This window comes from Cupressus sempervirens, chromosome 6 (assembly GCF_028749045.1).
Source record: "Cupressus sempervirens isolate cs-2001-9-10 chromosome 6, ASM2874904v1, whole genome shotgun sequence".
Classification (NCBI taxonomy): Eukaryota; Viridiplantae; Streptophyta; class Pinopsida; order Cupressales; family Cupressaceae; genus Cupressus; species Cupressus sempervirens.
The window spans coordinates 51,750,537-51,819,385 of NC_143123.1; the positions used below are offsets into that span (position 1 = coordinate 51,750,537).

General features: G+C 35.4%; 1 pseudogene; it reads right to left on the minus strand.

The window, feature by feature from the left end:
• Nucleotides 1-18,360: 18,360 nt before the first annotated feature.
• On the minus strand, nucleotides 18,361-60,314 carry LOC149551086 (GDSL esterase/lipase At1g06990-like; annotated as a pseudogene).
• Nucleotides 60,315-68,849: the final 8,535 nt, after the last annotated feature.

The window sequence follows — 68,849 nt, forward strand, 5'->3', positions numbered from 1 at the left end:
CTCCAACATAGTAAGAATGCGATGAATGATTCTCCTATCTTCTGTTTAGTTGAGCACAAATCAGAAAGTGTCACCTCATTTGTACTGTTAAAGGAAAAGTGGGAGATAAACTTGTTTGCTAGCTCTGACCAAGATTTAATATTGCCTGGAAGTTTGGAGTACCATTCAAGTGCAGGCCCACCTAGAGAACGAGGGAATAATCTCATAAGGTAAGTGGGCTCATCACTGAGTTCAGTACATGAAGCACAAAATTCTCGGATGTCATCAACAGGGTTTCCTTTTCCTTAGTATTTTTCAAACCTTGGAGCTTCAAAGTGTTTTGGGAATGGAGGCATATACAAACTTTTATCGAATGGGTTAGGACATAGGTCCCGTTCTATATATAGATCCTATTTCTTTTGGACTCTCAATGCCTTGACTTGTTTGGAAAGTTGTGTGAATTGTTGTAATAGTTCTTCATTGGGGTTTTGCATGATGGTCTTTCCTTCAAGTCTTTTGTGTCTATGAGTAGACCATTTGCTGTGGCAAAAACTATGTCTACTTGGTTCTGACATTTTTGTGTCCGATGAGTCTGGTGAAGTGTCGCTAGGTGGTGGAGGTATGTTGGCACCTCAAAGACAGAAGGGTCCTTGTTGTTGGGGAACTTGTTGTGGTATTTGATATGGCACTTGTTGTGGGATTGACTGCGATTGTTGTACCATGTGTTGTTTTTGTGCCATGTGTTGTGGTTGTTGTTGGGATACCTCTATTGGTTGTATGTGAATCCATGTGCGTGCTTGTTGTTGTAGAGGTATTTGTTGAGGTTGTTGTGGCACATGTTGTTGTTGTAACAAATGTTGCTGGTATGTGATTTTTTTGCTCAAGGCATCTTTGGTATTCCAACTATTGCTTGAGTTGCTCTTGTTGTTTAGCAAACATCATTTTTTGTTGTTGGAATTGTTGCTGAAATTGTTGTTGATAAATTGTATGTAAGTCAAGTGGGTCTACATGGGATAACGTGTTAGGGATGTTGGATGTTTTCCCCACTTGTGGTTGTTGTCGTTGCATTTGATGTTGTTGTTGATATGTGGGATGTGTGTCAAGCAGATGTAGACTTGGTTGTGCCTTGGAAGTGTTGAGTCCTTGTACCATTGTAGGTTGTTTTTGTCATGGGGGTTGACTAAGTCCTTGAGAATTTAACGTCATGTTTGTATTGTTGTTTTGGTACCTTTGTGTTTTAGATGTTCCTGCTTGCGACATCATATTGACTTGACTATGAGATACATTTCTATTGGGAATCGGTGTAATGTCAATAAGAATTTTCCTTTGTGTGTCCATAGGGATGGTTGTGCTTGATGTTTCACATGTTGTACTTATGAGAGGTTCTATAGTGTTTGATGTCGTAACATTGGATAAAGTTAGGAGCAAAGGTGTACTTTGTTGATTTTCCTCCAAAGAAGATATGTCTGGCATCCCCAGAGCATGGGTCCCTTTAGGTGCATCTTTTTGTTGCATCATGTGACTAAAATCAAGTCTTAATGTCCTTTTGGGGTGTTTAGGGATTGGTGGTATTTCATCAAACAAGGGGTTAACATTGATGTGTTCAAATGTACTTTGGAGGATTTCAATTGTTGGTTATTGATGGGATCTTATCGGTGCCATTATTGTGTTTGAAAACTCCAAAGTTTGTTTTCCCTTATCTAAGTCCAAATTTATCATGGGTTGGATGTTTTCAATTGTTGTGTTGGTTTGATTTTTGGACCTAGGACCTTCCAAGTTTGGGTTAAATTTGACAATTTCTTGGGCTGCCAAACGTTTGAAGTTCTTGCAAAAATTTTTGTCTTGACATGCCCTAGCCATTTCTTCATCAGTGATGCCATAATCAGTGTTAGAGTCATCACTTAGGTGTATAGTACCTTGTTGTATGTTTGATGTGTTAGGTTGGCTGAATTCAAAGGAATGTGATTGTTCATCTTCAGGTGAGGTTGGTACACTTCCTCCTCCTGGTGGCATTGGCACGAATATAGGTTCAAAGTCAGGACTCCATTGAACCATCCCATGTGTGGGGGAAGTGTTTGGATGAAATCTCATGGTAGGTGTATTGTTCAAGATTTGTTGTGCCATAGCTTGATTATGAGGATCTTGCAGATACATATTCAAGGGGTCTGCTAGTAATGGTTGTGATGCCTCGATTTGGTCTTCGTCAAAGGTTTGTTGGATTTTCTTGTTCTTTCTTTGTATTGGACGAGGTTTTGGTTGTTCTTGTGCCTCAGAAAACAAAGGTTGATAGAGTTCCTTGGGTCTTTGAGCTGATTGTCTCCTAGTAAGTGCTGGCATGATACCTAAGAGTGCAAATGCAATGGAATTTTTGGGTGTTTTGGGTGATTTAGAGTGGTGGGTGTGCAAGATATGAGTGTTTTTGGGATTTTTAATTGTTTAGGAATGTTATGCAATGTGAGGAAATGCTAGATGAATTATAGTTTTGATGTGTAAAGTGCAAATGTCCTAGGGATGTTATGCAAATGCAAATGCAAGGTGATGTTTTGAAGTTTGACTAGAGGAGATGAAAATGATTCTAAGGTATGCGAAATGATAATTAGGGTTATGTTTTGGACTTGGTAATGATACTAAAGGTAGGTGTATGCAAGGTAGACTATTCAAAGGATGGTGTTCTAGGGTTCGTAGTGACGTTTGGGACATGCAAAATGAGGGTAAATGCTCAAGAAGGTAATTTGATTGATGGACAATTTGATAGGGTTTGATAGTGAAAATGATGCTAAGGATTTTGATCAATGCAATATGAAGGGGATATACCACTAGGGTAAGTCAAAATGATGTTTGGGGATGCTAGGGATATGATTATGCTATGACAAGGGTATATGGAAAGTTTTGAACTTAGGTAAAACCTTTTAGAAAGTATTTTGTCTAGGAGTTTAACCTTGTGATAAAGGACGTTGGATCTTGACCAAAAATTGATAAAAGACAAAAAGATCAAATTGATAAAAGATGAAAAGGTCAAAGATATCAAGACATAGATAGATTTTGACCAAAGAAAATGATGAGAAAAGATAAAAAGACTAGTCAAGATCCATTATCCATCAACTCTAGGAGATACTCTAAGACTCATACTTTGTTTAGATTTTTGACTAAATTCAAAGGTTTTGGGGGTTCAAAATGACGTTTTGAGGACTCAAAATGATGGCGATGCTGAGTGGATATGTGATACAGACAATGCCTATGATGCAAAAGGGGATTTTGGGTGCAAGATATGGTTTTGGGTCAAGTGTAGAATAGGGAGGTCTAGAGGCTCCTAGATGCAATTTTGGGGTCCTAAAGTGTAGTTCGGAGGCCCAAAATGGTCATGCAGGTACCCAAGTGCACCCTAATAGTGCCAAGTGTGCCCTAATAGTACCAACTATTTCATTGATGCACTTGGATCCAGTTTGGGCGTAGTTGGTAGTTTCTGGGCGCAGTTGGTAAGCTAGGAAGAATGTTTGCTAATTCTGAAGGGTATGGTTACCAAACTGACATGCCAAGAAGCTAGGATGCTGGGGTTGATGTTAGGATGGGTTGGGAGATGCAAAATGAAGGTTATGATGTATTAAGTGAAGATGATGAAGATTAGGTGTTGTAGAATGCAGATCTGGGCAAGCTAGTCCAAAGGGAGCTAACCAGGTACCTAAGGACACTGTTGAAGCCCCAAAATGTTATGTGGAACCCAAAACTAGATCTCAGGACCACCAAGTGTGCCCAGATAGTGTTGACTATGTCAATGACATAGTTCGGGCCCAGTTGGGCACAGTTGGTAGTTTTTGGGCGCAGTTGGTAAACTAGGCTAAAATTGAGGCAATTCTGGGAGCTATGGTTTCAGGATTGATGTCACAGAGAGGTAAATAATATGGAATAGTGTTAGGGCTAGTATGGATGCTCAAAATGATGGTTAGGACACCCAAAATGATGCATAAAGTGGTTAATATGATGAATAGGTATGCAAGGATGCAAGGTGATAAGTATAAAGTGTTGATTTTGATATTGGAATGCAAAAACTAAGGAAGGTAAACTGAACCTAAATGGATGCAATATGAAAAGTAATAGAAACTAAATGAGGACTAAAAGGTGAAATATGAAGTCTATATGATGCAAGAATGAAGCCTAGACTAGGGTGAATGCAAGTGAAGTCTATGCAAGTGTGAGATCTACGTTTTGCCAAGCACATTTAAGAGCACAAGTCGCCATGTTTTCCAAGGTTTGAGTGTGTTGAACCAAATTTTTCAAAGTTTGATAAAGGTTGAAATGTTTTGGCAATGTGTGGTGTTTTGACAAGTTCAAATGATATCCAAGGTGTAAATTCAAAAGTTTGGCTTTTATCTTGATTATGTTTTACACACACGCAAGAGACATTAAGACAAGAATAGTTGTTGTAAAAAGTTAACAAACACACCACAACCTAGGCTTTTAGGACTGTATCCATTGAATTCCTACTTGAACCGAAGTTCAGTCATGCTTATCCAGAGCGGACAACCTAAGATCTTGGCACCACAGGCTCCCCCTTACAGCGCACTCACTTCTCGAGGCTACCAAGATTCGCTTCCCAAGGGGCATGGCTTCCCAAGGGACTGTTGCCTCTACTAAGGACCATGAGAATGTAGTATGTCTTCACAGGCATGGATGACCCCTTGAGCCAGTGGATAGAAAGGATTTTGGCCACTAAAACATGGTTTTTAGTAAGGGCATTATGTTCGGCAAGTTAATGATAAACTTTCGCAGAAGGTCTCCCAGCCCTGAGAACCGGGGTTTGATGCACCACAAGTGTACTGGAGGAGAGCTATCATGCAGCAATACCGCTGACATAGCTTTCACCGTAAATCAAATTTTATATAGCAGTTGGAAAGTTGACCTGGCTTTGGCCCATTACCACTCTGAGGTCATCCCTTGGCATACCCAATATTGAGTATCTTGGTCCAAGGCAGGCCTCCTATAGAAGTTACACAGATTTCTCTTACACCCAAGATCCACAAATGGCAAGGGGAGAGGATACGTCCAATGCAACGCCTAGGGATTTAACACTATAGACACGCTGGACAGAAAAGAAAAAGGTTCTTTTTAAGCACCAAACGAAATGTTATCTAATCTAGAAAATCCACACACATAGTTTTGAAAGACACAAAGTCTTCGACAACGTCCTACAAAACACACACATCAGTAGTTTTTTATGATCACATCTTCATCCAATGATCGCCTAATTTATGTCCTAGAGAGTGATAGGAACTTGAAATGCAGATTTTGATTGGTGCATGTGCTTACTATGAACCCAGGTGTGCTCTAATAGTGCAGATTGCTCCCCAGAAGGCCAAAATGGCTCTAAACATCCCCAAGTGTGCCAAGACAATGGAGACTATGTCAATGATGCAGTTGGGGCCCAGTTGGGCGCAGTTGGTAGTTTTAGAGCACAGTTGGGAAGTCAGGTGCAGAGTGTGGGGAAATGGTGCCTAAACAAGACCTAGAAACTGAAATTTTGAAGACTACACTCCCAAGTGTGCCCAAATAGTGTAGACTATGTCAATGACGTAGTTGGGGCCCAGATGGGTGCAATTGGTAAGTTAGAAATAGAAGAAAGAGGCTTTGGTGGCTTCTGGGCTCCTAAAACTACTCCTAGGGGTCCCAAGTGCGCCCTGACAGAGCAGAGTGTGCCCTAGGACAGCAAGCTAACAATATGAATGAAACAAGAGCATATAAGCATTTTACTAGACCCCTTAATTAATCTAGGTGTGAAAAGGAAGAGCAATTTTTCATTATACCCTTCCAAGTGAGCTCCTTCTTTGCACCTACAAGCACAAAACAAGAAAACCCAAGTTAGATATGCATGTTCACGTCGGGTTCACCAAATGTAGGACCAAAAAAATAGGTTAAAATGCATAACATACTATGAGAAAATCACAAACTCAATCAACATATATTAGCACCCACTAGCCTACCATGAAAGCCAAACTAATCAAAAGAAAGCAAACATAATCAAAGACTCCCTTTTCCGTTTGTAGCTCCCATGTCCTTCTTTCTTCTCTAAATGACTATAGCTCCAATTTGCCTATAGTGCACACAAGATTGAAGCAAAAGCCTATGATAGGGATAAAGCCATGAGAATACTTGAAGTGTGATTTTAGTGTGAGAGCGAGAATGCAAAATGCAAATTAGTAGAGACTCAAAATTCAAAGATTTAAGGACTCAAGACTTGAGCATTCTAATGAAAGGACTCCAGGACCAAAAATGAGAGAAAGAGTGTCCAATTTATAATCAACACTCAAGGTGAGAGCATTGGATTTTTCACCCATAGATATGTGATGTGTCAAGAGATTCCTTTGAGAATCCATGACGCATATGACAAAATATGCCAAATGTAAGATTCTATGACACATGAGAGTCAAACTTGGCTAAATGTGGAAGAGAATCTATGATGCGTCATAAGATACCTCAACCCACTTAAAGCCAAGAATCTATGACGAATAAGCCAAATAGGGACATGCGTAAGAGATAAGAATATTTAATTATGACAAATCTTATCCAAGTGTCAAAGGAGAATCCATGAGGTGTCAAATCCAAGTGTCATGATGATGCAATATTTTATGGAATATTTGAATTAAAAATCCTCTTATTCCACAAAATAAGAATTAGTAGAAAATGGAATTAATGATGAAAAATGGAACTTAGGAAATTAAGAATTTCCATGGTTTGAATATAATGAATCAATTAATTAATAAAATTAATTAATTGAGGATGATAATTAGGAAGAATAATTAGTGAGAATAATAGAATTAAATTATGGGTTATTTAATCCTATAGAGAAAATTAGTAGATAATTGGCCAAATTGATTGAATGAATGTGACTGTATCCTTTGATGAAAATGTGACGATGATGGATATCGAATTAAGATGATGAAAAGATAGACCAAAGCCATGGTCAAATTGATTGATTGAAGTTGATAACATGCCAAGGACACATGACATGAATTGGTTGATATGTAACATTTAACTGACATTGTAAATGCTACAGAATTGAAATTGATTGATAAGGTTTGATCATAATAACATTGACAGACATTGTCAATGTTATTAAAATGGTTGATGATGCCATGATTTGACATTGAAAGCCTCAACAATGTCAAAGATTGAATGACATGAATTATAGTTTGACCTAGCACTGAGAGCCACGACAGTACTAAGGTCAGATTGATAAGTTGATAGGTTTCCAAGACACTAAAAGCCACAACAATGCCTAGGAGTGGATAAATGATGATTGATTTGGGATGTTTTAAATGTTTCGGGTTGATTAGGACTGATTTCGAGTGATTTTGAGTTGATTTGGGGTGATTTTGAGTTGATTTGAAATGATTTCGAGTCGACATGACATTGATGTGAAAGAGGATACAAATGACAAAATATGGTCAATCTGGCCAAAAGATCAGAGTTAGTAGAATGAGAAAATGGGACAAATTAGTATGAAGAAGTGAGGAAACTGTAGATGCGAACCATTTTTTAGCGTCTACAACTACTTTTAAATTAGTCTTTTTCATCCTCTAGAAAAATATAAAACCAATCTCTTATTCCATAATTATTGAGCCTAATGATAAGGTTTCAATTCTAAATCTAATCATTATCAACAAATAAGTAATCCTTTCATATGATCTCATTACAATTGTCCTGCAAATACACACAAATGTGTATTGTAAGCTGGGCTTCACAATGTTTTCCAATAATGCTACTACGTGAAAGCCACTTTCCTTGAATATATCTACAAAGAATATTGTAAAATATGGAAAACAAAACAAGGATTAATAGAAATTGCAAGAATTACTATCATAAATAATTTAGTCACTACTAGTATCATCTGAGCCACTTTTTCAAAAGGCAAATTGATGAGATTCTATATTGTATACTGTATACATTATTAATAAGACTAAAATTTAGGGCAATGGATAACTGCCACACAACTTATTGAAAAGTACCTTATTCTTTTATCAGGTTGTTATCTTTCCCATCACACAAAATGCACTTCCTTTATCACAATAGAAAAATAGGATCAAGTTCAATCACTAACAATACTGTGGTTTAACCTTTACCAAATGCTTTTTTTTCCATCTTGTAAAACAACACCACCGAGCCTCCACACATTGTTATCCAGATGAGCATTAAAATTTAGGTTTTTTTTTTAGTCAATCAAGAATCTCCACATGATCAAGCTGAGAGAAATACTTTGTTGCTAAGTGCGAAGTGGTCATAGAGTGCTATTTCAAAATGTTCGCATGAAACCTTTTATGTTAAAATAGAACTTTTGTACAAATGGATCAATCAACAACCAAGAAAGATAAAAAATGATCAACTATTAGTACATGTGTGATCCACTATTAGTAAATGTGTTATGGGCTATTAGTACATATGCTATCATTTTTTTCTAACCTTTTAAAAGTGATAATTGCAAGGATCTATAGGAATATTAGTATTGGTCATTGAACTCCTATGGCTAATGGGCCTCTTCCCCTATAGTACAAATTTGGAGGGTGGAAAAATGGTGATGTTAGTATTCCCTTCTATTTGGGAGTGTCTCTCCACAGAGTGTATTCTTAGCATTGTAGACAGGTCATGTGCTCAGAAGAACATCTATGAGAACAACAATTTTGTCTAGGTGGTTGATGTCTAGTTTGGCTTTGGCATGACCACCCTTAAACAACACACACTAAGGAAGAAATTAAGTTCAAAAAAAAAAGTCAACTTTGACTATTTAATACTTTTTGCTTAGGAATCAAGCCTTACAGTGTGATGTTTATGTTGTCCCCTTTGACACTACTAGAACTTTTGACGATGCCAAGAGAGACCTCGTTGACTTCTCTGCCCATGTCACACACTACAATGGATGTGTGTACATCTTTATTAATTTCAAACACTACAAATACAGTTGTATTGATTACCCATAACAATGAAATGACTATGAGAATATTGTGCTTTTGCAGCAATGTGTTACACTAAAGAGATCGATGGTGCAACGAAGGATTACTGTGATTGAACCAACATTGAGGATCCATGTTGTAGGCAAAAATTACTTCGCACGAGGACCACGATGGCTCCACTAGTCAAATAGCTGCAAAAAAAACCCACATTGTTGTTGAGTTTCAAGAAACTTTAAAACAAAACAATCTAAATCTATTGTGATATTGTGTATAATGTGATTTTACTCTGTAATAACTTGGCCAAAGATATAGGAAGATCCATTGATTGCCAATCAAGAGCATAAAGAAGATCCAAAATTTGAAGCAGATCATATAATTCTAAAACTTGCTTCAAATTAATTACTTACAATTCTCTATCTATTGTTATGCTTCATTATAGCCAATGTAGTTGTTCTCAATCAATTAATGATGTCAAATCAGATACACGGAAGTCTACAAGTTGCAAACATTTATGATTTGATAACCTCCTCCATTTTTAGGGCATTTTCGATTTACCCTTAAAGCTAAATGAGGTAGCCAGGTGGGAACGACTTAAACATCACACACTAAGCTTAATTTCTAGACCAAAAATGTTAAATAATTAAAGTTGACTTTTCTTTCACAAGCTTAATTCTTCCCTTAGTGTGTGATGTTTAAGGGTTCCCAGCTAGGTGTAGGTGTACGATTTACTAGATGGTCTGAGTGTTCACTACTCTCCAAGTTTTACTCATCCATTTCAAGTAAGTCAATGTTCGACATTGGCTCAAAGGCACCCCCTAATTCCATGCATAGTGTAGGAAGCATTTTAGAATGGAAGATCTACTATACATAATAATATAATGAATAATTTATAGAAAAAACTAAGTAGGTGAAATATTTATAGACAAATACTTTGTTGGTGTGCAATAGGTATGCCAAAGATGTTTTTCTGATAAAAAAAAACTAATATATTATTATTTTAATATAGGTCAACATATTATAACTATTATTTCACCATTTTAAGGTTCCAATATGTGTTTCATATAAAGATAAACTATTTGTATTATATCGTGTTAAAGTTTTCTAGATAACAAGATAACTATATTAAAATATTTCTTTTCTAACTATCTTCCTATATTACATTTTAAGTGTGATGTTGCATTATGATTACTATGAAGTTAACGAGGGCAATGAATGCTATTGTATCAGTCAGTGAGGAGTTTTGTGCAAGCGCTAATTACAAAGATCACATAAATGAGTAATCTCCTAAATAACCATATCATTTACCTAAACTATTATTCTTACAGATGTTTTAGTTACCATCCTCTCTTTCATCATCTTCTTCATCTTAACTATGCCATCCATCCTACTAGCGACACTATACACATCTCACAATAGTTCATACCATTTAGGATTTCTAGGTTCTAGTTTTAAATGCTTTTCTACCACACACTTTTCTAGTTCAGTGCTACAATGAATTGTGCAAGCCCCAAGTAAAATTCCCCACACAAAAGCAAGATCTTCTATTGTATCTTTCTGATTAAGTCACATGCTTTGTCCAACTAGCAATCACACCTTGGTGTGCAATAGGTATGTCAAAGATATTTTGACGATAAAAACTAAATTTGATCTATTTATGTATATATTTTTTTAGTGTATGATAGCTTGAAGTAAACTATACATCCACTTAAAAGGATCCAAATGTTTCTTAAACCAAACCTCTACACATAGAAGATAATTAAGATCCTAACTCCATTAGAAATAGGTTCATTTCTCTCTCTCTCTCTCTCCCCCTCCCACTTTTTGTATTTCAACTTCCTTCTCTTTTTATTTCTATCTCTCCCTCTCCCTTCCTTTATGCACATACATACATCACTTACATATATGGCCCATTCCTCTCTCCCTCTCTCAACCTACCCCCTCTTCCCTCTTACCTCTATGTATCTCCCCGTCCCTCTTGTGTGTGTGCGTGTGCACACTCTCTCCCTCTCTCCCTCTCTCTCTCTCTCCCCCTACCCACTCTATGTATCTATCCCTCACTCTTTCTATCAATAAATAATGAATTTATCAAGTTAATTAGCAATTCAACAAAAATTGCAATTCAATTTTTACATGAAATATTATACAAGGGAAAACATACTAATTTATATTCGCACTCATTAAGACATTTAAAGATAACTTTAACAAGAAGAATGAAAAATGATGATTGATTAAAAAACAAATCTTTGAAAATGAGGAACTTTGGCCACATAGATTTGACACTTAATTTGTGAAAAATAAGATTGTGTGTATAAGTGCCTACCAAATTTTCAACATTATCCATTCATTCAAATCACAATTTAGCACATCTAATCTTCAAACCACTTTGGATGTTTTAAAATGTCGGCATCATCATTCATGCATGCACAAATAGACCATACATCATTTCTTATTGAAACAAGTTCCAACCCAGATCCTCTCTCCCTCTTTCTCTTTACTTTTATTGAGTCAGAGTGAAGAAATTTTAATTTCAATATCTATTAATTTTTTTTAATTTCATAAATAATTATACTTGAGTTTTACTAAATAGTAACTTTCAACATTTCTATTTTTATTTCTTGGATTAGTTTATTTTCGTTATCTCTTGTATTTCTTGATCTAGATTGAACCTTAATTGATCTTTATTATACTTATTGTATATTATTAATAAATTCTTAATTGAAGTTAAACTTATATTGTGTAGCATTTAGTAAAAGTAGTTTTAGTATAGTAAAATTTATACCCTTTTTTTTATGGAGGGTCTAGACCTGTGAGGCAACCTAAGGAGGTATGAAGCCTGCAAGCTACCAATTAGCGAAGGGCACCACATAGATGATTTAGGGACTTGATACATGCCTACTTATGCCTAAAACCTCTTCATCTCAAAGCCAAGGACTCAGGGGCATCCACGCTATCAAAATCACTCGAGGTATAATCTTGACCTCATCCCTTATGATGTCAGAGCCTTCCACTCAACAAGACTTGATCCCTAGTGGGCTCTTTGTGAGCCATTCAACTTCACCAGTAGACCAAGGGCTCATTGACACACAATTTATAGTTATGAATTAATATTTTATTTTTGAGTCATTTAAACATTTATAGCGAATGCAAATCAATTCACTTTTCTTTATTAAATTAAGTTTAAAATTTTATATTATTTAATGAATCATCAACAATCTTAAAACAAGTTTAAAACTAAAATCTAGATTTGAGTAGAATCTTTCTATATTTTGTTTCCATTCAATCTTAATAGAAAAATGAAACTAAAACTCTATATTACATTAAATGTATAATTGTTCGTCAATTTGAGTAAATTTGTATCACTTGAATGAAAATAGGCAAGAGCCTACAACACAATGATAAATTGTGAGTTGCTAATGTGGGAGGTCTTAGATTGGAATCAACTCTATAACTTTAACACATAATAATAATAAATCTCAATACATAATAATAACAAGTGGCACTTGTGCCATAGTTCTTACCCTTGGTGGTAGTTTGGGCATGAGGAGATTGTATCAAGTTTTTGTATTTGTTGGCAATATTGTATAGTGCCAATTTTTTTTAAAACTCAAAGTGTAATTGAAAAGTAAAGAAATTTATTTTAAAATGTAACTGAAAAGTAAAGAAATTCATTTTCAAGCATTTTTATGGAATCAAGAGTATCAATCCTAACAATTTTCAAGTTCCTTTCAATGATGGATAATTATTTGTGGATCTTGATGCAATTGAAAAAAAATGATCAATGAAGTTACACAATGTCTTAGGGAAAATGCACCAAGTTGTGGTGCCAAAAAGATGACACAACTAAAATTTCAAAATTTCTAAAAGCGTGTGTGGGCTTTTTAAAAACTCTATAAATGGGCTGCAAACCTATGACCCATTCTATTTTCCCTTATTTGTTTGTGCTAGTTTCTTCTTTCCCCTCAATAGCGCGCACACGATTTGTTGAAGTTGAAGAATTTTCTCTCTCCTCCTCAAAATGGCTCCTCTTCATTGAAAATCAAGATCAAGATCATCAGTCTTGTATTTTTTTAGTTTTGCTTCAAATTTGTTTATTTATTTAAAATGCAATTGGTCTCTTATCAGGAAATGTGAATAATCAACCACCAAATACCCAACCTAATCAAAAAAATCAAAATGAAAACCCTCCAAAAGAAGAGCAAGAAATTGTGCAAGAAAAATGGTTGTTAGGTGTGATAAGCTGTAGAGTGTAGAAGGATTTGAAGAGGGCAAGTGGCAAGGATTGAAAAGTTTGATAATTGAAGTTTGTGACAATGGATATTCATGAGTAATATGAAAACATACCATTTTTGTCAATACTATTTTTTTATTAATGTTAGGTATATTTTATCATTTCTCATTCCAAGTAGTTGGCTGATAGTTGTACCTAACCTCACATCTAATATATGCTCTCAATTTTCTCTCATGTATATAAGTATAGATTTTGTAGATTATTTATCATCACATGATAAGTATAGATTTTGTAGATTATTTATCATCACGCTATAATGAAATATTTATATCTCTTGTAGAAGTGTTTGCAATGGTGAATCTGACTTAGAAGATTGTGAAACCCAGTACTACACCTAATGTAAATTTGTTTTTGAGGATTTATTGTGAAACAAATTTTACAAATAATGACAAATGATAAAAATAAAATATAATGATTAAAATTTTGGGTGATTACAGATCTGAACCTACACCCATCACCTCACCCAGTAAGCCTAATACTTTTACTAATCACTCACTAATCATTATTAAAAGGTGATTCCTAACCCTCTTAGCACTAAGTGGTTGCTCACACCACCATACCAAAAAGGGGGCACATTCTCATTACCTCAAATGGAAGTCATTTCTCTTACACTTGTGTCCCCTTTCATGTTTCAAATCTTGAGCCTCCACTTTCTTATACCCTTATCCTCAATTGTCATAGACAAGTTACCATCCCAAGTTACTCACACATATGTGAACATTTTTCCTTTTACATGTTATTATCCTCACCCATGTGTCTCCTATATGGATGACATAAAGGTGCCACCTCATCCAAGCCCCTCAACTTGCTCCAAAAACCTATAAATAGAGCCCTTGCCAAGAGGAAATGATCTCTCTTAGAATCACATTATTATTATCTTAGTTTTCTAGAGCAATTTTAGTACTATCATAGAAATTCTTGTCTTCAATTTGGTATATATGAATCATATCTAGTTCTTAATTGCATATCATTCATAGCTTTAATATTGATTCTATATCAATTTTCAATGTTTGAAGTTTGAGACTAGTTCTTGATACTAGCTCTTGAATGCTTCCTCCATCCATTGGTTTACATTTGTAGCTTGTACCCATTATCAAGCAAAAGCCATTTGGAGATTTGTTTTCTTGTGTTTAGAGAGAGCATGTCCATATCTATAAAATAGAGCAAATCAAACACACCTTTATAAATACACTTATTTTAGTTTAATCTGATGTTATTAAGAAAATCTTGTGTTTAGAGAGAACTGTCCATATCTATAAAATAGAGCAAATCAAACACACCTTTACAAATGCACTTATTTTAGTTTTAATCTGATGTTATAAAGAAAATCTGGTGTTTTCAATTTCTTGTTTATCCTTTGATATTATTATGTGCTAACCTGTTAATGTTTGCATATTTAAGCCTGACTGCACAAATTGAAACCCAGTACTACACCTAATGTAAATTTATTTTTGAGGATTTATTGTCAAACAAATTTTACAAATAATGACAAATGATAAAAATAAAATATAATGATTAAAATTTTGGGTGATTATAGATCTGAACCTACACCCATCACCTCACCCATTGAGCCTAATACTTTTACTAATCACTCACTAATCATTATTAAAAGGTGATTCCTAACCCTTTTAGCACTAAGTGGTTGCTCACACAACCATACCAAAAAGGGGGCACATTCTAATTACCTCAAACACACCTTTACAAATACACTTACTTTAGTTTAATGTAATGTTACGAAGAAAATCTTGTGTTTAGAGAGAGTGTGCCTATATCTATAAAATAGAGAAAATCAAACATACCTTTACAAATGCACTTATTTTAGTTAATGTTATGAAGAAAATCTTTTGTTTTCAATTTCTTGTTATCCTTTGATATTTATTATGCGCAAACTTCCTAATGTTTACATATTTAAGCCTAACTACACAAATTGAAACTTTCCCTCACCGACTTGGGTGAAATATTTTTCATATGAACATCATTAAAAAAAAGTAAACAAGACCTTTTAAACATAGTTCCTTCAATATATTTAGAATAATTCTTCGATGACCTTATACAAAGCAAATTCAATCCATGGCTTTTACACAATACCGATGTATGAAATTCACCAAAGAAAGACGATCATAGTACTAACAAAATATTTCACAACATATATGAGAAGAGAAATCATACTTTATATCTTCATACTCCTTTCTCGAACAGTTTAAACATCACACATTAAGACTTGATTCCTATGCTAATAATGTGAAAAAGTTGGAACTGACTTAGTTTTTCAAGCTTAATTTCTTCCCAATTTATCTAGGCCCAAGTCAGCCAACAGATCAAAATAGCTACAAATGCAGTAGGAACAGCCCATTTCTTCTTCACAATGATTCGATAGAGGAAATCAAGATCTGGCATCATATCCAAGGCGACCAAAGTTAGAGCTACCAATGCAAGAGCTGCATAGACCATTTGGCTTGCACTTTGTGATGGAGCTGCAGATATCATTTGCGTTGCATTTTGTGGTTCTCCTTTGTTAAAGAAAACCATGTCTGGTACCGGCGTGCCATTGTGGTGGTGAACTGGCTCCGTGTTCGCCATGGCTGCTAAAAATTTAAGTGTTCAATTCAAATCCTGTAAAAAAATTCATCACAGTTTATGACCTATTAGAAAGTCAGAAAGGCGTAATGTATGATATTTATCTTCATAAAACATGATTTTTGACCGATCCCCACCAAAGGGCCTACTACAGAATCTCTAGGAGAGTACAGCAGGACAGAAATCAACACAGAGTATCACAAAATTTCAAAAATCAGGTAATCAAACGAAAATAATCGAGCTGCAACATTTAAGGACTAAAGCCAAGAAAATCTAGAAAACTTAAAAAATCTTAAATCTACAGGATGCTCTATGCTGCCGTCTTATAAGAATCAATACTTAATATAAAACGAACTAGAAAACATCCAATAAAAAACAGATTGCTCTGCCCCAAAACAGGGGAGTTCATTAAATTAAATAAATTTATTGTGTGTCAATTGAATTGTGTGTCTGCATTTTCTGTGTTTCTTGCCTTTGCTTGAGATTCTACAGCCTGACAAATCATTGAAAGAAAGATCCAATTTTCTTGGAGATTTTTTTTAATTCAGAGAGTGAATCTGATTTCCTAAGTGTTGGGAATGTGGCCAAATCCAATCTAACTAACGCAAATTAGCACGTACCACCCCGTTCTCTTTCAAAAATGTTGATTAAATACTTTTGAAAGAGTGAGGGAAAGAGGGAGGAACGGTAATATTGTGACTGTTCATGCCCAAGGCGAGGTAGGTATGGGAAATCTGATCACGGCAATAGCCAAGAAAAACATATTAAACTAAAACTGAATTTGAAGCTAATTGCAGCAACATAGAGAATCACTGAATTTATCGCTGTGAATTTCCAGAATACAAAACCCAATCTTCTCTTTGAGAAATTTACAAATCACAAACTCCGAGCTGAAGAAAGAAAAAATAAACAAATTAAATTTGTGATTCCTAGAATACATGTCCCAGAGTCCTCTGTAAGTAACTCCGAGCTCAAGAAAGGAAAAATGTCTATCAAACCAAAATCTAAACTCATAGCAAAATTTCGTAAAAATGGAAGGGAGAGGAGAAATGTAGGAAAACTCACCCAACCTAGAAATGAAAGGTAGGAAAACTCTTCCAACCTAGAAATGAAATGCAGGAAATGCAGAAGACAGAGTTGAGGTGCATATATATAAGGTCGTCGTTTGGCATTTTTCTACTTTACTCTGATCTTCAAATTCTCCACGGCATACGTCCGGATATTTTACCCGGCATTCTTCAAATTATTACAAGTCGTTTTCCCCTCGAATTCAAACATGTTTTTGACTAAGACCACCTTTTATTATAATTATTATTAAACTGGTTTCGGTGGACAAGGCAAAGCTTGATTGAATTAATGCTTGGTGTCATTTTCTTAAATTATTCATTTAGTCCATCTCCTGGGCTCCAATTGGATGCACATATCTTTCAAGGACATTGGCATATGTACAATCACATCCATTTCTATCTTCCGTCCCATGTCTTTGTCAAGGGATCAGATCCAAATAAGAATGCCCCAATAAAGTAGGTGGGAGGTGGGAACCTCAAGTTGTCTCTGTTCGAGCAAGATATAGTCGGTTGCAAAGCAGTCAACTCGTGAGCTTGTAAGCGCTAGATTCATCTCATCGCCCACCTAACTGTCAAATGTTCAACATCTAAATGTATGAGTATACAGTCAAATAATAATTTGCGACCCCATTCTTACTAAATGTGATAAATACATTTATATTTATTCCACAATCTTAGACATTCATTCTTCAAGCCAGGCAAAAAAATGTTAGGAAAGGTAAAAACTGGATTAGTAAGTCTTATCTCTGGACATTAATCTCTTCACGTGCAATATTTACGTGGAGCCTAATATTTACGTGCAATCCCGTTCGGTGATTACTATCTTATGTAGTCTAGACCTTCAATGATGTTCATGCCTTGGCTATTTTCTTTGACCATTGGGTATCCTCAAAACTATTCAGTGTCTCCTATGTGTGCTGAAGAGGCATGTATTGATTTGTTTAAACTATATACTATACGTCTCATGTTTCATGAGTAGTGATTCAACATGAATCCATTTCTCATGAGAATAAATGGAACACTTAGCACTCATTGGATCTAGGTGATGCTCATAGGGGTGAAGCATCGGGACTTCTCGAGAGGTCACCCATTCCAGTACTACTCCAGTCTGACTGCGCTTAACTACGGAGTTTCCTCTATGGTTAAACCCAAAGCTTGCAATCCCATTTGCAAAACCTTCACCAAGTGATGTGCCTTATGAACTAGTGCGCTCAGGCTAGAGTAGTACTGGGATGGGTGACCTCTCGGGAAGTCTCGGTGCTTCACCCCTGTGAGCATCACCTAGATCCAATGAGTGCTAAGTGTTCCATTTATTCTCATGAGAGATGGATTCATGTTGAATCACTACTCATGAAAACATGGGTCAATGAGTTTGACTCAAAATCACATAGTTTAATCTTGATAGCAATATAACAATTTGACTTGCTGTGGAAATTATCTCCTACTTATCGCAATATAACAATTTGACTTGCTGTGAAAATTATCTCCTACTTATCTATATACTATAGGTTCAGTCTCCCTCAGGGCCGGGCTTAACCGGCACACTCAAAGCTGACAACTTGGGTGCCCGGGGCCACATCTTCGAATAAAACTCCGTAACACATCCAGCTTTCACACATCCGCTTTCCATTACCGTGAACTGTACCTCCGTCTGTGCTGTGAAATTTCACACTTCAAGAGTCTTTCTAAGAAGACAAACGAACGTGTTTCTATTCTGTCCTCTCGAATTGACTTGAGAAGGTAGAATTGTATCACTGCACGCCTCCGATGGCCGATGAAAGTGCTTTTTGAGTTTTGTTTTTAGCAGGGAGATGAAAAGATGTCGCAATGTTTCATTATTCAACGACAGCCCATCTTCAATGGCATCCACTCATTCGCTTCCTTCGAGTTTACATTCTTATGTGCTATATATACTAATTCATATATTTATCCTAAAATTATTGAGTCAAATATTTTTAAGTAAGATTGTCAACGTATATGGAGATTTAATATTTTAGTATGGTCATCTCAAAAGTTATAAAGCTAGTTAATTGTGTAGGGATTTAGTATAGTGGTAGTAAAATATTAAAGACTCGGTGTTAGGATACAACGTGAACTAGTCCATTAATGATAGACTTGTAAACATGAAGTTCAATTAGTAGAAGAAATGATTTAGGTAAATATTAAATTAAGTGTTAGTGTTAGAGTAAGAGAGTAGGGATGGTCTGAAATTTAGATGGTATAATTAGTCGATTAGTGAGCGGATTGCTATTATTTGGTTATGGTGTATTATCTTATACGTGTAAATGTTGTTGAAGAATCATATATATTTATTGTTTGTATTATCTTATGCTAACTATACTTGTTAATTCGAGAAATGTATATATATACATATCTTTCAATGGAAGTAAGTTATGTTCATTGGAGAAATATGTATAAACAACTTATACAACATTCCACTCAATGATGCTTAACTAATGCACTTAATATATGAAGCATATTGAAATTATTTTAGGGCATTTGATGTATCTTTGGTCCTTATTCTATGTTACTTTTATAGGCCCAAAGGAAAATTGTTGATGGGGACACGACCCAAGCACAGAATGGACACAACAGAAAAAAGGGAAATTGTATTAACTGTGAAAATAAGCTAGTACATTTAGTACAGAGAAAATAGACTTCAAAACATGCCCTAAGGGCTTACAATAGCATAAATCTGGAGATAATTTCTCCTTTTAGTATCTCCTCTCAAACTCCACTCCGAACTGCCTTTTACAATGCCATAAATGTCCTTAAATAGACCCTGGAGGGTTAAGGACTATGAATACATTCTAGAAAGTGCTAGTAGGCATCCACCGACCAAACAGAAGGCTCCAGAAGTTGCGTTAGAAGTCGACGCAAATTTAGAAGAATATAGAAACGGTAACCGAACTTTCGGGAGGCATAGCTTTTGAACCGTAGCTCCGATTGACGAACCGTTTACATTTTTGAAAAGCTCTCGAAGTGCTTTATAGCCCTATGGACAAGCTTTGCTCGTCCCTCATTTTTCAGCCCTTCTCAAGGTCATTTAATGCCCCTAACCTGACTTTGAAGCATTCTTAGGAGGTCTCCAAAATCTGAAAAACTACGATAACTTTCAAACCGTGGGGCCTTTTGACCTGATTTTTTTTTTTTGAATGCTCTAAATTACAATTACATTCATCTAGCCAATTTACACCTCCTAGTTCACCAAAATGATGGCTCAATTACATACTCCTATTTTTCGGCATTTACACGTATCCCAAGGTGTTCAAATACTCTATCCTAGAACACTGATAGTGGAACTGTGAGAGTTGGAACCTTTATTTGACTCAAATGGGTATCCAAAAATGAAAACACATGAAACAAAAACTAAGTCTAAGTACATTTTTTGGGTGACACAGGATTACCCTTATACCTCTGGATGCTCCTGCATTAGACACCCAGGGTAGATTGAAAAGTGACCCTGTCACTTTATGAATGGTAGGGGAAATCCCAAATGGGAAACCTCAGCTGCTGAAATCCAAGTTGAGTCCTCAATCGACCGTCCTTTCCACTTGACCAAATACTCTTCATACTGCCTGTTTCTAGTACTTCTACCCACACGATGATCTAGAATGTCTTCTATCTCCTCTTTCTTAGAAGTAGGAATTGAACATGGCTCTAACACCAGCTCCTCATCTGCACCATCATCATGATACTCTGTTAAGTCTGCAATGTTGAAAATAGGAGAAATGTGAATACCACCTAGTAGCTCCACCTCATATGCATTTCTTGAGTCATGTTTCTTCAGAATTCTGCAGGGGCCAAATTTCTTCATTTTCAGCTTGTTGTAAGTACCAGCTGAAAATCTTTCTTTTTGTAAGTGCACCATGACTAGATCCCCTACTTGGAATTCCTTATGTCTTCTCCTTTGATCAGCCCTAGCTTTATACTCTTGATTCATCTTGGTAATGTGTGCTTGAACCTCCTCATGTAGACGCTTGATATGTTCAGCAAATTTCTCAGCTTCAGCACTTGTCCTCTCCCCTTGTTCTAACTTCCTCAATTCCGGTGTAGTCCTTGGGCTACTTCCATATACAATTTGGAATGGTGATTTTCCAGTACTCCTATTTACAGAGTTATTGTAAGAAAACTCTGCTTGTGGTAGAATCAAATCCCATCCCTTGGGCTTATCCCCAACTAAACATCTCAGAAAATTACCCAGACTTCTGTTTACCACTTCTGTTTGGCCGTCAATCTGTGGGTGATGTGTGGAACTGAATTTCAAGTCTGTTTTCAACTTCTTCCACAATGTCCTTCAAAAATACCCCACAAATTTAGTATTTCTGTCAGAAACTATACTCCTTGGAAGACCATGTAGTCTTACCACCTCTCTGAAAAACAAGTCTGCAATATGGATAGCATCATGATTTTTGTGGCATGGAATGAAATGTGCCATTTTGGAGAACCTATCAACCACAATAAATACTAAGTCATTACCCCTTTGTGTCCTTGGCAATCCAAGAACAAAATCCATACTTATTTCCTCACATGGCTTTGATGGAATAGGCAAGGGCTGATACAGTCCAGTATTGTGGCTAAATCCCTTGGCAACTTGACAAACCTGACAACTCTGTACAAACTTCTTCACATCCTATGAAATCTAAGGCCAAAAATAATGTTCTCTAAGAATGGCAATGGTCTTATCTTGACCAAAATGTCCTGCCATCCCTCCGCTGTATTTCTCCTTAATCAAAATTTCCCTCATGGAACTCCTTGGAATGTACAATTGACTACCCTTGAATAAAATACCATCCTGAATCAGATAGTCTAACTGCTTAGTTCTGTTTATAGCAACAGGCTCTTTACAAGCTTTCCATTCTTTAGCAAAATTAGGATCTTCAGGGTACAGATTCTTGAGTTCATCAAACCCAACTACTTCAACCTGCATTACTGTAAGCAACAACTGTCTCCTACTTAGTGCATCTACAACCCTATTAGATTTTCCACTTCTATGCTTCAACATAAATGTATAACTTTGCAAGAACTCTACCCACTTCATATGCCTCTGATTCAATTTACCTTGGCTATTTAGGTACTGTAATGCCTGATGATCAGTATACAAAACAAATTCTTTTGGCAACAAATAATGCCTCCATTTCTTTAAAGCTTGAACTATTGCATAGAACTCTTGATCATAAACATAATACTTCTTCTTTGCATCATTCAATTTTTCACTAAAATATGCAATAGGCTTACCTTCTTGGCTTAATACAGTCCCAATAGCATTGCCACTAGCATCACAATCCACTTGGAACACTTTTCTAAAATCTAGAAGTGCCAACACAAGTTGTTCAGTTACCTTCTTCTTCAGCAATTCAAAACTTCTCGCAGCTGTTGCAGTCCATTTGAACTCTTTTCGATCCCCTCTTATTGTGTCAGTTAGGGGTGCACATATGCCACTGAAATTCTTTATGAACTTCCTATAAAAACTAACCAAACCACGAAATGATCTTACCTCAATAGCAGACCTTGGAGTAGGCCATTCCAAGATAGCTTTTACCTTCTCTGGATCCATTTTGAGACCTTCAGGTGATATAACAAACCCCAAGTAGACTAACTCCCTTTTAGCAAAGATACACTTCTTCAAATTAATAAACAGTTTCTCTTCCCTTAGCCTTTCAAGGACACTACGAATATGCAATAAATGTTCTTCCAAAGTCTTGCTGAAAATTAAAATATCATCCAAATAAGCAATAACAAATTTTCCCAAGAACTTCTTAAGTACCTCATTCATGAGCTGCATGAAGGTGCTTGGGGCGTTCGTTAATCCAAAGGGCATGACTAACCACTCATAAAGACCCTCCTTGGTCTTGAAGGCTGTTTTCCACTCATCTCCTTCTGGTATCCGTATCTGATGATAGCCACTATTGAGATCTATCTTTGTGAAGTATTGAGCTCCACTCAAGCAGTCCATAAGATCATCCATTCTTGGCAAAGAAAACTGGTACTTGATAGTTATCCTATTTATAGCTCGAGAGTCTGTACACATCCTCCACTCTCCATCCTTCTTTGGTGCGAGTACTGCAGGTACTGCGCATGGACTTAGGCTCTCCTGAATCAAGCCCTTCCTCAATAGCTCCTGCACCTGTCTGTTTAGCTCCTCAGTTTTAGTAGGAGTCATCCTATGAGCAGCCTTGTTAGGCAAACTAGCTCCTGGAATTAGATATATCTGATGACTGATTTGCCTTACTGGTGGCAATCCTTCTAGAACATTATCAGAGATAATATCTCCAAACTCCCCTAGTAAATCTGAAACTTCAAGTGGTATTTCACTACTACCCTCTTTATCTTTCCTAGGAATCAAAGCATAGCACATATGCTGATGTTTCATGCCATCTAAAAACTTCCTTCCATCAACAAGACAAATCCTAGCATAGCTACATACCTTTTCACCTTCCTTTTTCATGGGCTTCAATTTATGGTGAACTCCATCCTTTGTTAAAGAGTATGTGTTTGCATGACCATCATATACTGCATGCCTATCAAACTACCATGGTCTACCCAACAATAGATGGAAAACATCCACTGGAATAACATCACAGAGAACTTCATCATGGTAACTCCCAACTTTGAATTTCACTAAATGTTGTTCACTTACCAGGACTTTATGATCGTCTTTCACCCAAGCAATCCAATAGGGCTAGGGATGTCTCTCCCTCTTGAGCTTCAGCTTAGATACCATCTCCTCTGACACCAAGTTATCGTTGCTACCACCATCAATGATCACGTCACAACATTTATCCTCACACTTGCATCTGGTACGGAACAAACTCCTCCTTTGTCCTGGTTCTATCTCACCACTTAATAGGAACCTTTCATTTACCAAGGTCTCTCCTCTTTCTGCATCTTCTGAATGTGATGATTGTGCATCCTCATCCACATGAGCAACCCTAGCTTGACTCTCAACCCTCCTATATGTCGTTCCTTGTCATTAAGGGCATTCAAAGGCACGATGACCTTCTTCATTGCAATGAAAATAGGTACCGCAGAAGCCTCCTCTTCCTTGTCCACATCCTCTACCTCTTCCTCTCTGATTTCCAAAGTCTTGATTATGGGAGTGGTTGAAACCCTCATTCCTCTGGTTCCTGCTAGTACCGACATCTTCATTTTTCTTTTGGGTTTCATTTCGGCCTCCAGATGACCTACCACTTCCCCTTCCTCCTATAAAAAGCCCTATTTGTCTCCCTTAAAACCTTTTATTCAGCTTCTCTTTGACTTGTAGGGAAAACTAGTATGCCTCTTCAATGTTGGTCATTCTTACCAGACTTAATTCCTAATAGATGCTAGGTCGCAACCCACTGATATAATGAGCAACCTTCTCCTTATTTGCTTCTGCATGCCCTGCTCTAATCAAAAGTCGATAAAACTCCTTTGTATATTCTTGGACTGATCTTCCTGCTTGCTTTAACCCATGCATCTTCTTAAACAAATCAAGCTCGTAGTCCACAGGAATGAACTGCTTCTTCAATTTTTCCACCATGCGGTCCCACCTTGTGATCTTCTCCTTTCCTCTTTTGTTTCTTTCCAATTGGACATCTTGCCACTAGATTTTGGCATGGCCTTTCAGTTTGGCCTTTGCAAACTTAACCCTATCTGGGTCCCTGATATCTTCATACTCAAAGTATTCTTCCAGGTCATTGATCCAATCGATCAACTCATCTGGTTTTAGATTTCCTGAAAATACACCCACTTTAATTGTAGGTCTTTTCCCAAACTTAGTAATGGCCCTAAAAAGCCTTTCCTCTGCTTAGTTCAGAACTTCCCTGACAAATTCCCCTTCTGGTCCCATTTCTTCTTCTTCATTGTCATCCTCACTGTCGTCACCTACAAGAGCATTTGCTCCTCTATGGATCTCCTCTTGCAATGCCTGTAGCTGCCTTTGGAGGGCTCTATCCTCCTCAGGATTAATAGCTCTGGCCCTTCTGCCACGCTCTCTTCATGGATGCATCTTCTAACTTGAACTCACAACTACACAGTCCTGGTGCAAACTGCCTCACAGTCGGTGCTCTGTCTACACACTCAGGAAAACCAGCTCTGATACCACTTGATGGGGACACGACCCAAGCACAAAATGGACACAACAAGAAAAAGGGAAATTGTATTAACTATGAAAATAAGCTAGTACATTCAGTACAGAGAAAATAGACTTCAAAACATGCCCTAAGGGCTTACAATAGCATAAATCTGGAGATAATTTCTCCTTTTAGTACCTCCTCTCAAACTCCAATCTGAACTGCCTTTTACAATCCCAGAAAATGTCCTTAAATAGACCCTGGAGGGTTAACGACTAGGAATATATTTTAGAAAGTGCTTGTAGGCATCCACCAACCAAATAGAAAGCTCCAAAAGCTGCGTTAGAATTCGACGCAAATCTAGAAGAATTTAGAAATGGTAACTAAACTTTCGGGAGGCATAACTTTTGAACTGTAGCTCCGATTGACGAATCATTTACATTTTCGGAAAGCCCTCGAAGCACTCTATAGCCCTATGAACAAGCTTTTCTATTCCCCCATTTTTTGGCCCTTCTCGAGGTCATTTAATGCCCCTAACTTGACTTTGAAGCATTCTTAGGAGGTCTCCAAAATTTGAAAAACTACGATAACTTTCAAACCATGGGGCCTTTTGACCTGATTATTTTTCTGGAATGCTCTAAATTACAATTACATCCATCTAGCTAATTTACACCTCTTAGTTCACCAAAATGATGGCTCAATTACATACTCCTATTTTTTTGCATTTACACGTATCCCAAGGTGTTCAAATACTCTATCCTAGAACACTGATAGTGGAACTGTGAGAGTTAGAACCTTTATTTGACTCAAATTGGTATCTAGAAATGAAAACACATGAAATAGAAACTAAGTCTAAGTACATTTTTTTGGGTGACATAGGATTGCCCTTATACCTCTCGATGCTCCTGCATTAGACACCCAGGGTAGATTGAAAAGTGACCCTATCACTTTATAAATGGTAGTGAAAATCCCAAATGGGAAACCTCAGCTACTGAAATCCAAGTTGAGTCCTCGATCTACCTTCCTTTCCATTTGACCAAATACTCCTCTTCATACTGCCTATTTCTGGTACTTCTACCCACACGATGATCTAGAATGTCTTCTATCTCCTCCTTCTTAGAAGCAGGAATCAGACATGGCTCTAACACCAGCTCCTCATCTGAACCATCATCATGATACTCTATTAAGTTTGCAATGTTGAAAATAGGAGAAATGTGAATACCACCTGGTGGCTCCACCTCATATGCATTTCTTGAGTCATGTTTCTTCAGAATTTTGCAGGGGCCAAATTTCTTCATTTTCAGCTTGTTGTAAGTACCGGCTGGAAATCTTTCTTTTCATAAGTGCACCATGACTAGATCCCCTACTTGGAATTCCTTGTGTCTTCTCCTTTGGTCAGCCCTAGCTTTATACTCTTGATTCATCTTGGTAATGTGTGCTTGAACCTCCTGATGTAGACGCTTGATATGTTCAGCAAATTCCTCAGCTTCAACACTTGTCCTCTCCCCTTGTTCTAACTTCCTCAATTCCGATGCAGTCCTTGGGCTACTTCCATAGACAATTTGGAATGGTGATTTTCCAGTACTCCTATTTACAGAGTTATTGTAAGAAAACTCTACTTGTGGTAGAATCAAATCCCATCCCTTGGGCTTATCCCCAACTAAGCATCTCAGCAAATTGCCCAGACTTCTGTTTACCACTTCTATTTGGTCGTCAGTCTGTGGGTGATGTGTGGAACTGAATTTCAAGTCTATTTTCAACTTCTTCCACAATGTCCTCCAAAAATACCCCACATATTTAGTATTTCTTTCAGAAACTATACTCCTTGGAAGACCATTAGTCTTACCACCCCTCTGAAAAACAAGTCTGCAATATGGACAACATCATGAGTTTTGTGGCATGGAATGAAATGTGCCATTTTTGGAGAACCTATCAACCACCACAAATACTGAGTCATTACCCCTTTGTGTCCTTGGAAATCCAAGAACAAAATCCATACTTATCTACTCACATGGCTTTGATGGAACAGGCAAGGGCTGATACAGTCCAGTATTGTGGCTAAATCCCTTGGAAACTTGACAAACTTGGCAACTCTGTACAAAATTCTTCACATCTTGTGAAATCTAAGGCCAAAAATAATATTCTCTAAGAATGGCAATGGTCTTATCTCAACATGTCCTACCATCCCTTCCGCTATGTTTCTCCTTAATCAAATTTTCTCTCATGGAACTCCTTGGAATGTAAAATTGACTAACCTTGAATAACATACCATCCTGAATCAGATACTCTAACCACTTAGTTCTGTCTACAGCAATAGGCTCTTTACAAGCTTTCCATGCTTCAACAAAATTAGGATCTTCAGGGTACAGATTCTTGAGTTCATCAAAACCCAACTACTTCAACCTGCATTACTGTAAGCAACAACTATCTCCTACTTAGTGCATCTGCAACCCTGTTAGATTTTCCACTTATATGCTTGAACACAAATATATAACTCTGCAAGAACTCTACCCACTTCATATGCCTCTGATTCAATTTACCTTCGCTATTTAGGTACTGTAATGCCTGATGATCAGTATACAAAAAAAATTCTTTTGGCAACAAATAATGCCTCCACTTCTTTAAGGCCTGAACTATTTCATAGAACTCTTGATCATAAACATAATACTTCTTCTTTGCATCATTCAATTTTTCACTAAAATATGCAATAGGCTTACCTTCTTGGCTTAATACAGCCCCAATAGCACTGCCACTAGCATCACAATCCACCTGGAACACTTTTCTAAAATCTGGAAGTGCCAACATAGGTTGTTTTGTTACCTTCTTCTTCAGCAATTCAAAACTTCTCGCAGCTACTACAGTCCATTTGAACTCTTTTCTATCCCCTCTTATTGTGTCAATTAGGGGTGCACATATGCCACAAAAATTCTTTATAAACTTCTTACAAAAACTAACCAAACCATGAAATGATCTTACCTCAGTAGCAGACCTTGGAGTAGGCCATTCCAAGATGGCTTTTACCTTCTCTGGATCCATTTTGAGACCTTCAGGTGATATAACAAACCCCAAGTAGACTAACTCCCTTTTACCAAAGATACACTTCTTCAAATTAATTAACAGTTTCTCTTCCCTTAGCCTTTGGAGGACACTACAAATATGCAATAAATGTTCTTCCAAAGTCTTGCTGAAAATTAAAATATCATCCAAATAAACAATAACAAATTTTTGCAAGAACTTCTTAAGTACCTCATTCATGAGCCGCATGAAGGTGCTTGGGGCGTTCATTAATCCAAAGGGCATGGCTAACCACTCATAAAGACCCTCCTTGGTCTTGATGGTTTTTTTCCACTCATCTCCTTCTCGTATTCGTATCTGATGATAGTGACTCTTGAGATCTATCTTTGTGAAGTACCGAGCTCCACTCAAGCAGTCCATAAGATCATCCATTCTTGGCAAAGGAAATCGGTACTTGATAGTTATCCTATTTATAGCTCGAGAGTCTGTACACATCCTCCACTCTCCATCCTTCTTTGGCGTGAGTACCGCAGGTACTACACATGGACTTAGGCTCTCTCGAATCAAGCCCTTCCTCAATAGCTCCTGTACTTGTCTGTTTAGCTCCTCAATTTCAATAGGATTCATCCTATGAGCAGCCTTGTTAGGCAAACTAGCTCCTAGAATTAAATCTATCTGGTGACTAATTTGCCTTACTGGTGGCAATCCTTCTGGAACATTATCAAAGATAATATCTCCAAACTCCCCTAGTAAATCTGAAACTTCAAGTGGTATTTCACTACTACTCTCTTTATCTTTCCTAGGAATCAAAGCATAGCACATACACTGATGTTTCATGCCATCTAAAAACTTCCTTCCATCAACAAGACAAATTGTAGCACTGCTATGTATACCTTTTCACCTTCCTTTTTCATGGGCTTCAATTTATGGTGAACTCCATCCTTTGTTAAAGAGTATGTGTTTGCATGACCATCATGTACTGCATTCCTATCAAATTGTCATGGTCTACCCAACAATAGATGGCAAACATCCATTGGAATAACATCACAGAGAAATTCATCATGGTAACTCCCAATTTTGAATTTCACTAAACATTGTTCACTTACCAGGACTTTATGATCATCTTTCATCCAAACAATCCGAATAGGGTTGGGGATGTCTCTTCCTCTTGAGCTTAAGTTTAGAGACCATCTCCTCTGACACCAAGTTATCTGTGCTACCACCATGAATGATCACGTCACAACATTTATCCTCACACTTGCATTTGGTACGGAACAAACTCCTCCTTTGTCCTGGTTCTATCTCACCACTTAATAGGACCCTTTCATTTACCAAGGTCTCTCCTCTTCCTGCATCTTCTGAATGTGATGATTGTGCATCCTCATCCACATGAGCAACCCTAGCTTGACTCTCAACCCTCCTATCTGTCCTTCCTTATCATTGAGGGCATTCAAAGGCATGATGACCTTCTTCATTGCAATGGATACAAGTACCACAGTAACCTCCTCTTCCTTGTCCACATCCTCTACCTCTTCCTCTCTGATTTCCAAACTCTTGATCACGGGAGCGATTGAAACCATCATTCCTTTGGTTCCTTCTAGTAACCACATCTTCATTTTTCTTTTGGGTTTCATTTCGGCCTCTAGATGAACTATTGCTTCCCCTTCCTCCTTGTCCACACCCTCTTTGTCTCCCTTCAAACCTTTTATTCGGCTTCTCTTCGACTCATAGGGCAAACTGGTATGCCTCTTCAACGCTGGTCATTCTTAACAGACCTAATTCTTCCTAGATGCTAGGTCGCAACCCACTGATATAACGAGCAACCTTCTCCTTATTTGCTTCTGCATGCCCTGCTCTAATCAAAAGTTGATAAAATTCCTTTGTATATTCTTGGACTAATCTTCCTGCTTGCTTTAACCCATGCATCTTCTTAAACAAATCAAGCTCGTAGTCCACAGGAATGAACTGCTTCTTCAATTTGTCCACCATGCGATCCCACCTTGTGATCTTCTCCTTTCCTCTTCTATTTCTTTCCAATTGGACCTCTTGCCACCAGATTTTGGCATGGCCTTTTAGTTTGGCCTTTGCAAACTTAACCCTATTTGGGTCCTTGATATCCTCATACTCAAAGTATTCTTCGAGTTCATTGATCCAATCGATCAACTCATCTGGTTTCAGATTTCCTGAAAATACACCCACTTCAATTATAGGTCTTTTCCCAAACTTAGTAATGGCCCTAAAAATCCTTTCCTCTTCCTGGTTTAGAACTTCCCCGTCAAATTCCCCTTCTGGTCCCATTTCTTCTTCTTTATTGTCATCCTCATTGTTGTCACCTACGGCAATATTTTCTCTTCTACGAAGCTCCTCTTGCAATGCCTGCACCTACCTCTGGAGGGCTCTAACCTCCTCAGGATTAATAGATCTGGCCCTTCCGCCATGCTCTCTTCGTGGAGGCATCTTCTAACTCAAACCCACAACCACACAGTCCTGGTGCAAACTGCCTCACAGTTGGCGCTCAGTGTACACACTCAGGAAAATCAGCTCTGATACCACTTGATGGGGCCATGACCCAAGCACAGAATGGACACAATAGTAAAAAGGGAAATTGTATTAACTGTGAAAATAAGCTAGTACATTCAGTACAGAGAAAATAGACTTCAAAACATGCCCTAAGGGCTTACAATAGCATAAATTTGGAGATAATTTCTCCTTTTAATACCTCCTCTCAAACTCCACTCCGAACTACATTTTACAATGCCAGAAATGTCCTTAAATAGACCCTGGAGGGTTAAGGACTAGGAATACATTGTAGAAAGTGCTAGTAGGCATCCTCTGACGAAATAGGAGGCTCCAGAAGCTACGTTAGAAGTCGACGCAAATCTAGAAGAATCTAGAAATGGTAATCGAATTTTCGGAAGGCATAACTTTTGAACCGTAGCTCTGATTCATGAACCGTTTACATTTTCAGAAAGCTCTTGAATCGCTCTATAGCCCTATGGAAAAGCTTCGATCTTCCCCATTTTTGGCCCTTCTCGAGGTCATTCAATGCCCCTAACTTGACTTTGAAGCATTCTTAGGAGGTCTCAAAAATTTGAAAAACTGCGATAACTTTCAAACCGTGGGGCCTTTTGACCTGATTCTTTTTTTAGAATGCTCTAAATTAAAATTATATTCATCTAGCCAATTTACACCTCCTAGTTCACCAAAATGATGGCTCAATTACATACTCCTATTTTTCAACATTTACACGTATCACAAGGTGTTCAAATACTATATCCTAGAACAGTGATAGTGGAACTGTGAGAGTTGGAACCTTTATTTGACTCAAATGGGTATCTAGAAATGAAAACACATGAAACAAAAACTAAGTCTAAGTACATTTTTTTGGGTGACACAGGATTTCCCTTATACCTTTGGATGCTCCTGCATCAGACACCTAGGGTAGATTGAAAAGTGACCCTGTCACTTTATGAATGGTAGGGGAAATCCCAAATGGGAAACCTCAGCTACTGAAATCCAAGTTGAGTGCTCGATCGGCCATCCTTTCCACTTGACCAAATACTCTTCATACTGCCTATTTCTAGTACTTCTACCCACACGATGTTCTAGACTGTCTTCTATCTCCTCCTTCTTAGAAGCAGGAATTGGACATGGCTCTAACACTAGCTCCTCATCTGCACCATCATCAAGATACTCCGTTAAGCCTACATTGTTGAAAATAGGAGAAATGTGAATACCACCTGGTAGCTCCACCTCACATGCATTTCCTGAGTCATGTTTCTTCAAAATTCTGCAGGGGCCAAATTTCTTCATTTTTAGCTTGTTGTAAGTACCAGCTGGAAATCTTTCTTTTCATAAGTGCACCATGACTAGATCCCCTACATGGAATTCCTTATGTCTTCTCCTTTGATCAGCCCTAGCTTTATACTCTTGATTCATCTTGGTAATGTGTGCTTGAACCTCCTCATGTAGATGCTTGATATGTTCAGCAAATTCCTCAGCTTCAACACTTGTCCTCTCCCCTTGTTCTAACTTCCTCAATTCTGGTGTAGTCCTTGGGCTACTTCCATATACAATTTGGAATGGTGATTTTCCAGTACTCCTGTTTACAGAGTTATTGTAATCAAAATCTACTTGTGATAGAATCAAATCCCATCCCTTGGGCTTATCCCCAACTAAACATCTGAGCAAATTGCCCAGACTTCTGTTTACCACTTCTTTTTGGCCGTTAGTCTATGGGTGATGTGTGGAACTGAATTTCAAGTCTGTTTTCAACTTCTTCCACAATGTCCTCTAGAAATACCCCACAAATTTAGTATCTCTATCATAAACTATACTCCTTGGAAGACCATGTAGTCTTACCACCTCTCTGGAAAAAAAGTCTACAATATGGACCCCTTTGTGTCCTTGGCAATCCAAGAACAAAATACATACTTATGTCCTCCCATGGCTTTGATGGAATAGGCAAGAGCTGATATAGTCCAATATTGTGGCTAAATTCCTTGGCAACTTGACAAATCTAGCAACTGTGTACAAACTTCTTCACATCCTGTGAAATCTGAGGCCAAAAATAATATTCTCTAAGAATGGAAATGGTCTTATCTCGATCAAAATGTCCTGCCATCCCTTCGCTGTGTTTCTCCTTAATCAAATTTTCCCTCATGGAACTCCTTGGAATGTACAATTGACTACCCTTGAATAACATACCATCCTGAATCAGATAGTCTAACAACTTAGTTCTGACTACAGCAACAGGCTCTTTACAAGCTTTTCATGCTTCAACAAAATCAGGATCTTCAGGGTACAGATTCTTGAGTTCATCAAACCCAACTACTTCAACCTGCATTACTGTAAGCAACAATTGTCTCCTACTTAGTGCATCTGCAACCCTATTAGATTTTTCACTTCTATGCTTCAACACAAATGTATAACTCTACAAGAACTCTACCCACTTCATATGCCTCTGATTCAATTTACCTTGGCTATTTAGGTACTGTAATGCCTGATGATTAGTATACAAAACAAATTCCTTTGGCAACAAATAATGCCTCCATTTCTTTAAGGCTTGAACTATTGCATAGAACTCTTGATCATAAACATAATACTTCTTCTTTGCATCATTCAATTTTTCACTAAAATATGCAATAGGCTTACCTTCTTGGCTTAATAAAGCCCCAATAGCACTACCACTAGCATCACAATCCACCTGGAACACTTTTCTAAAATTTGGAAGTACCAACATAAGTTGTTCTGTTACCTTCTTCTTCAGCAATTCAAAACTTCTTGCAGCTGCTGCAGTCCATTTGAACTCTTTTCTATCCCCTCTTATTGTGTCAGTTAGGGGTGCACATATGCCACTGAAATTCTTTATGAACTTAATGTAAAAACTAACCAAACCATGAAATGATCTTACCTCAGTAGCAGACCTTGGAGTAGGCCATTCCAAGATGGCTTTTACCTTCTCGGGATCCATTTTGAGACCTTCAGGTGATATAACAAACCCCAAGTAGACTAACTCTCTTTTAGCAAAGATACACTTCTTCAAATTAATAAACAGTTTCTCTTCCCTTAGCCTTTCAAGGACACTACGAATATGCAATAAATGTTCTTCCAAAGTCTTGCTGAAAATTAAAATATCATCCAAATAAACAATAACAAATTTTCCCAAGAACTTCTTAAGTACCTCATTCATGAGTTGCATGAAGGTGCTTGGAACGTTCGTTAATCCAAAGGGCATGACTAACCACTCATAAAGACCCTCCTTGGTCTTAAAGGCTATTTTCCACTCATGTCCTTCTTGTATCCGTATCTGATGATAGCCACTCTTGAGATCTATCTTTGTGAAGTACTGAGCTCCACTCAACCAGTCCATAAGATCATCCATTCTTGGCAAAGGAAACTGGTACTTGATAGTTATCCTATTTATAGCTCGAGAGTCTATACACATCCTCCACTCTCCATCCTTCTTTGGTGCGAGTACTCCAGGTACTGCACATAGACTTAGGCTCTCCCGAATTAAGCCCTTCCTCAATAGCTCCTGCACCTGTCTGTTTAGCTCCTCAGTTTCAGTAGGATTCATGCTATGAGCAGCCTTATTAGGCAAACTAGCTCTTGGAATTAGATCTGTCTGATGACTGATTTGCCTTACTAGTTGCAATCCTTCTGGAACATTGTCAGAGATAATATCTCCAAAGTCCCTTAGTAAATTTGAAACTTCAAGTGGTATTTCACTACTACCCTCTTTATCTTTCCTAGGAATCAACGCATAGCACATACACTAATGTTTCATGCCATTTAAAAACTTCCTTCCATCAGCAAGACAAATCCTAGCACTGCTCCAAACCTTTTCGCCTTCCTTTTTCATGGGCTTCAATTTATGGCGTACTCCATCGTTTGTTAAAGAGTATGTGTTTGAATGACCATCATGTACTACATGCGTATCAAACTGCCATGGTCTACCCAGCAATAGATGGAAAACATCCATTGGAATAACATCATAGAGAACTTCGTCATGGTAACTCCCAATTTTGAACTTCACTAAGCATTGTTCACTTACTAGGACTTTATGATCATCTTTCACCCAAGCAATCCGATAGGGCTGGGGATGTCTCTCCCTCTTGAACTTCAGCTTAGAGACCATCTGCTCTGACACCAAGTTATCTGTGCTACCACCATCAATGATCACGTCACAAGATTTATCCTCACACTTGCATCTAGTACGAAAAAAATCCTCCTTTGTCCTGGTTCTATCTCACCACTTAATAGGACCCTTTCATTTATCAAGGTCTCTCCTCTTTCTGCATCTTTTGAATGTGATGATTGTGCATCCTCATCCACATGAGCAACCCTAGCTTGACTCTCAACCCTCCTATCTGTCCTTCCTTATCGTTGAGGGTATTCAAAGGCACGATTACCTTCTTAATTGAAATGAAAATAGGTACCATAGAAGCCTCCTCTTCCTTTTCCATGTCCTCTACCTCTTCCTCTCTGATTTCCAAAGTCTTGATCACGGGAGTGGTTGAAACCCTCATTCCTCTGGTTCTTGCTAGTACCCACATGTTCATTTTTCTTTTGGGTTTCATTTCGGCCTCCAGATGACCTACTGCTTCCCCTTCCTCCTTGACCATGCCCTCTTTGCCTCCCTTCAATCCTTTTATTCAGCTTCTCTTTGACTCGTAGGGAAAACTGGTATGCCTCTTCAACGCTAGTCATTCTTACCAGACTTAATTCCTCCTGGATGCTAGGTTGCAACCCACTGATATAACGAGCAACCTTCTCCTTATTTTCTTTTGCATGCCCTGCTCTAATCAAAAGTCACTAAAACTCCTCTGTATATTCTTGAACTGATCTTCCTGCTTGCTTTAACCCATGCATCTTCTTAAACAAATCAAGCTCATAGTCCACAGGAATGAACTGCTTCTTCAATTTGTCCACCATGCGATCCCACCTTGTGATCTTCTCCTTTCCTCTTCTATTTCTTTCCAATTGGACCTCTTGCCACCAGATTTTGGCATGGCCTTTGCAAATTTAACCCTATCTAGGTCGCTGATATCCTCATACTCAAAGTATTCTTCCAGTTCATTGATCCAATCGATCAACTCATCTGGTTTCAAATTTCTTGAAAATACACCCACTTCAATTGTAGGTCTTTTCCCAAACTTAGTAATGGTCCTAAAAAGCCTTTCCTCTACCTGGTTCAGAACTTCCCCATCAAATTCCCCTTCTAGTCCCATTTCTTCTTCTTCATTGTCATCCTCACTATCGTCACCTATGGCAAAATTTGCTCCTCTACGGAGCTCCTCTTGCAATGCCTGTACCTACCTTTGGAGGGCTATAACCTCCTCAGGAGTAATAGCTTTGGCCCTTTCGCCACACTCTCTTCATTGAGGCATCTTCTGACTCAAACCCACAACCACACAGTCATGGTGCAAACTGCCTCACATTCGGCGCTCTGTCTACACACTTAGAAAAACCAGCTCTGATACCACTTGATGGGGACACGACCCAAGCACAGAATGGACAGAACAGGAAAAAGGGAAATTGTATTAACTGTGAAAATAAGCTAGTACATTTAGTACAGAGAAAATAGACTTCAAAACATGCCCTAAGGGCTTACAATAGCATAAAGCTTGAGATAATTTCTCCTTTTAGTACCTCCTCTCAAACTCCACTCTGAACTACCTTTTACAATGCCAAAAATGTCCTTAAATAGACCCTGGAGGGTTAAGGACTAGGAATACATTCTAGAAACTGCTAGTAGGCATCCACCGACCAAATAGAAGGCTCCAGAAGCTGCGTTAGAAGTTGACGCAAATCTAGAAGAATTTAGAAACGATAACCGAACTTCTGGGAGGCATAACTTTTGAACCGTAGCTCCGATTGATGAACCATTTACATTTTTGGAAAGCTCTCGAAGTGCTCTATAGCCCTATGGACAAGCTTTGCTCTTCCCCAATTTTTTGGCCCTTCTCGAGGTCATTTAATGCCCCTAACCTAGCTTTGAAGCATTCTTAGGAGGTCTCCAAAACTGAAAAACTGTGATAACTTTCAAACTGTGGGGCCTTTTGACCTGATTCTATTTTTGGAATGCTCTAAATTACAATTACATTCATCTAGCCAATTTACACCTCCTAGTTCACCAAAATGATGGCTCAATTACATACTCCTATTTTTTGGCATTTACACGTATCCCAAGGTGTTCAAATACTCTATCCTAGAACACTGATAGTGGAACTATGAGAGTTGGAACCTTTATTTGACTCAAATGGGTATCCAGAAATGAAAACACATGAAACAGAAACTAAGTCTAAGTACATTTTTTTGGGTGACATAGGATTGCCCTTATACCTCTGGATGCTCCTGCATCAATTGTTTAGCATGTAGATTATTAGTGGTGGATAATTTATAGTTCATAATTTGAATTGCAATAATACACATGTAAGTCAATCAGTTAATGTTTCAATATGCGAGGGTAAGTAGGACCTTACATGACTAGAAAAATAAATAAATAAGTTGTGTTTTTGTCCTGTAAATTTTAAGCATGTCATGCATATCATTCATAGCTTTACTATTGAATCTCTATCAATATTCAATGTTGGAAGTTTGAGAGTAGTTCTTCATACTAACTCTTGAATGCTTCCTCCCTCATTAGTTAACATTTGTAGCTTGCATCCATTTACAAACAAAAGTTATTTGGGGATTTGTTTTCTCATGTTTGGTGAGAGCATATCCACATATAAAAAATAGAGCGAATCAAACACTCCTTTATAAATGCACTTATTTTAGTGTAATCAGATGTTATGTCGATATTTTCACTTTTTGTTTATGCTTTGATATTTATTATGTGCTACCCTGCTAATGTTTACATATTTAAGCTTGACAACACATATTAAAACTTTTCCCATTTTATGTTTTTATAGTTTTTCTTCAAATTTGTTTATTTATTTAAAATGTAATTGATTTCTTATTAGGAAATGTGAATAATCAACCACCAAATCACCAACCTGATCAACAAAATCGAAATGAAAACCCTCCACAAGAAGAGCAAGAAACCTTGCAAGAAAAATGGTTGTTAGGTGTGATAAGCTGTAGAGTGTAGAAGAATTTGAAGAGGGAGAGTGGCAAGGATTGAAAAGTCTGATAATTGAAGTTTGTGACAATGGATATTCATGAGTAATATGAAAACATACCATTTTTGTCAATACTATTTTTTGATTAATGTTAGGTATATTTTATCATTTCTCATTTCAAGTAGTTGGCTGATAGTTGTACCTAACCTTACATCTAATATATGCTCTCAATTTTCTCTCATGTATATAGGTATAGATTTTGTAGATTATTTATCATCACACGATAAGTATAGATTTTGTAGATTATTTATCATCGCACTATAATGAAATATTTATATCTCTTGTAGAAGTGTTTGCAATGGCGAATCTGACTTAGAAGATTGTGAGACCTAATACTACACCTAATGTAAATTTATTTTCAAGGATTTATTGTCAAAAAAATTTTACAAATAATGACAAATGATAAAAATAAAATATAATGATTAAAATTTTGGGTGATTATAGATTTGAACCTACACCTATTACCTCACCCAGTAAGCCTAATACTTTTACTAATCACTCACTAATCATTATTAAAAGGCAATTCCTAACCCTCTTAGAACTAAGTGGTTGCTCACACAACCATACCAAAAATGGGGCACGTTCTCATTACCTCAAATGGAATTTGTTTCTCTTACACTTGTCTCCCCTTTCGTGTTCCAAATCTTGAGCCTCCACTTTCTTACACCCTTGTCCTCACTTGTCGTAGACAAGTCACCATCCCATGTTACTCACACATATGTGAACAATTTTCCTTTTACATGCTATTATCCTCACCCATGTAACTCCTATATGGATGACATAAAGGTGCCACCTCATCCAAGCCCCTCAACTTTCTCCAAAAACCTATAAATAGAGCCCTTGCCAAGAGGAAATCATCTCTCAAAGAATCACATTATTATTATCTTAGTCTTCTAGAGCAAGTTTAGTACTATCATAGAAATTCTTGTCTTCCATTTGGTAATAATGAATCATATCTAGTTCTTAATTGCATATCATTCATAGCTCTAATATCGATTCTATATCAATATTCAATGTTGGAAGTTTGAGACTAGTTCTTCATACTAGCTCTTGAATGCTTCCTCCATCCATTGGTTTACATTTGTAGCGTGCACCCATTATCAAACAAAAGTCATCTAGAGATTTGTTTTCTTGTGTTTAGAGAGCATGTCCATATCTATAAAATAGAACAAATAAAAGTAATTAAAGTTTACAATGTTAATGTTGTCTAGAAAAAGGAAAAAATTATATGGTTAGAAAGCTAAGAAGACATGTAAGATTATGGTGGTGATTTTAGAGATACCTAGTTCACCACTAGCGTACCTAATGAAGACAAAGATGAGAATTCATCTTAGAAGATGAAAAAATGTCTAAACGAAAAAAATGGAGGGAAAATAGTCTCCCAAGCCTTTGGGTTGTTTTCCTAGGCTACCACCAAGCCATAACCTGATCCGGTTATGAAAATAAAAAATGCATTCAAAACTTGATCAGGTTTTGTATTACTACTACACAAGGGTAGATTGAGGCAGGGAGTAAGGGAGAGAGATCGGGTTATGTATTATACAGCACAAGTGCCTATCATATCCCCTAATCCTTGTGTCCATCCCATCCTCTCTCTCTCTCTCTCTCACACACACACATTAATTTTTTCTCTTTATCCTATCCCCTAATCGCTCTCTCTCTCTCACTCATTATCTCTCTTTATCCTATCCCCCTCTCTATTTCTCCTACCCCCCTCTCTCTTTCTCCTATCCCCTTCTCCCTCTCACTCTTTATATCATATCCCCTAATCTCTCTCTCTCTCTCTCTCTCTCTCTCTCCCCCCCTCTCTCATTCTATCATATCCTATCCCCCCCTCTCTTTTTCCTATCCCCTTCTCTCTCTATCTCTCTCTCTCTCTCTCTCTATCTATCTCTCTCTATTATATCCCCTAATCTCTCTGTCCTATCCCATAATCTCTCTCTCACATATCCCCTCTCTCTTTTTCTCCTATCCCCTTCTCTCTCACTCATTCTCTCCATCTAGGCTGTAGGGCCCATTTGCTGTTGCACCAAAAGCCATGACTATTAGTGAACATGGAACACCACATAATTAACCACCTGTGGGCAGGGGAGCACGTCGCATCACCCAACAATCTCCCACCGGGGAGATTTGAACTCATGACCAAGCCAAAACCAGGCTTTGATACCAATTGTGGGGCCCATTTTTTGTTGCACCAAAAGCCATGACTATTAGTGAACATGGAACACCACATAATTAACCACCTGTGGGTAGGGGAGCGCGTCGCATCACCCAACATAGGCCTCTCTCTCTCTCTCTCTCTCTCTCTCTCTCTCTCACACACACACACACACACACACACACACACACACACACACACATTCTCTCTCTCTATCATATCCACCTCCTTCTTTCTATCATATCCTATCCCCCTCTCTCTTTCCCTTATCCCCTTCTCTCTCTCACTCTTTCTATCATATCCTCTAATCCTTCTCTCTCTCTCTCTCTCTCTCTCTCACACACACACACACACACCACCCCCCCCCCCCCCCCTCTCTCTCTCAATCTACCTTTGTGTAGTAGTAATACATAACCCAATCAAGTTATTGAAAACTGTAAACAAAACAACATGTCAATGGTTATTATGTTCTTTCAGTGTGGTCGACCAGATTCTACTATTATTTCACATGTATTTCTATACTAGGTATGCAACTTGTGTAAGGTTTTTTGTGGCTGGAAATGCTAAATTTATATTTTTCATGTGCCAACATCTTATTTTATGTTAGTATCTTGTGATTGAGCATAAAATAAACATACAAATTTGTTTTGTTTTGTATTTTATTGTGTTTTTTATTCATGTTATTGTTTGTAGGGTAACTTGCATCTATAATGATGCAAAAAAATAAGAGAGGAATGGTTAAAAAATGAGAGATAGAAAAGGTAAAAACAAGGGAGCATATGAGGAGATTACATGAAGGTACATCATCAAATGCCTCCAATGTCACAAACACACCTAATTTGACAAACCAAAATGTTCAACATACCCCAATTGAAATGATTATGATAATTACACTTAGGTCACCTGATACCCCTAATGCAAAATCTCAAGTTGAAATGATGAATGCACATAATGTAAGTAATGGAAAATATAGAGCATGCACGTACATCAATTTCTCCTAGAATAATTCATATAAAACCAAAGTTTCTAATTAACATTAATGAAAATATTTTGAAGCCAATGCCTAATAAAATGTCAGAAAGAAATTGTAGGAGAATTGTTCAAAAGATTTGGAATAACTATTTTGAAAATTTAAATCAAAGTGGAAGATGCCAACTTGTTGTTGAAATGGTTAAAAATCTGAAATTTAGAGAGATATTGAGAATTTTGGGGTTAAGAACATTTGAAAATAGTAGTGAAAGAAGCATTCTTAGAAATCTCCTTGATGCATACCAATCCATTGGGTCAAAAGCACATACTGAAGATGCTAATACAAGTTGACAAGTCCTCACATCAATCATAATGGGAAAGGAAATGTCAAAAATTCACATGGTAAGAAAAAAAAGTAAATCATTAAGGATAAGTAGAACAACATTAGGCAAAGCCTTAGTGAGGCCAGAGAAAATTGAGAATTCTAATGGGACTTCTTTTTGGTCATTCCATGTTAGACTCCCACGTAAGGATAAAGTTATTGTTGATGCACTAAGAACATTAATAGAAAAATTTTTGCGTGACAACATAAGGGCTTCACCAAACCAAAAAGATGTTGTCAAAAGATGAACTGGAAAAACAAACCGTGAGCCACATGCAAAACAATTTTTGGATATGACTCAAACACAATTTTATGAAATGTTTCTTCAAATATTTCCTCAAATTAAAATCAGCCAAAGGTTATTTGAGATGACAAAACCATGTTCTATGTTAAGATAAATCATACATGCACTTCATGTTGTTGTAGGGTTCATGTTGAGTTTTCTATGCATTATGATGTTTATCGTTATATATGTTGTACTTTGCATACTAACGAAATATTGCAGGAATGTGGTCTACAGTTACGTCCTAAGTCATCGAAAGAATTTATTGCAAGTGTACTATGTAAATGAGATGATGGGTGCATTTATAATAAGACCGTGTGTTTGAAAGGTTTTTGTCCTTAATGTGGTGGTTTGAAAAAGTTGCATAGATGCCTACATCTAGATAGCACACATGAAATTGGTAAGACCCTAGTTTCTCTTGGAAAGTACAAGTCAAATATATATGGTGTTAAAGATGCAAAATAATTAAAGAGGTGTGAATTAGTGAAAAGTGATGTATGTGTAGTTGATTTTATGACTACACAGGTCATACACATAGAGCTAGATGGTTAGATGAGCAATTCAAGTTGTGTAAGGACACTCTTCCCTTGGATATGATTGTGCCAATTGTTGACTTCACTAAAAACTATAAACTAAAACCTCAAAAAAAAGTGCAACCAATGTATTACAACTCTATAAAAGTGTCAATTCTTGTACACATAACATTTATTCATGCACATGATAGCATAGAGGATGACATAAAATTATTAAGAGAGTATCACTTCTATATCAACAATGATCAAACTCATTCATCAGAGTTTGTGATGAAAGGATATTTTATATTTTTCTATGAAAATCTAAGGGAAAGAGATGAAAGATACAATCAACACATAATATGGTCAGACAATTGCACCATAGAATTCAAGAATGCAAGGATGTTATATTGGATGAGTAGGTTGCATGTGACAAGTGGAGTGCAACATTTTTGGAATTTCATTGAGATGAGACATTGAAAGGGAGAGCATGATGGTGTTGTATCATGTGTGAAAAGAACCCTTAGTAGAGAGGAATTAAAGTACGAAGGTGGCACAATATTAGAAAATATTGAAACAATTTTCCAATGGTGCAATTCTATAGTGGGACCAGGTAATACAAGTCTACATTAATATGGTTTCTAGATATTTTTGGTTATTACATGAACCTAATATTGAAAATTTGCAAGATTTTTGTACACTTACAATATCAAGTGGGATGCATTCATTCCGAAGTTCAGATGCAACATCACTAGCTATTCATACTAGAAATCTTGCATGCTTTTGCTCTTCTTGTATGCATCATTTATGGGATGAATGTGAATCAAAAGAGTGGGTTGACCAATGGTCTTGTAGACATTTGCATCCAATTGATTCATATCAACTTCATACATCACTACAACTCAACCAAATTGAAGCATCAATAGATTTTGAGCATGTATCTGACTTGATTGAACCAAGTACTAAGTTATCAATTTAATACTTGGTTAAAATAGATTACTTTCAATTTTGGCATTAACTTATCCTTCTATATAATGTAGGTCATGTATATGCATTTATTTCATTTGAAAATAATGATGAAGGAACATATTACTTTCTATGTTAGCGTATTGAGCCCAAAAAGAAATTGATAGCTAAAGTCATTGATGGTGAGGATATTGAATACCCAATAGGATCTGTTGTTGTGATAGGCACATGGATTAGAAGGTAGTATATTTTTGTCCCCTTCCATGAAAATCTCTTTAAGCCCATTTTTCATGTATAATGTATCAATTTTGACTTTAAATTATCTTTACAATTAAATGTAGGTACCCTATCAAGAATTCTACCACATGGTTATTTGAAGATTTTGAGACACACAAACATATTCTTCATTACTCTAACCTTATTGTTGCAACAAATATTCAATTGATACCATATCATGGTAGGCCTCTTAAAAAGATGTTGTGGAAAGTATGTGGATTTGATGACGAGGCAATACTCGACACAATAAGGGTTAGAGCTGATCCGGAAGGTTCCCTTGATTGATTATGTGCTATATAGCCAAGTCATTCTACATATGGTAGAATAATTTTGAAAATGTAGTATATATATTATGCGAAATGTTGCAACTTCACAGTGATGATCATATGTAGATGCCAAATTTTGTATATAAAAAGGAGAATACATGTAACATGTGCATATTTATATCCCATATTTTGTATAAAAATCCAATAAGAGATGTCACATGTTCATATTTAGATGCCAAATTTTGTATATAAAACTGATAAGAGATGTAAATATTGTACATTATTGTGATAAATTTGTTATTATTTTTTCTCTTGAACTTTTTTTGTGGGTTTGATGATATCCTTTTAAAAATGTTCCATTACCTTCAACTTATATGGATTTAGATGGATGTCCTCTTGCATTTTACTCCCAAATTTCCCAAAACATCAGGATAATAAATTATATATTTGGATACCCATTTGGCTTCTCTAAAACATATGCAAAGCTTGGATAGTGTTGTTTTGGACTATGTCCTTGCTGTCACACTATGACACACCTTTTTAGGCTTAAAAGAGTCCTCTAATTGGCACAAGGCATGATGATGACATTATCATGAGGTCAATAGGGTCTAGGGAGAGTCAAGGTGAGTATTCTACCATAGGTAAGGTTTGTGATCAAGTTTGAGAAGATAGGAAGGTCATTTGACCAAATTGGTGAAAAGTTGCAAAAAAATGTAAAAGTCGCATTGTGCAACTTTGCGGCTTTCAAAAGTTGCTTGAGAAAATTTTGGCAAGAAAGTTGCAAAGCATTGAAGAGGAGTCCTAAAGTGTGAATAAACACCCAACCACCCTATATAAATCATGAGAAGACCTATGAGAAGGGTTGGAAGTCCTACAGATTGTGTGTTTTTGCAATCAATTTCTTGAAGCATTTTGTGAGCAACTTCTTTGTTTTGAATGATAGTAGGTGGTTACGAGTTAAAGATCCACACTATCACTTGTGACCATTTGGTTCTCATGTTTTCTTGAATCTGTGTGTTGGGTCATACCAATCCAAGAACAAGCCCAGAACTATTTGCTAAAGCAACCAGTTGGTGCAGGAGCACAAGGTGGACAAGGGCTCTAATTAGTGGAATCATCAATTTTGTTGGGCAATAAATTCTAAGGGAAAAAAAACTTGGGTAGGTTGAGCCTAGAGACCCTTTTGTTAATGTTTGATAGGCTAGTGAACTCATTTGGAGACCAAAAGATCACCTAGTGTTTGGTTGTCTAGGTTGTTCTAAGTTGGTCAAACATAGTCAACATTTGGTCAAAGGTAGACTCAAGATTGGATTTGATCATTTTCAATAATCTTTAGTCTTTAGACAATATTTGGGATCATTCATATGTAGTTGGAGTCAAATTTCATAATAGTGTAAAAAGTTGTTAAAAAGGTGCAAAGTGTAAATTTTGCAAAAGTGCAATTTTTGCAATTTCTTGCAAAAGTTGGTTGGGAAATGAAAAAATGACCTAGAGGAGTGTATATGTGTTGGAGATCAATGAATTGTTGGGTTGGAATCAAGAAGACAATTTTTGGAGCAATTTTTTATTCCTTCTAGAGTGTTGATCTGTACTTTTACAAGAAATTTTTTGGTTTTGCATGATGAGCTGATTGAATCTAATCCTTGGATTGCTTTCACATGTTCAAGGAATTGATTTGAATTAGTAAAATATATTAAATTAATTTTCCTTCATTTTGTGCTTTCCTAGCAACTAGGGTTTTGAAGCTTCTAATTGCATTCCTAGCAATCCATAACTGCTTCGTTAGCTCCGGTTGGTTGGGTTTAGGCTAGGACCAACCTCATTTCAGCCACAATGTCCCTTCAATAGTATTGACCATAATTAAGAGAAGCATCCCTAATGGTCTCTAAGCACCATCGAGCTGCAATCTTTGATCGAGCATTTCTTTGAGCTCGTGCGAGGTATTGATGAACTATCAGGTGCTACAGGATCATGTTGTCGAGGCCTACAACAACCTATCTAATTTTTTGGAGATTTGACCTTGTTTGGATTTGGCATCCATATCTCGCCTATTACCAAAATTTGCAACGTTGCTTAGTTCAAATGAGCAAGGTTAAAATGTGCTTTGCTAAGGTTTGTACAACTTCCATTTGACCCCTCATTGGTTTGCCTCCTGACATACCACATTTACTGCGGGAATAGTTTTCATTGATAATGGCCTCAGCCTTCTCTGGCTCAGCAATTGATGCTAGAGTTGGACTTGCTTTTGTTGGAGAGAATGAAATTGCTAAACAAGTTACTGTGCAAATTTGTCTCCAAGGTGTTTCACAAGGTAATTCCCCTCTTGATATTGTTTTAAATGTCAAGGAATTTGATAGTGCATGCACTTGGTTAGAACAACAAATCCTTATTGGGTATTTTGTGGGTTGCACTCCTTTTGAAAGCATACTACGGGAATCGATTTGCAAGGTTTGGACACTTCAGGGTGTTCACCTTGAAGGCATTCAAAGCCTTACCAAAAGCTTTTTCCTTTTTTGCTTTGGCAACTCAAGCCAAGCTGAACATGTGTTTGTTCGAGGTCCCTGGACTGTTAGGCCCTCCCTCTTGGTTGTTCAATGTTGGTTGCATGATTTTACTATTTCTGATGATAGCAAGCTTAAGGTCCATGTTTGGGTTGAGTTCCCTAGATTGCTTATCCCTTGCTAGTCATTCTTGACAGCTATTGCACAAACCATCGGTAAGGTTGTTTGTCTTGAACTAGACAAGTTCTTTAGAAAGTTTTGATGATTCATGGGTTTTAGATTTTAGTGCTTCATTTCATGCTACACCTCTTAGAGGTTATTTTATTGATTATTTCCAAGGGATTTTTGAGCTAATTTATTTGGGGGATAATTAATCCTATTAGATCGTTAGAAAGGGAAAAGTTAAGATTAAGTTGCAGAATGGGAATCATTGGCTACTGCATGAGGTAAGACATGTTCCAAGGCTGAGTAGGAATTTAATTTCAGTAGGGCAACTCAATGATGATGGTTGTGTAGTTACTTTTAATGATAAAAATTGGAAGGTTTCAAAAGGTTCCCTTGTAGTAGAAAAAGGTGTGAAAGTAGGCACCTTATATCTTTGTACAAGTCATAATGTTCCTTCTACTTTAATTATTTCAGAGAAAAATGAACAGTTGTTGCAGTTGAGTAGGGAGAACAAACAATTGTTGTAGATTCTGATACAATGCTATGGCATCATAGACTTGGGCACATGAGTGAGAAAGGTATGAAAGTACTTCATTCAAAGAAAGTTTTACTAGGTTTCAAATATGTTAATATGAATTTTTGTGAAAGTTGTGTGTATGGAAAAAAAGAGAGAGTGAGTTTCGTGAAGACTAGGAAGGAAAATAAACGTGAGAAATTAGAGCTTATGCATATAGATGTATGGGGACTAGCTCAGGTATCTTCCCTTGGTGTCTCTCATTATTATGTTATATTTATTGATAATGCAACTAAAAAAGTATGGGTTTATTTCCTTAGACAAAAATCTGATCTATTTCAAACTTTTAAGAAATGAAAATGCTTGGTTGAAAATGAGATCGGTAAGAAATTAAAATGTCTCAGATCTGATAATGGTGGTGAGTATTGTAGTCATGAATATGAAGATTATTGCTCCACTAATGGTATTCATAGATAGAATAATGTTCCAAGGACTCCATAGGAAAATGGAGTGGTTGAACGCTTGAACAAGACTATAATGGAGCTAGCGTACAAAGAGCATGAGGTTGCATGCAGGGTTGCCCTTAAACATCTGGGTGGAGGCTATCAATACTATTGTATATTTGATTAATAGAGTTCCCTCTACTCCTTTGGGTTGTGGTATTCCATAGGAAGCATGGACTGGTAAGAAGGCGAGTTATTCTTTTCTTAGAACCTTCGGTTGTGAAGCATTTGCTCATATAGATTCTGAAAATAGAACCAAGATGGAAGATAAGTCAAAGAAATGTGTATTTGTTGGATATGGCATTGATGAATTTGGTTATAGGCTTTGAAATTTTAAAAATCGTAAAATTGTAAGAAGCAGGGATGTCATATTCAATGAGAAAGTGTTGTACAAAGATCTGTTGCAACAACATGACAAAAAAGAAGATGATTATGTAGTGTTGGATGATACTCCAAAAAATGATGTTCCAGCAATTCCTCATGATGTGCAACAACCACAACAAAAAATACCAAACACCGTAGTGAATGTTAGATGGTCAACAAGGCTAAGTAGACCTCCAAAAATATTTTCTCCCTCTTTGTACTCTATTTTACTAATCGATGCTGGTGAACCTAAATGTTATGATGAAGTTGTGTAGGTGGATACTAAGATTTAGTGGGAGTTTGCAATGAAAGACGAAATGGACTCTTTGCTAAAAAATAAGACATGGGATCTATGCAAGTTGCCTGCAAGTAAAAAGGCTTTATAGAATAAGTGGGTTTATAGGTTGAAAGAAGAAGATGGAGGTAAGAAAATATTTAAAGCTTGGTTAGTGGTAAAAGGATTTGCACAGAAAAAATGCATTGATTTTGATGAGATATTCACTCCCATTATTAAAATGACTTCTATCCGTATTATTTTAAGTATTGTGGCTACTGAAGATTTGCATTTGGAGTAGCTTGATGTTAACACAACCTTCCTTCATGGTGATTTAGATGAAGAGATATATATGGCTCTACTATTGATTTATAGGGATATGTCTCCTTAGATTTGGTAGCATATATTGATACCAGGTGGAGTACTATAGGTTATGTATTTTCTATTGATGGGGTAGCCATGAGTTGGGTTTGTTGATTGCAGAAGGTTAATGCTTTATCCACTACAGAGGCAGACTATGTTGCTACTACAGAGGCAGCCAAGGAGATGATATGGCTTCAATTCTTCTTGGAAGAATTGGGACACCCTCAGAGGGATAATTATTTGTTTATAGATAGTCAGAGTGTCATTCATCTTGCAAAGAATTTAGCTCTCCATTAAACTAAATAAATTTCTTGTGTGTGGGTGTGTCAATTGAATTGTGTATCTACATTTTCTATGTTTCTTGCCTGTATTTGAGATTCTACAGCCTGACAAATCGTTGAAAGAAAGATCCAATTTTCTTGGAGATTTTTTCTAAAAAATTGGAGAGTGAATTTGATTTCCTAAGAATTGGGAATGTGGCCAAATCCAATCTAACTAATGCAAATTCACAGGTACAATCTTGTTCTCTTTCAAAAATATTGATTAAAGACTTTTCAAAGAGGGATGAATGGTAATACTAAGATTGTTCATGCCCAAGGTAAGGTAGGTCTTCAAACTATGGGAAATTTGTTCATATCAATAGCCAAGAAAAACATATTAAAGTAGAACTGAATATGAAGCTAAATATTAAGCTAATTGCAGCAAGAAACAACATCACTAAATTTAACTCACTGAATTCCTAGAATAGATGAACCAATCTCCTCTATTAGAAACTTACAAATCACTGGCTCTGAGCTAAAGAAAGGAAAAATCTCTATCAAACCAAAATCTAAAGTTATTGAAAAATAAATTGTGAAAATGAAAGTGATAGGAGAAATGTAGGAAAACTCTTCCAACCTTCAAATGCCAAAGATGCACTCACAAAAGACAAAGTTGATGTAACGCCCCTCTAGAGAACCCAAAAGAAATAACCTAAAGTTTTCACTAAGTTTGTCAAACATTTTTTTTTGAAAGATAATAAACAACAACAGATTTAAAATAGCGAAAGCAATAACACACACATATACATAAGCAACACATAAACAAATTACATCTCTTAAGGGTCCCATGATATTAAATGACATTTAAATTTAATTAATACAAAAAACAATATATAAAAAATCCACATCAAAGAATAACTACAAGTACAAATCCATTAAAATAATATACAATTATCTCGAATGCCACTTGGCAATAATCAAAATGCACAATCATCCACTCTACAAATCACAAGGTATCAAAGGCTGAAAGAATATAAATCATAAAATAGATTACAACATCTTGTAAGATCTATGAAATCAAATACAATATAATAGAGTAAAACAATCCACCATAGTACATAAGAACAAAATGAAAGATAATACAAAATATGGAACTCCAGCCGTGGCATCGAATTGTCGAATCTCAATGTTAAAAGTAAAAAGCACTACCACTCGACCTTGTGAAACCTAAATGGTCCACTCCCACCGCATTGAGGAGATAGTCTCAAGTCCCAAACAAGATATCGAACTCAAAAGTCAAATCCAACATCTAGGTCAACGAAAACCTAAAAGGAATCTAACTCAAAGGTACTAAGACACAAATGACATCTAAACCTAGAGGCAATAATGACACATAGGAAATCTATTGTGTAAGTGGACAAGTGTCATTGCATGAGCCAACCCTAAGGTTACCCTGGTAGTCCCATTGGACTCTGGCTCCCTAGTGACTCTATGCGACAAAGCACTACCACCCAACCTCATGAAACCTAAATGGTCCACTCCCACCACGCTGAGGAGGTTGTCTCAAGTCCCAAACAAGATATCAAACTCAAAAGTCAAATCCAACATCTAGGTCAAAGAAAACCTGAAAGGAATCTAACTCAAAGGTACCGAGACACAAATGACATCTAAACCTAGAGGCAATAATGGCACATAGGAATATTGTAATGTAAGTGGACAAGTGTCATTTCATGAGCCAACTCTGAGGTTACCCTAGTAGTCCCACTGGACTCCGGCCCCATAGTGACTCTATGCAACAGTAGTATCCTTTCGTATAGACAAGGCATACTAACGAAGGAAGGTTGCAACTAGACATCCTCTCTACTCCCATCCTAGCCTATACTAGCACTTGAAACATGGGCGAGGAAAATAATGAACTCTTATTAATTCATTTTACTCTCATTTAATGAAATGTTATATCACTTATTAACATAACCTACGATGGGTTACCTAGGTAGCCTCTTTAGGGCTCTGGCCTCCATTGCTAGCCACTTCCCAACATGACATACATGTATAACCTACCCTAAGCTTAGTAAAAGAAGGTCTCATATGACCATAAATCACACATTAGTTCTTAAACAAGCAACTAGAAAGTATTGAAATATTAGTAATCAAAAATCACATATTTCACCAATACAATCACCTGATAGGATTGATCCAAAATCAAGTACACATATACAGAACCATGACATCACATGACATCACCAAAAATAATAACTCCCAGCCTCTGGTAGACATCCTGAAACTAGTCAAAACTCTAAGTCAACCCCAAACCTAACACATAAGAAAACATACAACTAGCACTGTAGTTTCATAGTTTCTGTTTGGTTTTGAAAACATATAGTTTTAGTTTTAACAATATGGTTCAAGTTTACATTTTGCTAAATATTTTTGTCATAAAAAGGTTTACAATTTCCCATATGAATGAATCTATTTTCTTTTAATTTCGATTGCACAATTACCACTAACTTCTAAAAATAACAATGCCTGTATTACATATTATAAAATACTTTAAATAATAATTATTAAATTATTAACATTAATAATTATCAATTTATTAATAAAACAATACAATTATTAATAAACATAATCAATAATTAATAATATAATAAAAAATAATTTAAATTTATTAAATAACATTTAATATTTATTTAATTAATTAGTAATAATAATAATAACAATATTATTTAACATTAATTAACATTAATCTAAATCTAATTTTAAATATTTAATAAATTATAAAAAAATTAATAATTTTAAATTATTAAGAAAAAACTGTTAAAAAAATCATATTAAGACATGCGAGTTTAGAGGCCCACTGACCTACCTTTAAAAGGTCACCACAATAGCCTACTGCGATCACAATAGAGTACTATTGCGTCAACAACAGGTCTGCTACATGCCAAAATCGTAGATGCCCCCCCCCCCCCCCCCCCCCCCCCATTACGATTTCAATTTGACAATTTTTGATAACAAATTATGTGATAAAAATTACCACAGTAAATAATTTACTATCATAATTGTTATTAACATATATTTTCTAATTTTTAATATAAAATTATGAATTAGATCTGATAGGGAAAACCCAAATAACCAATCAATTTTTTTGCATTTTATAAATCAATTTCTTTTCCAAACCCTACCCGATTAAAATACCATTCTATTAAATTAACAGAATGAGGGTTTCTAAAATCTCAATTCTCATATATAGAAAATCTCAGAACAAAGAACAATTAAAATTTACACCAGGGCTTCAATTTAATTAATTTCTTCACAGACGTATTCTAGAACAAAGAATAGTAAATTTCAACACAAGGGTTTCAACCAAATTTAAAAATTTGAAAATAAATTTATCTAGACAGGAAGAAGACAAGAATTCAAAGAACGAAAAACTACTGTGGAAATAAACCACAAGATTCTACTTGAATTTGATGCTAATACAACAACGCACAGAGCACACATGTATTCCCTTTTCTTCTAAAACCCTTCTTCTCAGAAATTGCTCCTCCAAATCTCGGTAATCGAGAAATGAATTCTAAATCTCTAATAAAGAGTTTTTTCCCCAATTCAGGGCTTCGATTGTGCAATCATGCGAAAACCCTTTATCCTTTATTATTTTATTAAATTTCAATTTTCATGTGCAACTTTTTGCAATTTATTTAAAATATCTTTATTAAATCTATTTCTTTCTTTCTTTAATTAATTCTCAAAACATTTTTTTAGATAAAATATTTATTAATTTAACTAATAATTATATTTAGAGTTTATTTTAAAAATAAAACTCCTAAATATTTCATTATTAAATTAAATAAATATGATTATGGAAAAATTAGAATTTTAACTATATCTTTAAATTTAATTCTTTTATTTAATAAATTTTTCAATTAATTAAATATAATTAAATATTGAATTTTCTTAATAAAATTTCCATTAAATTAAATCATTAAATACTCTTTTAATTTGACTTAATTATAATAAAAAATCATCACAGATCCACAAGATGAACTACGAAAACCTATAATAAAGTACAGATAACTAGATCAAACTCAATGGTTATAATCATAAATTTATGTCACTTGACAAATTCGAAAGGGTAGACAACTCATATACTTGTCCTACTTTCTAGGACAATTGGCTTAAGTTTAGGATTTGGACTAAAGAATTATCTCCCCTCTTTTACCATTGAGATACTATGATAGGGTACGCACATCCTAGGAATTCAGGGAAGTCGATACCTTGTACCTGCAATCTGCATAAAATCCATGCATGTACATACACACATATTCTAAACTAAACAGGCAATGACGAGAAGTGGTGCATCGGGTAGATCCTGACTAGCAGGTGACTACAACTTCCTCCCTTAACCATATCAGAAACATCATACATAAAGTAAAACATACAGGTACACCATACACATACAAGTATTGGGTAAGTATCCATAGAAAACACATATAAATAATCCATCTAACTATCATCATGAAATAATTGGAATCAATATATACAATCATCATCATCGAAGAATAATCATGCATACATGAAATATCTAGTACCAAAGTAACTTATCATATAATCAACTGAGTATGAAAAAATATCCAACAATCTGGAAAGCATATGTCGTTGATCATCAAACATAAACATAAAGCTGGCCTAAGAGAGTTCAACAATAAAAATTGAAAAGTACACTAGGGGTAGGCACTACAGTTGAGGTGCATTTTGTTTCTGGAAACCATAAAAGGCTATGAATATAAGTAGTGTGGAAAATATTCCATCTCTTCTCGGTAGCCACAAACTTGGCTTTTTTTTCTTACTTTACTTTTTACAACTGTTAAAAACAATTGAGTGCATCTTATCAACATAAGGAATTTATTCAAACTACATATATAATGGCACCATTCAAATGAAAGGGTCATTGATGGTTTCATTCAACTCAATTTTTCAATTCAATTGACCAATCAACTCATAGAATTAAAAATATTAAAAAACAACTAAAATGTTTATATCTTTTTCTAATTTTTCATTATTTTATAAATCACATTTTTCATTCATTCTATTGGACCATACTATTTTTGGTAATTCATTTTTATTCAATAAAAATAAAAACATTTTCTAACAAATCTATCATGCATTAATTACAACTTTATCCTTTCCACATTTGTTACAAGTTGATTAGATTTTTCAAAACAATTATCATTTTATCTTCCACCTCACACCACTTTAGACAAAAATGAATGTCTAATCAATATTAATTATCACAATCTATTTTTCTTAACAAGTTAAAATATAGAGTCAAATGTTTTATATTTCTTATTTTAAATATATTTATTAGTTTTACATTGATGTTTATGGGTGAGGACTTCACTCATCCTTTGGGAAGGGAAGAGAAGTTAAGGGTGAAGGGCTTTTTTGGGCTTGACAATGGAGTTGAGAACCTTGGAGTATGGGCTCACACTAAATGTTCAACAACAAAACTTGAAATAAAACAAAAGCATATTTTATATTTGATTGTAAAATCTACCTCTGAAGATGGAAAGCACTCATATATTTTCATTCTTACCCAGTACTTTCCATACAACTGCCAAATTGTTGGTAACATTGATTGTAGTCTCATTGTCTACAATGCAGACAACCTTCACTTTTTCATTAGTGGGTGATGCCCACGATGAAAAGGGCTATCTAGTTTTGAAAGTCTACATAATGCAAATGAGTTTATGACTACATTTTACCTATGAAAAAAAGTTGTATTCCTATCATCCTCCATTAACCATTCGATCCTAGATCTTTGTTTCTAGTATGTTTCCTCATTGGTAGTAACCTCCTTCCATTGATTCCTCCATACTTCTTCCTCCTTGATAGTGTTAGCAAACAAATCCCCCTTAGCCATAGCCTTCCAAAGTTCCTCTAGTTTTGACTCAATCACTTCCTACTTCTTAAAAAATCCCCAAATGTGGACTTCCCCCAATGGGTGGAATCTCTCCTAGCATTATCTAGTTTAGTAGCAAGTGAAAACATGGTAGTGCCATCAATTTTGACTTTCCACCATTCCTCCACACAAATTTTAATTTCATATCTAAATGGCTTTGGGGCACTACAAACTCCATCCAACCAATTAAACAATTGCAACGCTTGGTCTAAGACCATTTTTGTAAAGGGAAGTTAAATTGGAGGAGATCAATTGGAGCTGAGTGAAAGAAAATTCTAGTGGATGTCGAGCAAGACAGTTGATGCTGAGCACCAGTAAAATCTAGTTGATGCCGAGTGATTTTATAGTTGATGATGAGTGACACAGTATGTGCCGAGCATTAGAAGGTTGATAATGTTGAGTTGTTGCATTATGATAAAGATCAAAGATTTGCCAAACTTAAGCCAACAAGTTTTTATTCTTGGAACTTGTGAACCAGGAGGAGGATAAGATTGATGAGCTGGTGGCACAGAATTTGATGTAAACTATTTTTAGGAAAATTCAAATGGATTCTAAGAGAATTTTCTAGAAAATACATTCCATTCTTAGGATGATTTTTTCTATTTTATCCAAATGAAAACCTATAAAATATTTCAATGCTATATTTATCCAGAAACTATGCATGATTTCAATGTAGTATATGGTGACAACTTCACCATGTATGATTCAACTGCATATTTTTTAAATTGATATGTTGGGATACTTGGTTCAACTATGCACGATTTCATAATATGGTGGGGATTTTTTTGACTATGCTTGACTTCACAATATGGTGGGAATGTTTTGTTATTGAGGGTAAACAACATATTGATTTCATATAATAATATTTTAATGTAGATGTTGCAAATTCCATAAGGTGAAATTGTTGAACGATAAACAAAAATGCTTAAGTACAAAAGAGCACTGGATAGATGTTAAAATTTATGATGGGAAAACCATGGTAGAAATAACTCTATTGTATAAATCTAAACTCATAAAACTAGATATATGTTAAAATTCAAGATGGGAAAACCATGGTAGAAATGTATAAATCCAAGCTCATAAATAATGAAATGTTTATAGTGAAATAAATACCAAATCCCAACCTACTTACTCACATGAGTCCCTTGTCATGATTTCTAGAACCAACACACTAATTACATTTAACTCTGGACAAGTAGTGAAGTGTTTACAATGAAATAAATACTAAATCCTTCCTTATATATATATATATATATATATATTAAAAATTACAATAAGATGATATATTGTGTGTCTTTTAGAAGAGTAGGTTTTCAATTTTGTATAAGAATCAAAAGTTAAAAGGGTAGATAGATATAGGGAGAGATAATGGGAGAGAGGTCAAAGGGAGTGAATTAGATGATTAATATTAAGAGAGAAGAAAGATGGAGAGGTGAAAATGTTGATAGTGATACAAAATGGGTAGGGGAAAATAGCTAAAGAGAGTGTGTGTGAGGGAGATAAATATGAAGGAAAATGCAGAGAAGAAGGAAGTGAGAGGGAGAGAAATAGGAAGAGGGAAGAGAAGAGTGGGGAGATGAAGATAAATCATAATAAAGATATCTAACGTGATAGATAGTAGATAGATACATACATAAAAGAGATTAAATAGATAGAACAAAATAGAATATAGATAGTAATGGGTGAATGATAAAGAGTGAGGGAGAAAGAAGTGTATGCGTGAATAAGAAATATATAAAGGAAAGAATAGGGAGCTAGATAGGGAGAGTGCCAATTAGAGATAGAGAGACACAAGGATATAAAAATAGAGAAAGAGATTTATATTAAGATGAAGAGGATGAGACAGAGAAGATTTTAAAATACTAGTTTTAAATAGCTAATTTTTCCATTTCATTTGAGAAATAAAAATTAGAGGGGTAGATAATTATTGAGAGAGAGAGAGAGAGAGAGAGAGAGAGAGAGAGATGAATAATATAAACAAAAAGAGGGGTAGAGAGCTGAAAAGAATGATATAGATAAAATTAGACAAGGAAACATAAAGAGAGATAGTATGTAGATAGATTGAATATCAAAGTGGATGATAGTTGTCAAGGGAGGGAAAAAGAGGATGGGATTGGGAGGCAAAGAAGTAAGAAGTGGAGAGGACGGAGAGAGAGATAATTATAAAGATATATAAGGTAATATGTGGGTATTGGATTTGATAGATTGATGTACATTGTACATATATAATAGATTAAAGAGAAATAAAGGAAATAGGATATAGAAACAATGAAGCAAATGGTAATGAAAGAGGTAAGATAAGATAGATATAAGGAGGGAGAAATGATTTTTGATGTGTATGAGCAAGAATGATATAAAGATATAGATAGCGAGGTTGATAGGAAGAGTGTGAATTACAAAAATACATATAGATATAGAAATAGAGAGAGAGATAAAAATTCAAAAATATACAACAACATATTCATTTGATTCTAGGTCATTATTTGTCATTATTGCTCCTATACTCTGTTCATTTGTCTAGCACTTGGGAGTGCATTCCAATTTTTTAAACATCCAATTAATCATGGACTATATAGCCATTATTTGAAAGGACCATGTCGAGGTTGTTCTACTCTAACAAGGTACATCCTGCACCTATGGGCTGCTATAACTATCGAAGAAGACACACGAAACCATAACCAATTAAAACTATCCATAAGATTTTGAAGGATAAATTTGTGAAGTTGACATGAGGTTATTGGAAAAATTGAGAGGCAAGGACCTACTTCTATATATCTACATTTATAGTAAAATCATTAGTTAGGCTGCATAGCCGACCTACTTTTACCTTTGACAGACACTCCACATTGTAAATTAATCCATATATAGTTATATTAAAAAGAGGAATCTTTTGTAGATTATTTTGTGCATATACCAAATATTGTTTTAGAACTATAATCCTTTTATCTCTAATAAAAACTATGTTAACACACATACTGACATCAAATACATTGTGGAAAGATGACGACAAGATAAGGTGAGTTTGAGTTGCAAGACTTAGGTAACAATTTAACTTTGATTACATTTCATAAGGATGTAGAGTTGGTATCCAAAAAATTGTACTAGTTCAAAACCCATAAATCAAAGTGCTATAGGAGCCCTAGTTCGAGTTGATTAAGTTGATTGATTAAACCACCTCTCTTTTTCCAAACAAAAAAAACTATGGTCAACAATAATATATGGTACATAATAGTTAAAGAATGTGTGCATACCAAAACAATCAAATCTAAAAAATCTAAATGAAATATATGGATAAATATCAAATTTGAAAACATTTAATATGGATAAATAATAATAAAGGTGCATTTCCTAAAAATAATATAGATACATTTCTCTTTTTGTTCTCAAATTATGCTTTCATCTTGATGATGGATCACAAACTGAGATTCGAAATGTTGATGCTAAAAAACTTCACAAATCAAATTCAGAAGTGCTTGCAAATAATAATTAAGAGTTTGATTCACATGATTCAAAAAATATGTAAAAGAAATCAAATAAATTTAAAAGTGTAATGTGCAACACAATTGATTAAAATTTATAAAAGGTTTGAAGTTATTAATGAAATATTAATCATTAGAAGGTTGAAAATTAAACTTATTTTTTTTATCAAATACACAACATATCCAACCAAGTGTATGTTGTATGCCTCCATATTTTGAATGGTATTTGTTAGGGCAATTGCAAAAAATCTCAATCATCCTTCTACTAAGCTTTAAACATGACAAAATGCCCCTATCCTTTTAACCTTTGATCGATTGGATATGATAGGGATGTTGGCAAAGGGTGCATAGTCTAGCTATAAACTTGTATTCATTACACAAACCTAAAACCTGCAATCAGTACCGTATCTATGGGGATGGTTCACAAGATTTGAGACAATGGCATAAATGCCTACATAAATGAGTTTAATGCTTGTAAGGCAATCCTCGATCTCCGTGATGGTTTTATTGAGCTTTTTGTTGTAAGAAACTACAACTTTGTTGCAGGACTCAATACATCCCTTCATTTTGTTTTTCTTCATTATGGTTTTCTGAACAGGCAAGCATCCTATCAGAGGTAATCCAAACACAACAATTTTTCAGGCTCCAATCTTGTAAATCCTATGCTTACAATAATTCCAATCACATTTATAAATATACTTCATAAAATGAAATCCAAGATATTAAATATACAATAAAATCTTGTATGAATTGAAGTTGTTATAAATGTGATCTTATATTTGGTACCTCCAGGAAACTGTTGTAGCCATGGATAACTAAGTTTGCATACTGCTCAATTTTAAACTTTTTGCTCCTAAAGGGCATGTAATAATAATTCTGCACAAAGTCATTGGTTCTTGCCACCACTACATATAGAGCTCGTCTCATTATTTTGGATGTGCGTTTGGACCCTATTCCATCCTCCATACACACTTTGTAGTTCTTTAGTAATTCCATTTGCTTCCACATTGGTATCACATCTTGTAAAAAAGCCTTAGTCACCTTATCTCGCTAGATGATCTATAGTACAAAGTCTTAACAACAATATGATTGCTCTTGGATTTGAATTTGAAAAAATAAAATAAAATTCATTTGTTCATATATATTTTAACATGACTTCTAGCTATGCAAAGTGTGACAAAGTGAGGAAATAAAAATGATTTTATTTTATGAAGGTAGAAACTTAAAATGAAATTCAAGAATAATATCACATTATGATATGGTGCTTTATTTATATTCTTCATGGGTTCATGAGTGCACTTCTAGTTGAAGTGAACACCATCCATTGTTTGGATGCCAAGGGCACTATTTATTCTTATGAATGTGTCAAATCTTGGAAACCATAAAGTGTTTACATCTAGAATTCTTACTCTAATCTATTGATTTCTTTATGAATAATGGTTCATTGGAACCCATTCTTCATGGGTGCATTTCTAGCTCAAGTGAACATGATCCAAATACAATGGATGTTAAGAGCACAATTTGTTGTCATGAATGGATGAAATAGAAGCAGTGTCATAATTTAACCTCAACCTTCATGTTATATATTATTATAACATGGTCTCTAGTCATGCAAAGGCTAATAAAGTGGGGAAGTAAAAATGATTTATACTTTATGAACTTAGAAATGTAAAATGAACTCAAAGAATAACATCACAATATGACATTGCTATCAAGATTCAACTGTGCAATTTATTGATACAAAAAACTATAGGATAGTGTTTAGTGAGCAATTGTTGGCAAGATCATATTTCTCATTTGTGCACTTTAGATTCAGATGAGCATCATCTAAATGGCTGAAATGTTAGAGTACTATTCATTCTCATAAGAAATAAATTCTTGTAAATCATTATTGAACCTATTGACCTATGTTTTATAAATAATGATTCTCTCACAAACACACAAAATAAATAAACAAATGCTAAATTCACTTTAATAAAAATAAAAAATATATAGATATTACTGAACCATTCCTCATTAGCATCATTTTCATCGAACCCTAACATCAATATCATAATGTAACATATCAACATCACATCAAAATCTTATAAAAAACCCTAGTGACGCATAACGGCCATTGTAGTCAGATTGTCATATCCACTTCCAGCTGAACCGAAGCTCACTCCAGTGAGGAGGCCTCTAAAATTTAGCTGTGGATCTAAATATGGCGGCACCGTCTCTTTAATTCCAAGAGATTCAGCTGCACAAACACAAAAACTACATAGTAAAAACATGCAAGTTATCAGGAACACATCAGAACGTACACCAAATACACAATACTATAAACATACCAGCTTGCCATTAGAACAATGCCCAGTAGATCTATTGCCATTAAAATTCATACCATATGGTGGATGATCAGCCTTAATGTTTGTGGGAATGAAGTTATTATTTCCTGAATCAACGATTGAATCCCCAAAAGTGAACAAAGCTGGCAATTTGCGTTTAACATTCTTTACTCCACTACTTTTCCCTGGATAAACAAGAATGCAGAGGAGAAACAAAACATATTGAACAAAAATAGAATGGTGCATTTTTTCTACTTTCTGTGGCTAATCCTGGTCTCAAAACTTACCTACAAATTCAAATTGAAGAATTTAAAGAGTGTTATACTGTCTATAGATGGGATTGCCGAGAGTAATTATGAAATTTATGGCATCAAAATGGTATTTTTTAGTTCAATTTAAATTTAATCTAAAGTTCTAAATTAATTTTTAATTTAATTATTAAAAACAACAAATTACTATTTTGATGCCGGCATAGACATTAGCTGCAGGCTTAGTTTCACTTTTTGATTGCAATTAAAATGGCATTTATGTTTGTTGGTATACTTACCAATCGGTTTGTTTGTTTGTTGGTATACTTACCACTTGAAATGCGTGTTTCCCTTATTAAAAGCTTGTACAAGCGTTTCCTTCTAAATCTTTCTGCCGAGTTAGAAAATTGAAATCATGAATTTTTCTAATTTTTGGATTTTACGGCGTCTGACAAGCGTAGAAAACTGGCTTTTGGCGTGACCGGATTTTATTTCCTAATGTCCAACACCGCTAGAAACTCAAATTTTTTTTTTGACTAAAGTCTCATAGGGAGAAAGCCTAAAAGGCCACATAGTTGATATGTGTCGATATTATCAGAAAAATTAGTAAAGAATAGGTAATGCGAATATGGATTGATCATGCACAATTAAAGCTAAATTGCAAAGGAAGTCCACTTCTACACGAAATCCTGTTATATAGATTTATGCCCTTTGCTGAGTCATTAAGCTACATAGCATTTTCTCATGTGCCTCAGTGATGTGGAAGACTTTTTCCTTGCACACTAAGAAAATTAATTCTTCTTTAGACTTTGAAAAATCAAATCATTTCAATCAAATGAAAGATTTTCTAATTTCTGTTAACAGCTTAAATCTTCACTAAAATCTATATAGCACAGAATTGCATACAATTTTTGCCAACATTTGAATGCTGCATGTCATTTTCCAAGAAATATGTCTAAATCTTTAAAATTTACATCAAAACAAAACATTTTAGCGTTTGTTAACTCATATTATCTACACAAGCTTTATCCGACGATTTGAGTGTAGATTGGAAAGAATGCCAACGACTCGTACTGCTTTCCACAAGCTTGCTGTTCGCTTTTTCTGACACTACTGTCACTATTTTATGACAAGGAAACACTAGCACCATTTTCTTTACTGACCCACTTTTCAGGCAGAAACTCTAAAAATTTTGAGGAAAGTTTCCTAGGGAGAAAGCTTGTCAGCTTAAATAATGGAGAGGATCTGGTACTTGAACACCTTAACTTCGCGCTTATCAAAATCCTACGTAAAAATTTCAAATTGCTCCCAATTTTTTACAGCAGTGTACTTGGTGAGTCTTCTACTTATAACTAAGGTTTCAATTCCACGTCACTTGTTATGATGCCACATTAGCATGCTTTTTGCCAAGTTGTCCAAAACAACCCAAAAAAAAGTGAGACCAATGGTCGTGCATAAAGGGTACCCGTAGTTGAATAGTTGATGTGGCATCACATCATTGGTTACTTTTTAGATCAAAGGGTACATTTTCATTCATTTTTTGGTAATCATCATTGTACTAACAACTTTAAAGTCATAAGTATTGGTGCAATGTTGTCAAAATAATTGGACATTAAATCAGCAAGTGTAGGTATAAAGTAAACAATTTCTATCACAACCATTGGAACCTGTTCAAGTACTGGGTCCTCTCCCCTACCTAGTCTAAGAGATAATGCGGATGTTAATATATTTGACCCAACTAGATTATATGGATACTCAATCCTCGCACGAGCATATGATAAAAGAAGAAAGAAACATAGGACTTGCGAAGCGTAAGAAAAAATAAAAAAGAAATGGAATAAGTATAGCCTAGACACGGACCCACACTTAAACCCCATGCAGTAGTGGAATGGGGACATATATGTATTTAATATTGCATGGGCAAGAGTGGACCCCACTCTTCCTCTTGTTGCGGACCCCAAGACTCTTCCAAAGAAATTGATCCACACAATATAAAGGGTAGGAACTTTAAAACTAAAAAAAAAGGAGTACCATACATTAAACATGGGTGAGAGGGGCATTAGAGAGTGGCATTAGAGAGTCTGGTTATATTAGTGAATTAGTAATAAAGGTCATTTGCTAGAGGTGTTAGAAATGGTTTTAAAAGGGAGAATCACGTGGGTCATAGAGGGGTAGGTAACAGTTATAATATAGGTAAATGCATAGTTATTACATGGTCCTATTTTATATAATGATTTTATATGTTAAGAAATAAAATGTTATGTGATATATATTAAGTAATACGTATTTTGTATATATGTTTAGTAGCATAATAATTATATGTTTATCATTTTTAGAAAATACATTACATTAGTATATATATACTAAATAATGCATTCTTATGTGCTATATATACTAATTCATATATTTATTTTAAAATGATTAAGTCAAATATTTTTACGTAATAATGTCAATGTATATGGAGATTTAATATTTTAGTATGGTAATCTCAAAAGTTATAAAGTTAGTTAATAGTGTAGGGATTTAGTATAGTGGTAGGGTAAAAGTACAAAGTTGTATCACCTTTCAGGCTAACTTATTACAATGACTAAATGTGAGTATTTCTATCTAAAGATCAATTTTGTTAAAACATATGATTTAGATAAATTTATTCTAGTTAAGTTATATATGGTTTCACACTTTTCCAATTGGAAATGACTATTAAATGCATGTGTAATACTAGCTTGTATTCAATTACTAAAGAAATAAATTATTTTAGAAAAGTGGTGTTTCAATAACTCTTACTATTTTTTATGATATTTTTTTAATAACATATAAACACCATTTTTTAGAGCTCAAAGTCATGAATATTTTCATATAGAGTTTATATTATTTTAATTAGATATAGTATGTTGTAATTTAAAAATTCTACAAGCACATATTTTAACACTCGAAAAGATGTCAGTTTTGAGAAAAAAAAAAAAAATTATATAAAAAAGAACCTAAAAATTATATGACGTTCTAGAGAAGAGAGTCCTCTTCTAGAATGTATAATTTTTCTCTTGTTTAGAATATATTTTTTTTGAAAAATGTGGTGGGAGATGAAAACTATCAATTTCAAGTGAGTTAAAATTTGAATCATTATAAAAGAGAAAATATAGGTCCAAACCTAATTTTTATTTTTGATTGTTCTAGCTATATATGTTATCTATAACATAGTCTAAGATGAAAATGAAATAAATTTATTTCCCTATAGTTTTGCGGTGGGAACTATGTTGGAAATATTTAGGATAAGATAGGTTACTGAGAGGGGAGGGCTGAATCAGTAACTTATAAAACTTTTAAACAATTCAGCATTTTAACCATTCACCATTCATTCATCTAATCTACTGCATAACTGGAAAATCAAACATTCATTGCACATGTAGACAGAGATTTGGTGACCCAAAAACCTTCCAAATAGAAAGTAAAACTGGGGTGGGGATGATGCCCACAAAACTTCAATACTGCAATATAAAGTTGGCCTTTTAAGGCTTACAATGATCACTTCTGGTGATCTGCCTTGTTAGGAGCAAGTAGGACTGCTAGATCCACCTTGTTAGAGGATTTGCAAACATACAGTAAAGTATGCACTCTGTTAGGAGATTCACAAAAAGACTGTTAAGTCTACCCTATTAAAGGATTTATAAACCGATTCACCTATTAGGATGAAGCAGTGGATCTGCTTACAACTGTTTGCTGATAAGATCCCTTTTGCATTGATCACCTAATGTGATAGATACAACTTTTCTGCTCCTATGTTGACCTTTTTGTATTCCTTTTATTTTGCTGCTGATTTTCAATATCCTCTATACATGCGAACATTAATCTCTTCCTTTATATCTTTTCCATATACACCATACCATACTACAAATGATATCATACACTACATATATACCATTCCGTTATTTACAATTGCAAGGTCGGCCAAAACATAATTGAACAAAACATTACTGAGTCGGCCAGATAGTAGAAAACTCGGGTTCCTCAAGATGACTCGATGACTTTCTAATACTCGGCATCGTCATGCACTTGGTAGAAGTAGAGGCTCGGTTCATACTAGCCACACAACACTGCTTGGAACTCGATAACCATTGGAGACTCGGTAGATATAGTGTCACTCGGTAGAAACTAACTTCTTCATTTACCTTGCTTTGCTCAGTGAACACTGAGTTCTTCATTTACCTTGTTTAGCTTGGTCAACACTGAGTTCTTCATTTACCTTGCTTAGCTCGGTGGACACTGAGTTCCTTATTTACCTTTCTTTGCTCAGTGAACACTGAGTCCTTTATTTACCTTGCTTATCTCGGTGAGCATTGAGTTCTTCATTTACCTTGCTTTGCTCGATGAACACTAAGTCCTTTATTTACCTTGATTTTCTTGGTGAACACTGATGAACTTCTCATTCACTCGGTATCCTCTGGAATGCTCGGTGAGAAGTGTTTACCTGCTGATCTTATGAGGTAACCACTGAATGCTTGGTATACATGATGAGCTCGATAAGCATTCAAAATTGAATAAGTGTTTGCACTAATGAAAAATATATCATGATTCCAACAAACTAGGCCCCCAATTTTCAACATTTTTTAATAGCTAAAAAATTGTCTATAAAAATTAGGAAAATATATCAATTCTTATTCCAAATAATTATTAAAAATTATAATCCTAAACTTCATCCATTTCTACACATTTCATTAGTTTACTTCATTTTCAAATTCAAAATATTAATACCAATTTTATGTCATTGAAGGTGAACAGTTATATTTTTGTTAGCCTTTTCCTTTAGAAAAGGGTGACACAGGTTTGTGCTTTCACCCGGTAATGAAATATTAAATGCTCGGTGTTAGGATACAACATGAACTAGTCTATTAATGATAGACTTGTAAACATGAAGTTCAATTAGTAGAAGAAGTGATTTAGGTAATATTAAATTAAGTGTTAGTGTTAGAGTAAGAGGGTAGGGATGGTCTGAAATTTAGATAGTATAATTAGTTGATTAGTAAGTGGATTGGTATTATTTGGTTATGGTGTATTATCTTATACGTGTAAATGTTGTTGAAGAATCATATATATTTATTGTTTGTATTATCTTATGCTAACTATACTTGTTAATTCGAGAAATGTATATATATACATATCTTTCAATGGAAGTAAGTTATGTTCATTGGAGAAATATGTATTAACAACTTATACAACATTCCACCCAATGATGTTTAACTAATGCACTTAATATATGGAGCATATTGAAATTATTTTACGGCATTTGATGTATATTTGGTACTTATTAAATGTTACTTTTATAGGCCCAAAGGAGAATTGTTTAGCATGTAGATTATTAGTGGTGGATTATTTGTAGTTCATAATTTGAATTGCAATAATACACAACATGTAAGTCAGTCAGTTAATGTTTCAATATGTGAGGGTAAGTAGGACCTTACATGACTAGAAAAATAAATAAATTAGTTGTTTTACATGCATATCATTCATAGCTTTACTATTGAATCTCTATCAATATTCAATGTTGGAAGTTTGAGAGTAGTTCTTCATACTAACTCTTGAATGCTTCCTCCCTCATTAGTTAACATTTGTAGCTTGCATCCATTTACAAACAAAAGTCATTTGGGGATTTGTTTTCTCATGATTAGAGAGAGCATATCCACATATAAAAAATAGAGCGAATCAAACATGCCTTCATAAATGCACTTATTTTAGTGTAATAAGATGTTATGTCGATATTTTCACTTTTTGTTTATGCTTTGATATTTATTATGTGCTACCCTGCTAATGTTTACATATTTAAGCTTGACAACACATATTAAAACTTTTCCCCAATCCACATGGATGAAATATATTTCAATGAAATTCAGAAAGAAAAGTAACCAAAACTTCCTTCAATATATTTAGAATAATTAATTTTTTGATGACCTTGTACAAATTTCAATCCATGCCTTCTACACTAGGCCAATGTTGGTTCACCAAAGAAAGATGACCATAGTCCTAACTAAAATGTTATCAACATATTTGACAACATGCTTCACAGGAGAAACCCTGCTTTATATCTTCATACTTCTTCTTATGCCCAAGTCATCCAATAGATCAAAATAGTTGCAAATGCGTAGAGACCCATGAATGCAGTGTGAATTGGCCATTTCTTCTTCACAATGATTTGATAGAGGAAATCAAGATCTGGCATCATATTTAAAGTGACCAAAGTTAGACCTACCAATACAAGAGCTACATATATCATTTGGCTTGCACTTTGTGATGGAGCTACAGATGTCATTTGCATTGCATTTTGGGGTTCTCCTATGTTAAAGAAAACCTTGTCTGGTACTGGTGTGCCATTGCGGTGGGGAATCATCTCAGCATTCGCCATAGCTGCTACAAATTTAAGTGTTCAACTCAAATACTATGAAAAAACTCATCACAATATATGATCTTTTAGAATGTCAGAAAGGCATAATGTATGATATTTATCTTCATAAAACATGATTTTCTATTCAAGAGGGCCTACTACAGAATAATCTTTAGGAGAGTACAGCAGGACAAAAATCAACAAAGAGTATTACAAAATTTCAAAATTCTATGCTGGCAATTAGAAAAAGGTAATCAAAACCACAAGCTGCAAAATTAAGGACTCTGATTCCACAGCTAAAGCCAAGAGAGTCTATCAAAGCTTAAAAAGTATTGAATTTGCACCAAAAAATTTGAAGCAAATTGCTATTGGTTCCAAGAATACATGTCTCAATCTCCTCTGTTAAAACTTTACAAATTACTAAATCTGAGCTCAAGAAAGGAAAAATCACAAATATGTCTTTGTATGTACTCGTCATTTCTCTCTCTTTTTTATTAACACCAAAATCATTGTACCACCCATTAGTAACAACATGGGAAAGCATTATAGGTACTTAAACTACTTTTAAATCAGTCTTTTTCATCCTCTTGAAATATATAAAACTAGTCTCTGATTCCATAATTATTGGGCCTAATGATAAGGTTTCAATTCTAAATCTAATCATCATCAACAAATAAGCAATCCTTTTCATATGCTCTCATTAAAATTGTCTTGCAAATCTTAGTTGCCAGAAACATGGCAGAAAGCCTCGTTTCACATTTCAATGATCGAAATAGGTTTCCCATCACGCAATAGTCATTTCTCTGGCTGTTTGGAAAGAATTTTAGAGATAAATATATTATTATTAATATGTTTTTGATTAGATAAATAGGTTTTATAGGGAACCTGAAACCCAAGAGTTAAAACATGAAAGGCTGATAATAAGCGTGAAAACCTAGCCAAAAAGAGTATAAGTTCAAAGGCTGATAATAAGCATTAAGCCAAGCCAAAAAGAAGAATTATGAGAAAAGATCAGGGAAAAGAGACAAGTAAAGCCACAGCCTAAAGCCAGAACAAAAATCCAAAAGACAATGAGAAACAAAAGAATAGGCAGGAGTTATTCCTCATTCTTTCGCTCCAGATCTTGCATAACCTGAGCAGCCTCAAAGGCCAATTGATTCTCCTCTGCTTCTAGTTGATGCGCCCTTTGGTTCCCCTGGTCCTGATCAGGAATAGAGTTGTCCTTTGCAGAGTCATCCTTCGTTTTGGTTTCATCCTTGTCTTTTCCTCCCTCATCATCTTGCATTTCTCTATCTTTGATCCAGCCCATAAGAGAGATGATGTTGTTGTTAATGGAGCTTAACAAGGAGAACATCTAGTTCGCAAGGTTGTGATTGTAGTTCTCTAGGTTATATATCCTTTTTTCAGCCAAAGTGAGCCTGTCAGTCGGATCCATCCTCCTGTTAGCATCCAACCCTTTCCTTGCTGCCTCAATATGTTTCACCTAATCTTTGACCTCCTCCAGCTCATGGAAAAGCCATTTGATTGATCTAAAATTATCAATCATACTGTTACGAGCATTATTCAAGAGGTTCATCCCTGTCTCCTTGGCTCTGTCCGAAATTTCCATAATCGTCGGATCAATGAGTTCCTCCAGCTGCTATTCTTCTTGATTATCCGCGAGGATTTGGTCGAGATTCATGGCCTCCCTGAAGATGCCCATCTTGGCAGTCTTGACATTGAAGTTAATCCACACTTTCCTCCTGTCATTGATTATTATTAATATGTTGTAAAGGGTTAAAAATTATAAATATATTTTAAAGGGTTTGGAGGGAATGTAACATGCGGCATACTAAAGTGCAGTTTTAGTTTTGTTAATGAAGTAGAAATTCCAGTAGTTGTCAATATGAAGTAATAGTTTTAGTTTTGTTAATATTTGGATATGCACTATAATTAATTAAATATTTTTAAAAATAGATCTCAAGATTTTGTAAATCTAGAGGACCACTTTAGTATCAATTAACTATTAGTTTTTTAACGTACTTATGCATTAATATATTTGAAATTAAAGAAGTAGAGATTTATGATGCAATTTAAGATAAAGCTAGGAATTAGTTCAGCAGAAATAAATTATTTTTTAAATATTTATCAATATCTATATATATATAAATATAAATGTTT